The sequence below is a fragment of the Lissotriton helveticus genome, chromosome 10 (genome assembly GCF_964261635.1).
Source record: "Lissotriton helveticus chromosome 10, aLisHel1.1, whole genome shotgun sequence".
NCBI lineage: Eukaryota > Metazoa > Chordata > Amphibia > Caudata > Salamandridae > Lissotriton > Lissotriton helveticus.
The window spans coordinates 486,606,426-486,678,514 of NC_136071.1; positions in this window are offsets into that span (position 1 = coordinate 486,606,426).

Below are 72,089 nucleotides of genomic sequence, written 5' to 3' on the forward strand. Positions count from 1 at the left end.
GAGTGGACTGCTCAACGGTGCGTGAGACTTATGTCCTCGTTTAAGGGGGTGCAGCCGAATTGCGGACAAGCTTGTCGTAAAGACAATAAAGTTCGGTGGGGTGAAACTTACTTCGGTGAAAAATCATCTGGCGTGCAGCATACGGGTGTCGGCTACAGCAGCTCCGCGGAGTTAATGCTGAGTTTGAGCAGAAGGGTGATGGTGAGAGTGAAAAAAGGACTACTACGGGCAGGGTGGAGGTTGGAAAGTGACGGGATGCGTGCGGCCATCTTGGAAGGGAGTGGGGGTGAGGACTAACAGTTAGAATCACAGTTAAAGGTAAACAATCAGCAGGACATGGATACAATGTAACAGTAAACGTCCGTTATAGGTAACAGCTCAGTTCGGTACGGTCATTAAGACCGAACGGTTTCTGGGACTGGAGTCTGTACATCCATGATGTTTCACGTTGCAAAAGAGTCTTGTTGTTGTCTCTCCCTTCAGTTTTTGGGACCAGTTCAAGGACCAAGTATTTGAGCTGAGCCACGTTGTGGTTTGCCCCGTTGAAGTGGGTGGCTACGTTAGATTTAGGATTTCTGGTGCGAATATTCGACTTATGTTCATTAAGTTGAGTCTTGATTTTCCGGCTGGTCTTGCCCACATAGATTTTGCCACACGGGCATTTCAAGAGATAAATCAGGTTGGAGGAATCACAGGTAGCGTCCACATTTAATCTCATGTTGAAGCCTCGCATTGGATGGTTAAGGTTATTACCTCTAATGATATTATTGCAATTGTTGCAATGATGACAAGGACGTGTGCCAGTGTGTTGGATCGATGCAGCGGTGGTAGTGGTTTTGGATAGAATTTCCTTGAGGTTCATCGGTCGTGTATATGCAAAGATGGGCGGATCCTTGAAGAGGTTGTTGAAATCTGGTTCTAATGATAGAATACGCCAATGTTTCAATATGATGTTCTTATAACAGTTGCTCGAGGTAGAGTACCTGGAAACAAGGACCATTCTTTGATCGTCAGTTTTAGGAGTGCTTCGTAGAGCTTCTGCTCTGGAGATGGCAGAAGTCCGGTTGACAGCCTCCATCAGGATTTCATCGGGGTATCCTCTACTCCGAAATCTTGCTATCATGGATTCAATTTGGGTCGCCCTTGTTTCAGAATCAGAAACGATGCGTGTTATTCTTAACATCTGGCTGTAAGACAGGTGTCTTTTTAGTGAGTTCTGATGGAAGCTGCTGAAGAGCAGAGAGTTATTACGATCAGTAGGCTTGCGGAATAAGTCAGTCTCAATGCCCCGAGGGGTTAGTTTAATGAGGACATCCAGAAAAGTTATTTCCTGGTGGCTGATGTTCCAAGTGAACTCAATTCGGTCATCTTTCGTGTTGAGGTCTGTAAGGGCCAGTTCTAGATTCTCTTTCGAGTCTTTCCAAATGAAAAACAAGTCATCGATGTAGCGTACATAGAGCTTTAAGTTGTCCGTCCAGTTTGCATCCTTGTAAATGTGGTTAAGCTCAAAATTACCCATGTACAAATTCGCGTATGTAGGAGCCGCGCAATTGCCCATGGCCATTCCGGACATTTGAAGGTACCATTTTTCTTCATGTTTGAAGTAACTGTGATATAAAGTGTATATCATCAGTTCCAAGATGAAAGGTTTCAAAGAATCGTTCATGTCAGATAAAAGTAAGGCATGTTCCACGGCATTAATTCCTCCTTCATGGGGGATGGAGGTGTATAAGCTTTTCACGTCTGCTGTGCATAAGTATACTTTTTCATTTTCAGAGATTTGTACGGTGGAAAGCTTATTCAAAAATTCCGTAGTGTCTTTAATGTAGCTTTGCAGATTTAAGACCATGGGTTGCAAGTAGCGGTCTATCAATTTCCCTGTAGGTTCGTGAATTGAGCCTCTGGTGGAGACAATGGGGCGGAACGGGGGATCCATCAAATTCTTATGTATTTTAGGCAACATGGTAATGGATGGGCTTCTCGGATGTTCCACGTTGAGGTATCTTTTCGTTCTGTCGTCGATGATGCCATCGGCTGCAGCTTTATCAATGATTTGAGATAATTCCATTTTATACTCATTGGTGGGATTGCCATCCAAGGGTAATTATACATCGTGGTCCATCACATGTTCGCGAGCTCTCTGATCGTAAAGTTGTGTGTTGAGAATTACAAGAACGCCACCCTTATCGGCTTTCACGCATTCCACAACCTCAACGTGGAACATCCGAGAAGCCCATCCATTACCATGTTGCCTAAAATACATAAGAATTTGATGGATCCCCGGTTCCGCCCCATTGTCTCCACCAGAGGTTCAATTCACGAACCTACAGGGAAATTGATAGACCGCTACCTGCAACCCATGGTCTTAAATCTGCAAAGCTACATTAAAGACACTACGGAATTTTTGAATAAGCTTTCCACCGTACAAATCTCTGAAAATGAAAAAGTATACTTATGCACAGCAGACGTGAAAAGCTTATACACCTCCATCCCCCATGAAGGAGGAATTAATGCCGTGGAACAAGCCTTACTTTTATCTGACATGAACGATTCTTTGAAACCTTTCATCTTGGAACTGATGATATACACTTTATATCACAGTTACTTCAAACATGAAGAAAAATGGTACCTTCAAATGTCCGGAATGGCCATGGGCAATTGCGCGGCTCCTACATACGCGAATTTGTACATGGGTAATTTTGAGCTTAACCACATTTACAAGGATGCAAACTGGACGGACAACTTAAAGCTCTATGTACGCTACATCGATGACTTGTTTTTCATTTGGAAAGACTCGAAAGAGAATCTAGAACTGGCCCTTACAGACCTCAACACGAAAGATGACCGAATTGAGTTCACTTGGAACATCAGCCACCAGGAAATAACTTTTCTGGATGTCCTCATTAAACTAACCCCTCGGGGCATTGAGACTGACTTATTCCGCAAGCCTACTGATCGTAATAACTCTCTGCTCTTCAGCAGCTTCCATCAGAACTCACTAAAAAGACACCTGCCTTACAGCCAGATGTTAAGAATAACACGCATCGTTTCTGATTCTGAAACAAGGGCGACCCAAATTGAATCCATGATAGCAAGATTTCGGAGTAGAGGATACCCCGATGAAATCCTGATGGAGGCTGTCAACCGGACTTCTGCCATCTCCAGAGCAGAAGCTCTACGAAGCACTCCTAAAACTGACGATCAAAGAATGGTCCTTGTTTCCAGGTACTCTACCTCGAGCAAATGTTATAAGAACATCATATTGAAACATTGGCGTATTCTATCATTAGAACCAGATTTCAACAACCTCTTCAAGGATCCGCCCATCTTTGCATATACACGACCGATGAACCTCAAGGAAATTCTATCCAAAACCACTACCACCGCTGCATCGATCCAACACACTGGCACACGTCCTTGTCATCATTGCAACAATTGCAATAATATCATTAGAGGTAATAACCTTAACCATCCCATGCGAGGCTTCAACATGAGATTAAATGTGGACGCTACCTGTGACTCCTCCAACCTGATTTATCTCTTGAAATGCCCGTGTGGCAAAATCTATGTGGGCAAGACCAGCCTGAAAATCAAGACTCGACTTAATGAACATAAGTCGAATATTCGCACCAGAAATCCTAAATCTAACGTAGCCACCCACTTCAACGAGGCAAACCACAACGTGGCTCAGCTCAAATACTTGGTCCTTGAACTGGTCCCAAAAACTGAAGGGAGGGCCAACAACAAGACTCTTTTGCAACGTGAAACATCATGGATGTACAGACTCCAGTCCCAGAAACCGTTCGGTCTTAATGACCGTACCGAACTGAGCTGTTACCTATAACGGACGTTTACTGTTACATTGTATCCATGTCCTGCTGATTGTTTACCTTTAACTGTGATTCTAACTGTTAGTCCTCACCCCCACTCCCTTCCAAGATGGCCGCACGCATCCCGTCACTTTCCAACCTCCACCCTGCCCGTAGTAGTCCTTCTTTCACTCTCACCATCACCCTTCTGCTCAAACTCCGCATTAACTCCGCGGAGCTGCTGTAGCCGACACCCGTATGCTGCACGCCAGATGATTTTTCACCGAAGTAAGTTTCACCCCACCGAACTTTATTGTCTTTACGACAAGCTTGTCCGCAATTCGCCTGCACCCCCTTAAACGAGGACATAAGTCTCACGCACCGTTGAGCAGTCCACTCCCCTGTTTAAAACCCACTGCTCTACCATTTTTTCACCCTAATTGTTAGCTCTCTTTTTCCCGCACACCCATCCTACCCTCCTGCACACCATTGATTATTTAGACACCGGGATCCTTCCCCCTTCCACATTCGACCGCACCAGGGTTGCATGAGGTTGATCCACCCACACGTTTTTGTAACACTCTACACTCTGTTGTTTAGGACCTCCATTGATTTAGAATTCGCTTATTCTTTTGTTGCAGCGCTCCTTGAAAAAGGACTTCCTGTCCGAAATGCATTGGAGCCCATCTAGCGTTGTGATGCCGCAAAAAAAACTATCGTTTTGATGATTCATATGATGAAAATATGATAACTCATCCTAAAGGAAAATAATTGAATACATTTTGGAACCTTGCACTTCGTTCTTATTTGGAATTCTTCGCACCATTCCTGGTGCACTGAACCAGACAAGTGTGCCCACCACAGGGATGTGCCTACATTCCAGTAGCACACTCAACTTCGTTACATCTTGCACACACACACATATGCCCTAAGGGCATGTATGTGTGTAAAATTGAAAAATGCATGTTAGAGCATTTTTCAAAGTTTTTGTAAATTACCATCAAGAACAAATTGATTGTAATTTGCCACTCCTATTAGCGAAATCGCTATTTTTTTTACTTTAATGCATTGCATTTAAGGCATCTCAATTTGTGATTCCACAAATGCAATCGCAATTTAAGTAATCGCAATTTAGAGATTACTTAAATTGCGATTTTTGCATTTGGGATGATGCATCCCAAATGCATAAATACCAGTCGCAAAGGGGCAGATTCTGAGAATCTGCCCGTTTGTGACCGGTTTTTCTTTTGATGAATGTGCCTGTTAGGACCTTGCTACGTGGCCGGTAATCCACCTGTATTTCTACATATGTAAGTGAGATACTGAGACTCTCAGGAGAAATGAATTATAGGGGTAATCGGTAATTCCAGCACTGATGCCCCATGAATTCTTGTTTTTGCCCCACAGTTCTGAGCGAATGAACTTTATCCTCTCACTCACTTCAGGGCAATTTTTGTTTCTTTAGCATTCAGCACTCAGGAGTGTAGGTGTTTTCTTGATCTCCCCACCACTTGCTCGTCTGCTACCCAGCGCACCCTCTATTTACTCAGTTTCTCCAAGCCTCGTTGCTCCCTATCTCGCTCCCCGGGTGTCAATTGTTTGTTTTCTCTTTGAATTTATTTATGCTTTTTATTGCAAGAGCCTAGCAGTTGCAAAGGGCTACCAACCAAATTTCAATTTACCATTTTAAACTGGTCACGGTGGGCGTGTGCGGAGGACAGCCCTCGGCCGTCCGAACCCTGCCCACTCATTATTTCCCCAACAACACAGCGGAATTTGTGCCGCGGTCAAGGGGTTAATGTTCAACATTCTACCCTCAGTGGGTAAGATGTTCTAATAGCATTAAAGCCCTTCTGCCTCTGGCTATACTAGTTGTCAAAGGCCTTAATCTTCATTCTAGGTCCTCACAATTGAGTTCAGGGCTTTTAACAACCGACATAGCCCTCAGGAGCAGGTTATAATGATATTAGTAAACTTCAATCCACTTCTTCTGCATTTTATTACTATAAGATTGCCTGGATCTGCTAGTTCTTTAACCCCTTGCATGCTCGTGACGGAACCATTCCGTCATGAGTCACGGTGGGGCTGTGCTGGTGACGGAATAGTTCCGTCAAGGCCCGGCTGCCGCGCCTGCGCTGCAGTGATTTCCGCCTGCGCGGGGCGTTCTATTGTGCGGGCGGGGCTGTGACGGAACCATTCCGTCACAAGCACAGCGTCATACACCATGCTAGAACAATACCTGCCAACTTACAAAATAATACCACGGTGTGAGGAGGGGCGTGACCATGGAGGTTGGAGGGCCTCGTACCTAGAGCTACCTAGAAGGCACCCTTCACTCACCAAGCCCCCCATCCCCGTCGCCTCTCCCCGAAAAATAAAAACAAAGGGTCATTGAGGCTGTCACCGCTTAAAGGACATCGGCTGCATACAGCCTCCAATCAGCTGAAAATCCACTATTTACAGTGGGTTTCAGCTCATTTTTCCTCCCACTGTGTGATTTCGGTTCCCCATAGGGTGACCGTGTGCAGCAAGCAGAAATCGTGTGACACAAGGTGGCACCCTGTTGCAGAGCTTAATTTGCAAAATATGAAGTCCTGGTGCTCAAATTTTTGTCGGAGGCCACACCCATTTCTGCCTTGGACCCACCCATTTCCTCCACTGGCTCCACCCAACTGCTCTATTGGCCCCACCTACATCCTCAACTGGCACTGCTGAAAGTCAGTTGTAATACCCGATCTGATTTTCAGCAAGGGACCCTTCCTCCAAGTAAGGTTTTGATAGGGGGTTCCCCTGCTCTGTGAACATTTTGGGAAAGATTAAATCAAAAGTGCATTTAAGGTACAATTTTGGAATAAATTAGCTAAAACGATTAATGCATTGAAAAGAGATATGTGAAATATGCCAGTGCTCTATGTGCCGATTTGGGGAATGGGCAATACTGGGGTATGCCATTTTTAACAGAGTCTTATTGTGTGTCATGAGTTCAAACATGCAACTTTTACATATATGTGACAAAATAAATCAAAATGTTCTGAAACTTCTCTAAACAGAAAAATTGAATAAAATCATGCAATACACTTCAATGAGCCACTTTGTCACTTCCATTTGCCAAACGGGGTTTGGTTCATAAATAGAGTATTCAGTTAAAGTGATTAATTTTAGAGAAACCATTAAAAAAAGTTGATTACCAATTGGACGTGTTACTATAACTTACTCCCCTGGAGCAATATATGTGCATTTATTAGAAGTTCAGAATAGTAAAAACATATGGACCTTAACTGTCATTTCCAATTATAGTTCTGTATCACAGACAAAACAGAGATTACAAAAGAGGCATATGTTCAAAATATTACTTTTTAATTAAAGATCTATATCTTAACATAAAGCACGGAATAATGGCATCTCCTAAAAATGTCCTAGAAGAATCTAGACCAAGAGAAGAGTTAGGGGCTGGGCAGTTTGAATTTGACCATATCTCAAGTCATGCCCAATAGTGCAAAATGAACACAATGCCATACAAAATTTAACTGGGAGCAGGTAGGGAGACAGAAACACCAAGCGTAGACCATGTCAGCAGAAAGCATCACTGCCCCAAAGCCTGCAAACAACTGGACACCAGCTCCACAAAAAATAGAGCAAATGGCCTACTAGGGAACCTGGGGCCCCAGGCGTGGGAGAGTCCATCACACAACACAGCGGATGCCTTCAGAATGTGAGGAACGCAGTTCAAAAATGGGCCCCTGAAAACTGAGGTTCCATTCCTGGGTTCCCAGGTTGATACTCTCATGTCCTCTAGCCCAGAGTCCTGACGCAGGTCAGAACTGGAATCGGAGTCCAAGGCCAGAACCCCAACCTCAGGAAAAAAGCAGATCGCAGTAGGAGTCTGTGCTGCCGCCAGCTGGAAGGACATACAGCCCACAACGGAGGTCGGACACGGGCTCCCTGAAAACACAAAACTTGGGAGGGAATCTGGTGGCACGCCAAGCAAATCACACGCAACCCACACCAAGCATGCAGAAGCCATGACATATGCACAAAACCCCAAGTCTAACACGTTAACACGACGTTGCCCAGCCAGCAAAGGAAGGACAAGATGTGCCAGGCCTCATAGATTTGTAGCCAGGGTGAGCTTCACCACAGAAAACTCCCTGAAGGAGGACCAGAGATCAAAGGGCAACACAGCGAAGTGCTACTTGCAACCCCACATCCAGACCCAGAGGACAGAAGAAGAGCAGACTGGAACACAAAACCAGTCAACATGAATACCAAAGGTGAAAAAAGCAGAAAGACCAAGGTAAAAACCACATCAGCATGCACAGCCCAAGTGAGGGTAAGTTATCACAGCTGGAACATCAAATAGCGCCTAGCCTGAAGTAATGCCAGGCTGCCACGGGGGCCAGAGCATTACCCACAGTGCTCTGCTTTACGCCAGTGGCATGATTGCTTGGGCATCTGACTTGGTTCAGGAGGTGACCGTCACCACGTGCAAGAAAAAGCAGCTCTGTTTTTTTTATAACTAACTGTGGTCGGTTACTGCTGGTGGCACTGCCTTTATTAAGAGGCCTGCTGCGCTGCTGCTTCAAAGTGTCTCCCTCCACCTCGACTTCATGATAACTGGTCTGGTGCTATTCTTCCACTGCAGTGTATGTCTGTGTGGGTGTGGTCCACCGTCTGTGGAAGGAAACAGTTACGCATGGCACAGGCTGCCCGCCGTAGCCCTCCACTCCCATAGAACCAAATGCAGCCCAATCAGTGGCCCGGCTCACCTGCAACACTGAAACTGAAAGCAATTTGATTTGCATGATCGCACAATGGATATGGATTCATCATAGGGCTCGCTGTGCTCTCTCAGCAGCACTGCACAGCAACACTCTTCTTCACCGAAGCAGTCTGGAGACTGTAACAGAGTGTGAAGTAAACAACACTGCAGTAAGGCAATTTTATTTGATTTACTTTGACACATGACATGCAGACTGCAGTGAAGTTGATGTAAGTTGGCAGTGGGAGTGTAGACCTGGCCCTGATAAAAATGTTCATCAGAGGTGGGACTGTCTCCAGTCCCCGGAAAATAACAATGTGCAAATAGTAGGGGTTCGAGTCTTAGGCTGTACTTTTTTGGGTTAACATGTGTTTATTCATTTAGAAAAAATTGTAATGTCTTTCTTAGGAGAAGTAAAAGATAAATTAAGGTCGGACATGTTTAGACAATGTAAAATGTATCCACAGGGACAAACAGCATGGTAATCTTGTTGCTTTCTTATAACTTACAGTGACCCCCGAAGAAGGGCTGGATGCCCGAAATGCATTGGGTTATGTGACAATAAACATTGCCTGAAATGAATTCACGTTTTTCGTCATATTCTTGGTCAAAGTCGGAGTGACACCATGAGAATAGTAGAAACTTGGAAATTAACGTGTACACGAAGTGCGTTTTCTCGTCAGTGGGAAAATCGGAATACTGATGACAATTGTTTTGGATTACTAGGGATAAATGTGGAATAAGTTAAAAATGTTCGTAAATAGGTACAGCCCAAAGTGGCGTTTTGCTGTGCTTTTCCGGGGACTGGAGACAGTCCCACCTCTGATGAAGTTAGTACCTTTGTGCTTAGGGCAAAGCACTACGGAAAATGCACGCACCTAAGGATTAAAATGGTTTAAAAAGTACAACTTAAAAACTTTGCAAGAAGAGGTGTGCGTCCTACCTTCATGAACAAGCATCATAACTATAGCCCAAAATTAGGACTGCACCCATAAGGAAACGATTATAATGTTCTGTGATTACACGAGATCACGCACCAAGACCATCATCGTGGTTCATGGGGACGGCAGCAGGAGCACTGGATTTAAACATTGGACTGTTTGAGAGAGTATAAGTAATATGATTTCAACAAGCATTGTCGGATCTATGTAAAACTTCTGTGATTATAGATGCCTTTTCAGTCAAGGTTAACTGCACATGGAACGAGGGAAAGGTGGGAAATGTAGTTTTTTGTAAGCACAGATCTCAGGAATAATTATTTCACCAGGTGAGAGGGGGTGGGAACCTTCATCTAATTTGGACCAATCAGAGCGCAAAGCATGTTCTTTAAAAAGAGGGAAAACGAGTGAAATGGTAACTCCTTTTTTTCAGCAGTGAGGCAATGTAGCTGTTAATGTTGGAACATCAGGTACGTGTAAACTAGGAGAACAGTTTATTTATGAATGCAATGGACATGGGACTTTTTTAATGACTCTTAGAAAATGTCACCTAGGTTAAATACCGTTAGTTTTAAATGTGACAAAGATAAGATTTACTGTTTGTTTTCTGTTAGATTATTGGCTATATGTTCATGGTATATAACACAGAGTTCATACTGTTCATAAAACATGATTTCACGTACTTTGTCAGAGTATTGCAAAAAGTTGAAACTGAGTTTGAAAAGTAGGGCGGATGTCTTTAGGGCAAGGGGTGGCTTAGCGCGCTACTGCAGCATATAACAATGTGCAAATAGTAGGGGTTCGAGTCTGAGGCTGTACTTTTTTGGGTTAACATGTGTTTATTCATTTAGAAAAAATTGTAATGTCTTTCTTAGGAGAAGTAAAAGATAAATTAAGGTCGGACATGTTTAGACAATGTAAAATGTATCCACAGGGACAAACAGCATGGTAATCTTGTTGCTTTCTTATAACTTACAGTGACCCCCGAAGAAGGGCTGGATGCCCGAAATGCATTGGGTTATGTGACAATAAACATTGCCTGAAATGAATTCACGTTTTTCGTCATATTCTTGGTCAAAGTCGGAGTGACACCATGAGAATAGTAGAAACTTGGAAATTAACGTGTACACGAAGTGCGTTTTCTCGTCAGTGTAAAAATCGGAATACTGATGACAATTGTTTTGGATTACTAGGGATAAATGTGGAATAAGTTAAAAATGTTCGTAAATAGGTACAGCCCAAAGTGGCGTTTTGCTGTGCTTTTCCGGGGACTGGAGACAGTCCCACCTCTGATGAAGTTAGTACCTTTGTGCTTAGGGCAAAGCACTACGGAAAATGCACGCACCTAAGGATTAAAATGGTTTAAAAAGTACAACTTAAAAACTTTGCAAGAAGAGGTGTGCGTCCTACCTTCATGAACAAGCCTGATAAAAATGTGCCAGTGCTAAGCACCGGAAACCACCCACACAAGTTAAGCACTGCCCTGTGGGTTGGCAGGTTTGTGGATTAAAAATTGCAAACTGGTTCTGGTACGTCAGACGCATACATCGCTATGCATGTGTATGCACCAGCCATCATCTTCGAAGGCCTTTTTTTGTAGAAAAGCAATTGCAAGACAGCCAGCCATTCATGCCATGCGAGTGCATGTGTCATGAAGCATGTATTTGGACACAGTGTGATGCTCTTTTGGTCATTTTGTTTTCCACCATAGGGGTCACGTCCATTATGGGGGCACGGTAGGACGTATCAAACTACTATCAAATAGAAATTACCTGGCCACCCATTCCATATCCTGCTTATTTATTCCGCAGATTAAAAATTCAATACATTTAGTCATTGTATCTTACTTTAGCAATAGTACGCGTTTCCAATCCCCCTCTACATTAGGGAATTATCATCAGTGCTGGACCACGGTGTAATCTGTGTATTTAAAGAAACAAATGGGGAAGGGTAAGAAACCAACACCATAGATTAAAACTCTAATACAACCCTTTTTCCTCTACATGTAGTCAATTTTTGGGAAACAATAAGGTACCTTAATTGGAATTGGGATTGGAAACGCGTCAGCTTTTCCATATTTGTCTACGAGGGATTCACATTGATTGGGACTCTAGTGAGGGTTTAACAACACAAAATATACCCCGAGAGAGAACCGGAAAAAGAATTATTTCCCCGCAGCAAGTCTGCCATCGCACTCTGGAAAACATAAAAGTGAAAATAGTCTTAGCGCAGGCAAGCAGTTTACAGTATTGACTGGTGTAGTGATAAGAATCACAAAAGAGTTGATGCAGTGATATGATTTTAATGTTTTTTTGCTATTTGTTCATGTACATATGTTTTGTTATGAGATCAGAAAATTATGCAGTGAAGAATGAAATGTGTAACCCTTTAATGCACCAAGTATGAATAATTGATGTTTAAAGGTGATTTGAATCAGGTACAATTGGTAAAGTAAGATACAATGACTAACTGTATTGTATGTTAAATCTGCTGAATAAGTAAGCAGGATATTGCATCGGTGGCCAGGTAGTTTCTATTTGATAGCCTTTTGGTCATTTTGGCATGTTAATGCTGAAAGAAAAAAGAGTAGGTAAAGCCAATAGCTCACCATTTTAGAGTTTAGATTGCTTGGCATTGCCAATGCTTCTTCAAGATGACCAGTAACAAAACAATGTATCCTAGTTCTAGAACAAGTTGCTTATGTAGCAAGATTTGAGAAGCATGTTTTAGGGCGAGTGTTTGGTGATAATTAGTCTGCATTTTAGATACCCAGAGCTAGATGGTTCAGCAATGTTGTTTAACTGGCTTTTTGAAACAGAATTTGACCTCAAAACTCAGCCTGTGATTGACATTCTTGATATAGCTGATTATTTGTTTCTCTTATCAAATAAGCTGTAGAATGTAAAGGGGATACGTGCTTTATTAGTGAGTGGGGAGGAACAGGAAGGCCCACAGCCCACCTTCACCATCCCAAATCTGCCCCTACCAAGTCTGAAAAGAACCATAACTTCAGCTATATCTTCAGCTATATTTCTCAATTAAATATTGAGGAAAATCCTTTGAAAACCGGGAATTTTGGGGAATTTTACAACTTTACCAGAATACATTTTGAAGACAAAGGAGAGGGATCTATCCCATCTTAGTGATTTTTCCGAAGGAAGCATCACGGAATAGAACAAAGGAGTGAAAGCTTAGAGTGACAGGTTCAGTTTCAAAAAGAGAGATATTGTCCAATGTAAGGAAGTACATTCAATCAATGAAAATCTTTATTCGAATGTAAATACAATCATAAAACAGCATTTACAAATACATCAATATATTGTTTTAAAAAAATGTAAGAAGAAATAAGAACAACAGCATAAAAATACAGACAACAATTCAAGCACTAAAACACAGCAAAGTTACAACAGCAGGCAAGAAGCTAGAAACCACAGCAAGGACGTGCACATTGGGCAATATCTGCAGATACATAATAGACATGCAGGCTTGGGGAAGCGCCATCGTTTTCAAAAATGGAAGAAGAAAACGCCTCCTGGGAACACTAAAATATTTATACAGCAATACAAAGTGTAGGGTATCATGTGGAGACACATTGTCACAGCGAAAATGACCTAAAGTGCCTGACTGGACTAGAAGATAATGTAACAGATTGAACCTAAATCAGGCAACCACAAATCTATCCTTTTCATTAGCAAACAGGGAGAGGTATGGTTCCATGACGTGTACAGATTTTAATAGTAGATGATCCTGGACCATAGGTTTCCCAAGTTCTAACTGGTCACGATTCAAAGAGGCACATTCATAGAACAGAACAGCCCCAAACATCAATATTGTCCCAAAGTAAATCAGGGGAATACCATCCGGGCCAGGAGCTTTAATACAGGATAGGGCAGAATACCCAGGCCAACTTCCTCATGAGTAAAAACCACATTAGCGCTCCCCAGTGTAAAGCATGTCTGACCCACCCCGCCATCCGGAAGGCCTACATTATAAATGCACTCAAAGTGTTCTCCCCACTGCTCCTCCGAAAAATGAAGTGAAACATGGCTTGTTAATCACCAGCCAGAACAGAGTGCTATCTTTCAATTCACAAGCCTGAGCTAAGTCTTCCCATGCAGATATATTTAATGTATCTTTACAATTCCTGAGAGCCATCTTGTAATCTTTCCAGAATTTATCAACAAGCACCTTGTCTCTAGAGGACTGCTTAAGAGCGGATTTCAGGAGGCGAAGACATTTAGAACAAGCTTAGTTGAACCCTCTAGAATGATCAGACTTAGACTTAATCGCTGGAACCATTAGCAAGGTCGATACCTTCAGTGCGATCCCTGCAAATGCCCATCCGGGACACCCATATCCAAGAAAATAAGAATCTCCTATCAACACTTAGTAAAAAGTGACAAGTTAAAATCCTTAGGATCCACAAGTGACCATCTCAAGTGTCTGCCATGGTCAGAAATGGTAGGTCCACCCTGTATCACTATCACTGGTTTAATCCCATCACCAACTCCCACAATGCACAGTGACAGGGATTTATGATCAGTGAAAGGGCTATGAATTATATTAAAACCTGAAATAAACAGAAACAAAGGCACCAAAACAAAAATAAAATCTATCACTGACGCACAGCCCCTCCCTTTTAAGACTTGGGGTAAGATGAGGATTAATCGAGTTTCCCATCTTTACTAAAGCAAAAACCAAATTATAGATGTGAAGAAAAGTATTAAGGGGCAGATTTACAAGCCCCTTGCGCCTCCTTGCGCAGCCATTGCGTCACTTTTTTTGACGCAATGGCGGCACAAACAATGCGGCCAATTTACGACGTGATGCATCTAGGGAGATGCGTCACGTTGTAAAGCCCTGCCTCACATTATACCTGCACCAGGGATAATGTATGCAGACTAGGTGTTCCCACACAAAAAGCCATGTAGAACTGATGCAGTGAAATTTACAACATTTCACTGCTTCACTTTACGCCTTCACTGCGTCAAAGTCCCTACGCCTTCACAGACCATTCGTAAGGAATGACTCAGGGCTTTTTGTATGGGACTCACCTATCTGTTGTAGCACATTGCTGTAGTTGCGTCACTTTCTTGAGCAACTCCAGCGATGCGTCACTTTTGTGTCAACAGATGCGTCAGTATTTCTGACTCATCTGATAATCCTTGCGCCATGGAGCACTGTATTTTAAATACAGCGCATCCATAGTGGCGCAAGGACATGTGGCACTGGCACAAGGAAACTGACGCATCTATGCAGATGCGTCAGTTCCATGTAAATCTGATCCTAAGTGTGCTGTCTTCAAGTGTATGTGTCAAGTGAAGTACCTTCTCAATCAAACATCTCGGGCTCACTTCACCAGGATCTAGAGGGGTAACACACAGATGACAGTTGAAGTCACTTGCTAGCAAAACCTTGCCCTGGCCCATGCCCCACCCCTCCTTGCTAAGCATAAGCTGCAAAAATTAGATATCCCACAAGACGCTGATTTTGCGTTGTAATAATTGATCAGGTCAATTGGTGAAGAATCCGGAACATGCAGTTTAAGGACCTGAAACAGGTGTGAGTCCCACTTTAGGTCTTTAATATAGCCACAAAGCTTCAATGCCACAAAAATAACCAAGCCAACCATTGCCCTCCCAGATGTAGGTGGCACTGCTGGAACTAAATAACTTTTATAACCTTCGAGGAAGAAACAATTACATACCTCCCCAGTTTCCTGTTGACAATTCACCTGATATGTCTTGACAAACTGCACCCAGTTGCTATAATTGAACCTTGCGGTCAAACCTGCAATGTTCCAGGACTGCACCCCAACTCACCAGCATTCCAAGATTAGATAGGCTGATCAGGGTCCACAGGTGCAACCAATGCCTGGGGTTTCTCCACTATAGGGAGTCAGTCACAGGAATCAAGATGACTCAAGGACACAAATCTATTTCTCAAAGGAAAAGAGAACGGGACTGCTGAATGAGTGCAGTATAGAATAACCAGGGTGCACTAAACCACCTTTTATTGTAATCCATTGGGTATTACATAGAATAATCCAGGTTATAAAAATACCCTCGAGGGAGCACCCTGCTATCCGTTGGTTTCAATATCTTATTGAAACTAACTGTAGATAAAATATACGCTGCAATATGGGGATTGTTGAAACTAACCACTAACCGCTATCTAATCCCCTGCCCATCTCTTGATAGCTTTTCCTCTCCAACCCACCCTCCTGACCATAATGATAAAGTCATACATTTCCATGCCTGAATTAGCATGAGCTATTAACCAATGTACAATCTTATTTGTAAGGCTATTGGGGGAGGGGGGACATTCCCTAGCACTACCACATATGGGGTTGATAATGGGGTAAATTAATTACTACCCCAGATCAGGTAGCAGAGGGTTGAGCGCCTTCAGGGGAACATGGGCCTGTAAAAGAAGTGTACATGTGACACAGATGACACTAACCTGGGTAATTGCAACGGTAATGCCACAGCCTGCTCCTGGTCACTTGAGGGCATTGAGGTCTTACAGCATCATTAGATGCAGAGCCATCTCCAACCAGATGTCTCTGATCCTTATACAAGGCATCTAAGGCTTTTAACTGAATCCCCAGCTGCGCAATACTGACTTCAATTAATTCCAATCTTGAGGGGATAGAATCTAACTGCAGGATCTCTGTGCGACTGATGACCCCAGGCTCAACCTCCAATTGGGGGCACCTAAAAGGCTCTGTCTGAACCCCAACAGAAACTAAAAGAACTTTTGATTGGGGGGCAACACTCCACTTTCTGTGCTTCACTTTGGGCTAATGATAAGACTAGCAACAGTATGAGGCCCCTTGGCGCCACCCTCACTAAAAACACCTCCTGATATTATGCAAGGATCTTTTTGAGGCACTTCCTCACCAAGCACCGGTATTTGTGCAACCAACAAGGTGCATGGATCTGGAAGTGTAATTAAGGTCTCCACATGGCTACATGTGGCAAGGGAAATCAAATGAAAATCCTGCTCTGTCATAGACAATCTTTTGATACCATATTCACAGCCTGAGAAAGAAACTCCTCAATAAACGCTTTCTGAGGTGCACACAAGGGAGGCAAAAGCAGAAACACCCACCTATCTCTTCCCCATCTCCAAACAATTTGATGTAATTTAAAACTTTAAAATAAGGTTGTAAAGACGAGGAAATCAGATTGTAGGTAAACTTCAAGATTAAATTGTATGAGGCACAGCACAAAGTCACCATGCAAGGCAACAGCAATAACTGACAAAGTCAGACTCTGGAACCTGGAACTAAAGATGTGCAGCGAGGAGCAAGGCTTCAAGTTCCAAGCACGGGGAGAAGAGGCACAAGGGAAGGGAAAGATATAAAAGAGAATGCAACACATCTCACCCCTAAAAAAAACATGAAAAGAACAAAATAAAAAGAACTAAATTAAGAGATTTATCTGGCAGGTAAGATTCTGGGACGGACATTTCCCTTGACTCTGGATCCTACATATTGATTGGGATGAGAAGCGTCATCATTGGAATTAGGGGAGTCATGTGAAACCTCATCACCTTCCGCAGCAAGTCCAAATCCTAACGACTTGCATTTAGCAACCCTCCTTACATTCCATACCCTACCATCTTGAGTAATGACACTGTTCTTGCAAACATTTACGATCTTAATAGGATGACTAAACTTGGAAACATCTTTCACCAAAAGCCAGGTGTTTGTATTCTAACCCAGTCACCTACAGCAAAGTCAGGCCCTTTAACATTAATTTTGGAGTCAAACAAGATTTCCATCTTGACTTGCTTATCTTCCACATGCTTAGCAACAAGATTTACATCAGCACTGCCCTCAACCATATTAGCTCTTTTGATCCACCATGGACAAATTACTGACACAGGTGCTGAGGTACTGGGTTTTTAAGAACCGGCACAGAACCGGTAACCCAACGGTGTCAGGGAATACACACCCAGAGACCTCGGGTTCTTCCTGATCCAGACCACAGAAACTCAGAGTCTTCTAGGTGAAGTCAAAGATTAGTTTATTGGCTGCAACCAAGGTAACAAGTGTCCTAGAAGTACAACATATGGAAGTATATTCTCAGGAGACTGCTCGCTTTTACAAAGTCAGGCTTCTCTTCTTATACACAATTTTAGGCTTCAGGCAAAACATTCTTGGTTGTAAAGTAAATCGTTAACATATTTCTAATACAAAGAAAAAGCAGAGTCATGATGACATGTCCATATTTCACTTCGTGCTGCCTACAACAAATCATTTGGCAAGGCCCAACATTTCATCAGATATCACTGGACCCCTAATAAAAACGGGCACCTCCCCACCATAAAGTAAGTGAAGCAAAAGAGTGGAGATAGATGTGAGCGAGATATGGCAGGTGTGCGCGCTGAAATGGTTTTATGGTTTGTTGAGCCTAGATGCTATCTTGCTCGGCCACTGGGAGGGGAACTGACTTAACGAGTTTGGCCTGGGGCAATGGTTCCAACTTGTATAGGTCATGGAAAAGTCGATTAAGGAGAATGTGTCCTTGTGGAATCGAATTCAGCTGGATTAAGGCCTATGTAAAGGGCAACACATAAATGGAAGCCAAGGGTTTAGAACGCAAATGACGATTTCGGGGTGAAATCGTCACTCGAATGTGCTGAAAATATATGTACATGATGTACTCGTCATTCTCGGTCTTTTGATACCAAATTCATCATGTTTCGACAAAGTTTTAGTTCTCGAGGCCAGAACGATTACACGGACCCAGATTTCCAGAACCACAATCCCTCCTTTTGCCCTTACATAGGTAATTAATCTATCCTCATGTTAGTCTGAGTCCAGGTCTATATTCCTGAAGTCATTGAGATGTTGCTGTAACATCATTCTAGTACTTAGTTCATCTTTTGACACAGGCTTCCTTACACATGATGTAACACAGAGGCCACATATGATATATATATATATATATATATATATATATATATCACCCAAAACTGACCCTGAACCCTAAAAATACCCCTTTACCCAAAAACCCAAAACTGACCCTGAACCCTAAAAATACCCCTTTACCCAAAAACTGAAAACTGACCCTGAACCCTAAAAATACCCCTTTACCCAAAACTGAAAACTGACCCTGAACCCTAAAAATACCCCTTTACCCAAAAACCCAAAACTGACCCTGAACCCTAAAAATACCCCATTACCCAAAAACACAAAACTGACCCTGAACCCTAAAAATATCCCTTTACCCAAAAACCTAAAACTGACCCTGAACCCTAAAAATACCCCTTTACCCAAAAACCCAAAACTGACCCTAAACCCTAAAAATACCCCTTTAAAAAAAACCTAACATATAAAATTTTAAATATAATTATATACTTACCAATACTTACGTTGTAATGGTATGCGTTGTAAAAGTACCTGCGTTGTAAAAACATGCGTTGTAAATAAATGCGTTGTAATGGTATTTGCGTTGTAAAAGTTCCGTTGTAATGGTAGTGCGTTGTAAAAAATGCGTTGTAATGTGTGTTTACCTGCAGGAGCACACTGTATGCACAGACAGAACAGGAAAAGAATGGCTAAGACCATCCCAATGACCATTAGAATTTTCCATCCCCAGGCAGATATCAGTTCCCAGAACCATCCCATTAACGACCAATCTGCTTTATCCACATGAATAGATTCGGAGATCTTATGTAGTTTGGAGATGGCCCTGTACACTGTTGGAGCATTATCTGGGATGAAAATGCAACAACTAGACTGGATCAATTTGCATACTCCACCTCGGTCTGCAAGTATAACATCCAAAGCGACCCGGTTCTGAAGGGTCATAAGTCGATCCGACTGGAGCTCAGCAGTCAAGTTACTAAGGGCACCAGCAGTTTCAGTCACGGTGGACTCAACTACCCTTGTTAATTGCCTTATGTTTCTGCTGTTAGCCATGGATCCCCAGAACGGCAGAAAACCCTTTGCAAAGTCCCCAAATTCTTGACCTGCAGTGTCTTCTTTACTCAAGACACCTCTAACTACCCTTGTCCGGTGGTAATCAGCCGCTGCTGTGTAGGTGGGAGGTAACAGGAATGAAACAAAACATGAGCCCGAGAAGTCAGGGGGCAACCATGTATAGGCTCTATCATGGCAGATGAAATAAGTTCCCTTAGCGGCTAAAAACGCAGGGGAAGTCTGAGATCCAAAAACATACATTTCTGTACAGATACTCTTCCCTAGCTGAGCTCTGGGATTCTTGCCAACACCTTGCAGACACAGGTGACCCTGATGGGGTACAATCCAGATAGGGGACGATCTTTTGGCTTGCTGTTTCTCACTTAAAGTAGTGCCATATCCGGTCAAGTTCCAACCTACATATGCAAGTATCTCATCATCCGGAGTATCTTCATAAGAAGTTACTTCCTTGATCATGTCAACTATACCTTTGACTAGGGTGCTAGTCTTGAGGTTGTCTTTTACAGAACGTAGGGGTTGGACTTCTCGTGCATATATGAACATTGTCCTATATGCCCATACTGAACCATTGTGACTAAATGGCAGGACCAAATAGGGGATACCTTTATCCGTTGTGTGAGGCATGAGACCGCACACCCAACAGTTAGTTGTGTTCATTACAAGTTGGTGTTGGTGTAATAACTGAACAAAGGAGTTATTAACGAACTCTAATCTCCTATTTGATTCGTGGTCAGGCAGAGGGTGGAAAGAATGAGAGGAAACAGTAGGAGGAGGTATGGGTGATGCAGTGGGCGCAAATGTTACATGGAAAGAGAATAAAACATAACTTATCAAAAAGATCATTACGCTGGATAGCATAAGAATACACAATATTATAAAACTTTTCCTTGTCATCGTGTTACACAGTCTCTGCTTAAAGTTCATTGGTTTGGCAGGTCTCTCCACATCAGGAAACTCCATCCTCTCCAAAGTGCTGCCCGCGGTGGGAGGTTGCCTCTGCTAAAGGATGCTTCCGTCAGTCTAGGGCAACTCCCTTGGACTAACCAGAACTACCGACCTAATGTCGTCAGCTGCACCCAAAAGACTTTAATCAACCGCGGCCCTAGCAGCGGAACCCGGATGGCGGTTCGAAAAACAAAAATAAGCAAGTTTCCTAAATGGGAGAGCTGTACTTTCAAAAAGAGTACTTGGGAGGAAAAAGATATATTTATTTGTCCATAGTTCTTGGTCTCAAATCATAAAAAGGAATCACTTTTATTAGTTCGTTTTTCTCGGTCTCAGATTGTAGCGTCTTTTCCTGGTACTGTCTGGTCCTGAAACAGGAGTTCAGGCTCCAAAAAGTTCAATCGTTCTGATGGTGGCACAGTCTCTTGAAAAATGTTCTCGCTTTCACATTCAGGGTTAGTTTCTTTTACACGGTCATCGCTGAAAGGTATGACACGTGGCACAGTTGTAAGCTCTGAGTCAGTGACACCCTTCTGGACCCACTGGTCATGTGGCGGAGGTGAAGGGATTCTTTTGCAGTGGACCCCGTGGATCCAGTTGGCCTTCCCCTCCACTCGAACGGCTGACCTTGTGGAAAGAAGGACGAGATGTGGCCCGGTCCACCTGGGCTGGTCGTTCTTTGTTCTCTGGAAGTTTTTCACGAGGATCCAGGAGCCAGGGACAATGGAATGGCCTGGAGTCTCAGAGACCGGAGGCAGGGTGTTGTGGACCTGTTGATGCAAAACACGCAATTTAGCCGTCAATTCATACAGGTAATCAAGCAAAATAGGGTGTTCTAGCTCGCTGAACTTCGTGGGCCTAGGCACTCCCCATATGTTGTCTGGCCGGCCAAAGACAATTTCATAAGGGCTGAGTTTCACTCGCGAATGCACAGTCATTCTGGTGGATAGGAGTGCTAAGGGTAGAGCGTCAGGCCATTTAAGACCTGTGCTCGCTTGGATTTTGGCCAATTTAAGTTTTAAAGTGCCATTGTAACATTCTACTACTCCAGCTGATTGGGGGTGATTTGCAGCGTGGAACTTCTGCCTAATGCCTAGCCCTTCACACACTCTTTTCATCACACGACCCACAAATTCACTTCCGTTGTCAGACCAGACCATTCTAGGCATTCCAAACCTGGGGAAGTACTCTTTCACAAGGGCTTTTGCTGTGGACAAGGCAGTATTGTCTTTTAGGGGATAGGCTTCTACCCATCTTGAGAAAGCACAAACAACAACAAGCACGTATTTTAAGTTGTTGCACCTCTCCATGTGTATGAAATCTAGCTGCAAAACCTCGAACGGATACGTAGGAGGTGCAAAATGACCAGCTGGAGTTGGGGTTCCCCTACCAGGATTGTGCTTCAGACATACCATGCAATTCTTGACAACATTCTCTGCACACTTGGGAATCCCTGAATTCTTCCATACTGGGGCCAACAACTCGCAAATCCCTTTCACGCTGATATGAGCCATTCCATGAGCCATTGTAACTACTGCAAGCACATATGCATCGGGTAACAACCATCTCTGATGCTCTGCCAATTCAATCCAACAACCATTTGCATCCATTCTACCTGTACTCTCTCTCCACGTGCTCAACTCTTTCTCTGTGGCCTCAGCTTGGATGGACTTCACACTCTCTATCGTGTCCTCACATATTCCAACCTCCCCAGTCCATCTTTCAGGGCCTGCAACATACTTTCGGCTCATCACATTCTTTGCTGTCTCTTTCGCGATTTCATCAGCAAATGCATTCCCACGACCAACTTCATCCGTCACCTTCTTGTGAGCACTACATTTCACAATCGCCATTTGCAGAGGCAAGGTCAGTGATTCAAGAAGCTCATTCACCAACTGACCATGCTGAATCTTAGCTCCATGCAAAGTCAGGAACCCACGTTCTCTCCACAATCGTCCAAAACTGTGAGCCACTCCAAATGCATACTGACTATCAGTGTAGACAGTCACTCTCATTCCTTTAGACAATACACATGCTCTCGTGAGTGCAACTAATTCTGCAGCTTGAGCTGAACCATGTGGTACTCGTGCAGTTTCAACGACTGTGTGCAAAGTTGTGACAGCATATGCTGCAGTCACGTTACCATTTGGGAGCTTAAAGCATGAACCATCCACCCATAATGTACCATCACATTCAGCAAGAGGAGTGTCAAATAAATCCACTCTCCCTTTTGTCTCTTCCTCTGTTGTGAGGAAACAATCGTGCTGTTCTAAAGCATCTGATTCCTCTGCAATTGGTAACAACGTGGCTAGATTTAAGGTACTGCACCTTTTTATGTGCACACGGCTCGCTAGCAGCGTCAATTCGTAACTGGACAGTCGAGCACTAGTTAAGTGCTGTGTCTTGGTCCTATTTAACAATGTGTCTACTGCGTGCGGGACCATCACGATTAGTGTATTATTCATTACTAGACCAGCAGACTGTCGAATAGAAACAGCTGCTGCTGCTGTGGCCCTTAAACAACTTGGCAATGCTTTAGCTACCAGATCCAAAGTTGACGAAAAATAGGCGCATGGCCGCTGTCTACCTCTAAATAACTGAGTCAACACAGACAATGCACAGCCCTCCTTCTCGTGGACATACAATGTGAAAGGCTTACTGTAGTTGGGGGTACCTAACACAGGAGCCGAACATAATGCTGTGCGTAATTCGAGAAAACTTTTCTGACACTCTTCAGACCAAGGAATGGGATTGGGTGTATTTTTACACGTTAATGCCACCAAGGGTTTGGCCAATAACGAAAAATTTGGAATCCACTGTCTACAGTACGATGTAATGCCCAAGAAAGCACGCACTTCTCTCTGTGTTCTTGGCACACTCAATTTCGCTATTGCCTGAATTCTTTCTGGGGTCAGTTTCCTTCCCTCCTTCGATAAGAGGTGACCTAAGTAGGTCACTTCTTGTCGGCAATATTGAAGCTTGGAAAGTGACACCTTGTGATGCAGATCACACAGATGACGCAATAATGTCAACGTGGCCTTTTTACAAATTTTCTCAGTGTCTGCAGCAATGAGCAAATCGTCCACATACTGTACAAGAGTGGCACCTTTAGGTAAAACAATCGTGTCAAGCTGTGTTTTCAGAGCTTGACTGTATATTGATGGGCTTTCACAGTAGCCTTGAGGAGCGCGTTTAAAGCGGAAGCTGCGACCTCCTAAACTGAAGGAAAAAATATCCCTGCTCTCCTCAGCAATTGGGATGCTGAAGAAAGCATTCTTTAGGTCAATCACCGAAAACCATGAAGCAGAAGCTGGAATCATAGTCAATAATGTGGTAATGTCGGGGACAACTGGGAATTGTGGCACAACTATCTTATTCACTTCTCGAAGATCAATCACGAATCTGTACACAGGTGGCTGAGAAGGGTCAGTTCGTTTTAAAACAGGCAGAACAGGACTATTGCAAACGTTGCCTCGCGTTTCTTCAATCACATCCTTTTCAATCAATTCGTAAACAATCGCTAGCAAAGCTTTTTCACCCTCATTGGATATTTTGTATTGGGGAATTCGTGGCATTTTGACGTTGGCTTTCAATGATACAACATATGGTGGAATTTCTAAAAGACCTACATCATTAGGACCAGTGGCCCAAAGAATATCCGGGAGAAATGACAATTCTGCTGGAAGTGCATCTCTCGACAAATACATGGGAGAAACTACTTTCTTACCTAAAGTAAGTTGTACTCCTGAAGGAGAACAGTACAAAGTCGCATACAATCTTTTTAACATATCCAATCCTAGCAAATTTTCACCACAACCTGTTGTCAGAATGAGGGGTGCTTCGAATTCGCAGGGACCAATAGAAAGAGACAAAGGGTCAGAAATCGGATTTCTAACTGGGGCGCCAGAAAAACCTACAGAAACATTCGTTTCGCCAGACAAAGGTGCGCCAGGGAGTTTGGAGTGCATAATCGAACTCTTTGTAGCACCAGTATCCAACAGAAAAGGCTCTGACACACCTGATGTAATCACCTCAACGTAAGGTCCATTCTGATCTACTGGAACTGAAACAACTCCCTCTCTTTGCCTATGGCTGTCCTAGCAATCATTATTCTCCAAATACTCATCTTCGGTATAGTAATCATCAACGTAGTATTGAGCTGTCCTGTCAGATACGTTATTTTGCTGATCAAACCTGTTCATAGAGTTTTGTGGCGGAAGGGGACGTGTGTTCTGAGGGGCGTTTCCACGCCCTCTACCTCTAGGTGCTTGCTGACTGCCACGACCCTTCACACCAGAAACTCCATTTGCACGTTGTAATAGAATAGGACAATTATACTTGTAAATGACCCTCTTGTTTGCAATATAAACACTGGTTGGGGCCTACAGGTACACGGGGCTGAGTATACTCGACTCTTTGCGAGTTCCTCTGATACTGTTGAGGCTGCTGAAAGGTATTTTGGTAGTGATTCTGCCCATTATTATTTTGATTACCACCACCACTTGGCGGATAGGCTTCCTGTAGCAGAACCTTCGATTTCAGTTCTCTAGTTTTCTTTTCTACTCTATCTTTCTCATCTTTGTCTCTATTCTCGTAATATTGTGCAGTGGCCAATATCTGGGCTGAAGATGAGAATGCCCAAGAACTTTCTGAATCTTTTAATTTTTTACACAATTCTGGAAGCAGATTGTGCACGAATTTATCGACAAACAATCTCTGACCACCTTCTGTGGTCATATCTTGACCGCTGTGGTCAACGAATGTTTCTTCAAATTGGTGAAGAAGTCTGAGACTGTTTCCTCTTTCTTCTGCTTGCATGCAGACAACTTATCCCAATTTACGCGTATTGCAGGCATTATCGTTTTCATGTAATCTACTATTTTACCAGGGAGTTCTGCTATCAAAGGCTCAGGCTTGGCACCACCAACTTGTCGGGCATCTGCAGCAGTAATATTAGCCCATGTGTCACCTAATTCCTGGTCATGATCTATATGACCAATTTTACCCCATAAAGGCTGTGGAACAACATTTCCAAATAACATATCGATGTCGGCTAAATTCATTATACATGACCCAGCAGTTTGCAACAACTCTTTATAGTACCCTTCAGGATTTTTACGCGGATCTGGTAATGTTTGTTTGAGTGCTAAAACTTCAGCTCGCTTCCATGGGACATGTACCCATACACGCTGAAAGTGTGGCAGAATAGGTGGGACAGCAGTCGTGTCACCCTCTCTCCATTGTGGGGGAACTTCTCTCATAGGGTATTGTCGCGCCTTTTTCCTACTGTATGTATTATGCTCAGATTGTGACTCAGAACTGCTCCCCTTACTCCGATATGATAACAACATTTCAACTGCTTTCTCCACATCTGGACCTACAATCATACCCTCTCCGAACTTAAACCGTACACGACACATCTCTTGTGGGATGCATTCCTGATCATTGTCTTCTAAATCCTCGCAAAGGAAAACACACATCTGTTCGAAAACATATCTCTGTGTCGCTGCTTCCCATTGATGGAAGACTTCCATGACAGACTGTACATCATATTTTACAGTGTCCATGACCCATTTCCGTGCTAAACTATTCAGTGAATCTCTCTCTTGATAATCAGGCAGTCTACTTCGCAACTGTCTTCTTCCCATGTTAGGGGTCGTAGTAGGCGACCTGAAAAGAGGTAAAAGAAGGTTAGTAACAGTGCTGGCCATTTTCTGCCGAATGAAAGGTGAAACTGAAGGAAGAACGGATGGAAAAACGGGGTGAGATAAGGCTGGGGCAGAGATAGCAGAAGAGGTATCAGGGGAAATAGAGGGGGCACTAGGCAAAATCGTAGAGGGAGCATTAGGCGACGTGAAAAATACAGTAGGCAAAATCGTAGAAAACACAGGTGAAACAGAAGTGGTCGGTGGGCCTGGAGGAGGCTGCACCAAAGAAGTAGGAGCCAGCTGAAGAACAGCTGGCGGGTGCTGTGGAGGAGCAGGAGGCGTAGTTTGCGCAACTAAAGGTTGCGGGGGTGCTGTGGCATTCTGCGCATAGGGGGTGGTGAATTTAGTAAATGCGACATTAATGGGTCTTTTTCATGCTCTTTTGCTGCCTCTTGCTGAAGAGACGGCAAAACTGGATAACACTTATCTATTGCCATTTTACGTTGCCTGTGCAACTGCTCATTCATCTGCTCTTCTTCATTATCTTTAAACTGCACAGCAGCTTGCATTACTGAAAGTCCCCATTCTCTCTTATTTTTCTTAGCTAATTTAATTTCTTTTTGTTTGGCTTCTTTACGCCATAAGCGGAAAGAGTCAAACATCGCCGGCCGGGCTTTCTTTTTAAAGAGTTTAACTTCGAGGTTGTCTAAGATTTCAGAATCAAAGCTACCATATTGGGGCCATTTTAGAACACCATCTTTCCTGGTGTATTTAATCCATACTTCGTTATAGGTGATGGGGCCTACCCCATGTTTCACATATAGTTCGTAAGTCGGAGTTCCAACTGGAGGAACCGGACATGAGTCCTCCAATCGGGAGTCCCTATTATTACCACCAAGACAAAACAAATTTCCAAGTCTAAGACTAGGCATCTTCGCTCTCTAGTCTAGTTCCAAACTTCAAAGGATTATCGATTACGATATTTCTTGTGAATACACGAGTCCTTCGGTTTTGGTGCTTGCAAGTACCAACACAAAATTTTGTATCCCAAAGATACCAAAACTAAGACCAACTAAGGACTGGGAGACACTCCACTTATACTTAACTGAAATATCGATGACTTCACCAGAAGACTCGTCTTAGTGTTTCGCTCTACCAAACTTCAAGGGTCCAAATCAGGGCGATAGCCAGGGCAGCAGTCCTTGTAGCCATCGGGAAGCGGGGAACCTCGCAGCAAAGACCTTCGGACCACGTCGACATGCAGGGGTCGATGAGGTGGTTGGCCGTCCTCCGGAATTTTCACACGAAGCTCCTCACGATCTTCAGGCTGACTGGTACCACTGGAATCGCCCCACGTTGGGCGCCGGCTGAGGTACTGGGTTTTTAAGAACCGGCACAGAACCGGTAACCCAGCGGTGTCAGGGAATACACACCCAGAGACCTCGGGTTCTTCCTGATCCAGACCACAGAAACTCAGAGTCTTCTAGGTGAAGTCAAAGATTAGTTTATTGGATGCAACCAAGGTAACAAGTGTCCTAGAAGTACAACATATGGAAGTATATTCTCAAGAGACTGCTCGCTTTTACAAAGTCAGGCTTCTCTTCTTATACACAATTTTAGGCTTCAGGCAAAACATTCTTGGTTGTAAAGTAAATCGTTAACATATTTCTAATACAAAGAAAAAGCAGAGTCATGATGACATGTCCATATTTCACTTCGTGCTGCCTACAACAAATCATTTGGCAAGGCCCAACATTTCATCAGATATCACTGGACCCCTAATAAAAACTGGCACCTCCCCACCATAAAGTAAGTGAAGCAAAAGAGTGGAGATAGATGTGAGCGAGATATGGCAGGTGTGCGCGCTGAAATGGTTTTATGGTTTGTCGAGCCTAGATGCTATCTTGCTCGGCCACTGGGAGGGGAACTGACTTAACGAGTTTGGCCTGGGGCAATGGTTCCAACTTGTATAGGTCATGGAAAAGTCGATTAAGGAGAATGTGTCCTTGTGCAATCGAATTCAGCTGGATTAAGGCCTATGTAAAGGGAAACACATAAATGGAAGCCAAGGGTTTAGAACGCAAATGACGATTTCGGGGTGAAATCGTCACTCGAATGTGCTGAAAATATATGTACATGATGTACTCGTCATTCTCGGTCTTTTTATACCAAATTCGTCATGTTTCGACGAATTTTTAGTTCTCGAGTCGAGAACGATTACACGGACCCAGATTTCCAGAACCACAGTTCTCTGCCCTTCAAAAGCCTGAAAAGAATCACTCCAGTCACAGAGTGGGGGGTGAAGCAGTACATCCATAACCTCTTTCTCACCACATCCTTCCAAGGTTCATTGTGCATGCCAGCTGATTGAATGCCCTCCTTAAAAACCCAGTTAAACCATTCCACTTGGCTATTCTCCCTCGATTTATACAAAGATGTGGTTACATGCTTGATGTTACACATAAGAAGGTAACTTTCCATCGCCTGTGACACTAGTTGCACCCCATTGGCCATCACAAGAACCTCAGGGGACCCCTTACATGTAAAAACTTCCTTGAAAAAAGTAATGATGACCTGGGTGGAGGCACTAGCCACAAACATAACCTCTGGGCACTTAGAGTGGTAGTCCACCATGACAAGAGCAAAACGGGCATTTGCAAGTAAGTGTTCAAAAGGACCTGAAATATCAAAGGCCACCATTTGCCAGTGGTCTGCTTAATTCAGACACTCTGTTCATCACCACCCCCTTTTCTGAATCATTTTGTCCACCATAAGCGTGGAAGGGTATACTCAGATGTGAGTCCCTTGCTCATTGCACCATCAGGATTCAAGCAAGCCGGGCCGAAGACGGCTGAAATGCCAGAAACCGGTCCCCGGAAGCTTGTTTCCTTCCCAGTGTAAGAATTGGCTTTTGTAGTCTGGTCTGCCCTGTTCCCATGATGCACTGGGCCAGGGACAGACTAATTTGCATACAGCCAGGTTCTGAACCTGGGATGGTGCAATGAGCTAAAAAACGGTGTTGGATCTAGCCCTGATCTCTTGACTGGGTGAGAGTACTCTGCTTAATTCAGAGACTCTGTCCATCACCACCCCATGTTGTAAATAATTTTGTCCACCCTAAGCGTGGAAGGGTATACTCAGATGTGAGTCCCTTGCTCATTGCACCATCAGGATTCAAGCAAGCCGGGCCGAAGACGGCTGAAATGCCAGAAACCGGTCCCCGGAAGCTTGTTTCCTTCCCAGTGTAAGAATTGGCTTTTGTAGTCTGGTCTGCCCTGTTCCCATGATGCACTGGGCCAGGGACAGGCTAATTTGCATACAGCCAGGTTCTGAAACTGGGATGGTGCAATGAGCTAAAAAACGGTGTTGGATCTAGCCCTGATCTCTTGACTGGGTGAGAGTACTCTGCTTAATTCAGAGACTCTGTCCATCACCACCCCTTGTTGTAAATAACCTTTTGCCAAGGGCACACAGGCCAGAAAGCAGGTTGAAGAGGGGCAGAGGAGACTTGGAGCATCTTGTCACTATTGATGCATTCGGGACACACTCTGACAGCTCAATCGACCATTTTGTAAAGCCCAGCCCACCAAAAATTGGCCCGTATGAGCCGTTTCATTGAGGACATACCCAAATGTCCTTGGTGGGCCTGTAACAAAATCTTGTTCTGCATGGAAGCAGGAGGGATGACCTTTCCCCCCTTGAAAAGCACACCATCCACCTCTTCAAACTTACCCTAGACATGACATAAAGGGGCAACTTCAGCAGTGGCGGACCTTTCTTTGGGCCAGCCATTCTTTAAATGTTCAAAGACTTGCTGACACACAACATCATTATTCATCTCTGTTGTTCACTCAGTCTCAGACAAACACAAAAACTCATTAGAGACAAAACCCCTGATTGCGGCAAGCACATTCACTTCTTGTTCGTCACAGGAAGTACACTCATCGGAACAAGGCAATCAGTCAGCAGTGACAGTGCTCCTGCCAGGAACATAAACTACCTCAAAATCGTATTCCTGTAATCTAGATGAAAGGCGGCCAAAACGAGCAGTAGAGTTCCACCCTCCCCCTGGAGATAAAATGCCAATGAGGAGCTTATGATCAGTCCTAAGGGTAAATCTGTTTCCCCACACATAGTTACGAAAATGTTCAATAGCCCAGATGCATGCCAATAACTCTCTCTCGATCACAGCATATCTTCTCACAGTAACAGAAAGGGTCCTTGAAGCAAAAGTTTCACACCATTCCTCCTTTCCCAAGAACTGGCTAAGTACTCCCCCAGATCAGAAAGGGTGGCGTCCACAGTGATAATGCATTTCTTATTGAGGCAGAAAGACTTAAGGGTGGGAGCATTTACAATATCATTTTTGATTTGTTTGAAGGCTGTTTCTTGTCCTTCAGACCAGTAAAACTCAGCGGACTTTCTGGACAACTCCCTCAGAGGCTCCATTTTGGTGGTAAAGTTCCGTATGAATTTACTATAATATTCACACAGGCCTGCAAAAGAGAGATGTTTCTCTTTATTGTCAGGAGCAGAAGCATTAATAATTGCATCCACCAAAGACTTTTTGGGAACCACACCGTCACCTGAGAGTGTATGACCAAGATATTCTACCGACCTGCAGAAAAATTTACATTTGCCAGCCTTAAGCGTCAAACCAGACTTTCCTAACCTCTGGCAAACCGCCATAACCTGATGGGATTAGTCCTCCTCATTCTTAGAAAAAATAAGGATATCGTCCAGAAAGCATTTTACAAAATAGCTGACATCCTTAATAATGTGGTACATGGCTAGGACAAAAGGCATCCTTTAGAATTGAAAAAGACTGTTGGGTGTGATAAAAGCAGTAAAAATGTTTGGAATCTCCAGTGAGTTCAATTTGGTGGTAAGCTGACCGAAGGTCAAAAGTGGAAAAAAATACATGCACCATCCAACATGCATACCATCGTTACTATTAGGAAGGGGATGGCAATCAATGACCAAATTGGCATTTAATGCCCTCATATCAACACACAGCTTAATACTTTTGTCAGTTTCTCGGGCTAAAACAATGGGGGAAACCCACTCGACTATTCAATTTCTTCAATAATACCATCCTCAACCATGTTATCTAACATTTTCTTCAACTCAGCCCTAATGCTGATGGGAACCCCTCTTAATTTTTGTTTAACAGGAATAGCTCCTTCTCTAACTTTGATTCTTTGACAGAAACCAATAAGTTTGCCAAGTTTTTCAGAAAATACCTCTGGGAACTCTTTCGTTAAATCAGTATTGGTAGAAAATTGTTCAGAGAACACATCAAGGACTCTTTAGAGGAGATAGTATTGGTAGAAGTAAATGCAATTACAGAAACCGTTTATTTGTTCCTGGGGTTCAAAACAATACCTAGCTCAGCCTGGTCATTCCACCCTAAAACATTAACACCTTTGAAAGCTACATACAACTTGATTGTGGCAGAATTTCCTTTGAATTCAAGAAACACTTCCTTGAAACCCATAAAGTCAATATTGGAGCCATCAAAATTCTGTGCCACAATATCAGGTTTGTGTAAAGAATCTAAACAAACTAATTCTCCCAAGGATTCAGAGCAGTAATCTTTTGTGATTATAGTCCTCGGCGATCCAGAGTCTGCCATTGGCTCCAATTCTTTTCTAAGAATGGACACTTTAGATTCAGGGGAACAAATCTTATCTAATTGGACGATATCAAAAGAATCTTGGATAGAAACAACAATACCAGACTCTAAATCACTCTGGGGATGATCACAAGACTGGAGATCACAAGATACACAAGAGACTTTTCCTTTGGAGAAATTTGAAGAAGAAGACATGGGCTTCTTTGAGTCAGGAGCATCTTTTAAGGTATTCTTACACATTTTGGAAGAATGTCCCAAACGTCCACATTTACCACATTCTTTACCAATAGCAGGACAATGTGCAAAAGAAGCTACATGGTCAGGATTCCCACACCTGTAACAGTAAAACTGTATGGAAGCAGAAATATTTTTGTAGTTTGAGCAATTTGTTTTTAGAACGAGGGTTCATAGTGCTAACTTCACTGGAAGTGGAAGACTTAGTCTCCTTGTTGAGTGATTTCATACACTTCTCAGAATGTTCTAAGGATTTAGCTGTGCTCATGGTAGCTTCTAAATTAGGATTTCCCATTATCCACAACTGTTCTTGCACTTTTTTACTTTTAACATGTACAATGATCTGGTCCCTGATCATTCCATCAGTTATCAACCCAAAATTACAATGTAAGGACAAAGCATGGAGGGCTGCGAGGAAATCATCAAAACTCTCTCCCCCTCCTCTTGGGCTGTAGTGTAGAACTTAAATCTATTAAGATCAACACTTGTTGTAGGTCTAAATTGAATTTCTATGTGCAAGATGGCTTCATCATAGACATTGTGATGGCCTCCTGACCTGAAGGGAGGGAGAGTTCTATAGACTACCTGTCCCTCTGAACCCAAGCAATGGAGGAAGATGTTCTTTTTCCTTTCAGCCGATATGCATTCTCCATCAATGGCCTTAAAGTAGGTGATGGATTCCTCTTTCCATCTTGTCCATGGTATAGGTGATTCTCCCTTGGTTTGTAAGAATTTTGAGGGTGGATCGAACTGCATAGTAATACAGTGGTAACACACTGACAATAATGGACTGTAAAAATGCTGAGAAAATAACAGCAAATACACACAATAATGATATTCAAACAGCTGTGAAATTGCTGTGAAAATAACTACGAATACACAGGAAGTATATAGAGAAGATATATATATAGTACTCAATAAACGAAGAATAAGATGTTGCAGTTACAGTGAACAGGCTGTAAAACAGATGAGTAAGTACAAGTGTGCCTGTCACTGCTGTGAAGTATTCAAATAATAAATAGGTGTGAAAGGTGTGCCTGTCACCACAAATCAACAGGCTGTGGAAAATAAAGTAAAAAAAACAAGGTGTGCCGGTCACTGAAAGGAACAGGCTTCCCTATCTGTATGAGCAATGAAGGAGTGCTCGTCACCGTGTGGAGGTTGTAGGAAACATAGAAGGAACAGACTTCCCTACCTGTATGAGCAATGAAGGTGTGCTCGTCACCATGTGGAGGTTGTAGGAAACATAACTCTTTCGAATCCACTACCATCACGCCAGACAAGGAACAGCAAGCAGGCGGTGGCGGCGGCGACGGCAACGGCATCGACAGTGGTGGCCCCTCCCGTGGTCCCAGCTGTAGTGGCCGTTACTGGTATTATCTCCCCAGCAGTAACAACAACGCCCATCACGGCAGTGGTTTCTCTTCCATCGACCATGCAAGTGCTTACTGGGGGCGCTTCAGCTGAGAACATTGAGGGTCCCGCTGCGCCGGGGGAGAAGAAAACCTCGACTACAACTGCTAAACAGGTACTGAGGCCACCCACTTTTTCAGCTGGGTCACAGATTAAGGGCTTCACCCCCAAAATAGATAAAACCGGGCTAAAACTGTCAGGCAAAGCAGGGGAGGCGGCAGGAGTGACCGGTGTACAACATCAGCAAAAAGTATGCTCAATCCCCTCAAATCCCTGCGCAACACAACAGGGGGGGGAGTCAGCAACGACCACAAGCTACCAAGCCGCCGACCATAACGCTAAATCTGATACTGGTGTAGAAAAAATTTCCACTGATCCCTCAAGAGTACAGCTTATTTCGTTGGAGGTTAACAATGGCGATTGTAATGAGGAAACTGCACAATAACTGGTAAAGGGAAGCAATCCCTCCTTAATTATAGCCCATCAACCATATCAGGATCCTCCTAACGCCACAAAGTCAGCCTCTTGCGACTCTATACTGAACAACCCAGAGGGGATACCAGAAGCTCTGCTGGAGGACAACGAGTGTGAGATACCAAACCAAGCAGAAGCCCATATAATGACCTCAAAGGGCATCGAGCTAGACTCTTACGAGGACTATGAGGCGGAAACAGAGAACGAGGATGATATCTCTGCCAATCAATCAATGGGTGGGAACACCTTTAAGATAAAAACTAAGGGCAAACAAAAGGCAAAGAAAAGTAACAAGACTGGTGCTATCTCTAAACGGCTAAAGCAAAGGGGAAGCAATAACTCAGCCCTAAGGAAGAATATCCCAGAGAAAAGTCCGCTCCGAAAATGGATTGAAGCAAAAGGTCTGGTCAAAACTATGACGCTAAGGCTATCAGGAACAAGTCCCACAGACTCCACACCAATAACGATCTCCCCCGATAAAAGTATTTTGTCAGATCCGGGGTATACACCCCTGATGGATCGGACAGAGAGGGCTTTATCGCAAGAGCAGGTCAACGGGCCTCCTGACAACCCGGAGCTAGCGTTAACTCCTGAAGATAGTGCTAGCCATTCACCCACTCAACTATCTGCCCATGGAATGGCTAGTCTCCCTTCTTCAACGGAGCTACCCTCAGGTTCGGCCAGAGTCTCTCCTATGGCGGATTCAGGAAGGGAGGGAGCTACTACCTCCTCTCTGGATGAAATACTCATGATTCTGAGTAAGCAACTGAGCAATCAACGGGCGGAAGCACAGGAGCACTACCTTCAACTCAGGGAGGACAATAACAAGATGCAATCCTCGTTACTGGACCTCACAGCTAAAATCGGGGGGGTATCACATGAAACTACAGAACTTCAGCAACGAATGGTACAGGTGGAGGAGTCAAATACCAAAACGATAGGAACAGTGGAAAAGCACGACGATCAGGTGAAGGCACTACAGCTAAAAGTCGAGGACTTAGAGAACAGGCAAAGGCGGTCTAACCTAAGACTTTTTGGTATTCCGGAGAGATCAGAAGGGTCAGACCCCAGAGCGTACATCGTAGGGGTGCTCCAGAAGGCCTTCCCAGACCTGGCAGACTGGGACTGGGACTCGCAAATCCAGCGGGCTCACTGTCTGCCTCTATTTCAGAGGAATAGAGAGAACCAGTTCCCACGTCCCTTTCTAATTTATTTCGGCAACTTTCTTCTACGCCAAGCGGTCTGGCAGAGAGCCCGCCCCAACTCTCCAATAGCCATAGGAGAGTTTTCATTCTTTGCTCGATCTGATCTCAGCAGGGATACAATGGATAGGAGGTGGCAGCTCCGTAAACTGATGGACCCTATTAAGGCCCTCGGAGGGCAGGTGTTCCTCCAAGAACCTGCTCGTCTTAAGGTTATGAGAAACGGGCGGACTCATTTCTTTAACGACCCTAAGGAAGCAGAGACCTATCTAATTAACATTAGCTCTAGTCAGAGTCAGAGCCAGAGCCAGACCTAAAAAAATAATCAGTATTAGTAATTAGCAACTAGTAATCAGTATTAGCACTAAAGGTGACAATTAAGCTACTTAAAGGGAGGTGGGGATCACAAAGCACACAAAGAAAGGGGAGCTAAAGGCGGATTAAAAAAGGGGGATGAAATAAGAGAAAGGAATAGTAAGAATTATATATCTTTAAAACTCTTTTTCTTTTCTTATGGTCTTTTTATGCACAACGACGCATGCTGGGATAAAAGGGGAGGGGGGCAGGAGTCTCTCAGGGTGTTCTACCACACGAGCTGCCTCACCAACGGCAGCTACCACTGGAGGGTGGTTCCTCTCCGGCTGGGGTGAGAACCAGGGGGCTGGGTGGGGGGTGGGACCCCATCTTCGCAGATAGGGGGCTAAGGGAGGTATGGGGGGGGGGGGAAATTAACAAAAATTGTTTGCTGGTTGACAGGGGAAAACACTATAAAGAATTTTGATGAAGGCTGTAAATCATTGCTTATGGAATGGATTATTGATTGTTTTAGAAGCTCGACATTTCTAGACCTATTATGTGACTATGTGAAGGGGGCCTCAATATTCTCATTATTATTCTCATTAATATTTAAATGCATGTAATAAAATGCCTAGCTTGGAACGTAGCAGGCCTTAATAGCAAAAACAAAAGATCTCTGGTATCAGAAGAGTTAAAACTACATAATCCCCATTTCTGCTTACTGTCAGAAACACACATCATATGGAAAGACAGGAAACTATTAAGCCAAATGGGGTATGATACTTTGGTATGCTCTACTCTTGGGACCCCCATTAGAGGGGTTGCTATACTTAAAGATAAGCGATTTAGGGCCGAAGTCATACGAACCGCTCACGACAAAGACGGCAGATGGGCTATTGTGCAAATTAAATATTTAAACATTAAATATGTATTGTGCGTGGTCTACGGCTCAAACTCAGACGAACCAAGACATTTTGATCAACTAAATATGAAACTTTTGGACTGGGAGGGGGAAATCATTATAATGGGGGATTTTAATTGCATCATGGATTATAAAATCGACACAACTAAGCCACATGCTCACCATAGGATGCATAAGACTAGGATATCTATAATGGACTTATGCCAGACACATAACATTAAAGACGCTTGGAGATATCTGTATCCAAAAACACCAGGGTACACATACTACTCAGCACCCCATAAGATGTGCACTAGACTAGACATGGCCTTTGCTAGTGACAAACTACTGCAGGCTGGCTCCATGATTCTCTGCCCCCGAATAACATCTGACCATAATCCATTAATAATGATATTCGATACACTAAACATCAGGACACTTCCTCGACCATTCTCTTTTCCCAGACACTTAATCTCAGACCTAACCTTTGTGACACAGCTTAAAGCTCATCTTAGCGAATTTATAAATATTAATAAAAATTCAACAGGGCGCTGTATGGTATGGGACTTCCTGCAAGGCAAGCATAAGGGGCTTCACACAGGCTTATGTGTATAGGCAAAACGCAGAACAGAAGCAATATAAGATCACACTAATAGCAAATATAACTAAGCATGAAGAACTACTAGTTAAAGCTCTACAGCTCAACCTCCCAACAATTATAGAAATCAATCTAAAACTTAGTGCACTAAAAGCTGACATGAAAACTAATTTCATTCGGAAAAGTAGTGCAAGCATTCATAAATTTAAAATTGCGCAATACGAGGGGGGGACAAAATTGGCAAAATTCTAGCCTACAAAGTTGCAGAAGATAGAGCAGACACTTTAATTTCTAATATCCGAGGGCAAGGGAATATACTATACAATCAGCCACAAGACATACTGGACCAATTTGCTGAATATTATAGAAATCTATATACCTCAGAAAACCCTGTAGATCAAGACCTAGTCCGGGAATATGTTAATGATTATTTATTTAACACAGAGGTCTTATCAGGCTTGGGTTCACTGTCTAACGGAATCTCGCCGACTGAATTACATCAGGCCATTAATTCCCTACCTATCGGTAAAGCGGTAGGAGAGGACGCGATACCCTTGGAACTTTACAAAATCTGCAGATTAGAACTAGAACAGCTATTGTTGGAAGTTATGCATTCAATTGGACAAAACGGAGCGGCTCCCAAATCCTGGAACAGGACAAAAATAATTTTCTTTTTAAAAAAAGGTAAACCCAAGGAGGAGAGAGGGTCATATCGCCCCATTTCGCTGATAAATACTGATGCGAAAATATTTGCTAAAATTATGGAACTTAGACTAGCCCCATTCATGCCCAAAATAGTTAATTCGCAACAACACGGGTTCATTTCTGGGAGAGATACAACGACACATGTAAATATGGCTATTACAGCGTTCGATGTTGCGGAGATCGAGTCCACCCCACTCGGCATGATTTTATTAGATGCCGAAAAAGCATTTGACCGAGTGGGGTGGGACTATCTCTGGAGCGTGCTGTCTAAAATGGGTTTTCGAGGGAACTTTTTGAAGGGCATAAAAGCACTCTATGACAAACCTACTGCTTGCATCAGCTATGGAGGCCTGACTTCATTAGAATTTCCCATTCTGCGGGGGACTCGTCAAGGATGCCCCCTCTCACCCCTTCTATTTGCCCTCTCAATAGAGCCATTCCTGCTAGCCCTCCATACTCAGAACCTGATTGTGCCTTTTAGTTCCGGCTCACAGGAGCTAAAATTGACAGCCTATGCTGATGATATTGCCGTATACACCACCGATATTGCTAAAGCACTGAAAGGAATATCTATAGAGGCTGGGAAATTTGGGAAGGTGTCAGGTTATAAACTTAACCAACAGAAGACACAAATTATAGCTAATTATTCCCCCACCGTGGCTATCCCCGAGATCTGTAAAGAGGCAACCTATTTAGGGGTTAAAATAACGGCTAGACTACAAGACATCAATAATATAAACTATAACGATTTGATTAATAAAACTACTCTTTTACTTAAAAAATGGAATAAATTACCCATGAATCTGATTAGCAGAATTAATCTTATCAAGATGAAAGTTTTACCAAAGTTTGTTTACCTATTTCGATCTATTCCGTTTGCACTAAATAATAAATTCTTTCAGCATCTAGACGGACTTTTGAGCAGCTTTATATGGAGCTATAAAAAGGCCAGAAGATCACTAAAAATGTTAAAAAATATTACAAATAAAGGAGGGCTGAACTTCCCAGACTTTAAACTGTACTTTTGGTCCGCGTTTTTTACACGTTTACGCTCCCTATTGCATGGAGACAGATCTCTTTTTTTCCACTTCTTTATGTTGAAACAAGACTCACAATTCTTTTTACTCAGAGTTAATGACCCGAACTACTACAAGAGGGTTAGATTCAAGACCGCTAGAGACATTGGTAAGATCTGGCTTAGTGTATTAAAGTTTTGTAAAACAACCTTTTTTCACCCGAAATTACCGCTATGGGGCAACCCAGGTCTCCCGGCTATTTTCACGGATACTATAACTTATAACTGGGCTTCTCTTGGGATTAAGACACTTGCAGATCTGTACGGCTTACAGGGGTTTCTAGATTTTAATACGCTCAAACAGCTATATGAAATACCAGAAGCCACAAGATATAAGCATCTGCAACTGCACGACTATTTGATTAATAAGAAAAAGATTCAAAACATCACGGAATGTGACATATGGTCGTGTCTCTACTCGAAAAAAAACAAATCAGCGATTAGTGAAGCCTATAAAACACTCAGCACGTTTAAGACGAATGATAGCGATAAATTGGCCATGAAATGGAGCACACAACTAAATCTAAATATCACCGCTAATCAGATTGAGCACTCCCTGGCTAACATAAATAGTCTTGTACGTTCATCCAGCCTTCGGCTACAACAATTCAGAACGACCTGCATGCTCTATTACACACCCGAAAGAATTTCTAGATGGTCTACCAATGCCCTATTTAGTAATCGCACTAAATGCCCTAAATGCTCAACTGATGCAGCCAATCTAGAGCATATGTTGTATTCCTGCCCGAAACTTAAGACCTTTTGGGCGGATATTTAATATGTTCTTAGATTAAAAAACATCTCGCTCTCCACAATCACGCCTGCCTCGGTCTTATTAGATCTTAATCTTTCCTTACCACCACAATCAGCCCTAACCACTATACTTATCTCCTGTGCTAAACTAACCTTGGCAAGGGCCTGGATAGATCCGGAACCGCCAACGGTTTGGAAGTGGTGGACACTAGTTATAGACATATATGCCATGGAATTAGCCCTAGCAAATCTTAGGGGAACACGCTCACTATTAAAATTTAATAGAAACTGGGGTACCTTCTCTGAGTAAAAGCTCACTCAAATGATGCATAACTGTTAAATTTCTTTTTTTTTTTTTTTTTTTCTTTACTGTAAAGAAGAATCTGTTCGTAGATTGTTTTTGTAACAGGAACTCTTTCTACTGTCTCCATATATCAAATTATCTGGTCTGTAAACAAATATACTTTAAATGTTTCTTTTTTCCTGTATAGCCATATAGTCATGAAACCTTCTATGTATTTTCTCTCTATTTTACTTTTTCTGTCAGCCGGCTAACAATAAAAAATTAAAAAAAAAAAAAAAGGAAACATAACTCTTTTTTTTTTCATTTTAAGAAATTTTTATTTTGTTTTAAGAACATACAAGATAATTATAACAAGTCATATATATCAGTCAAATAAAGTAATAAAGATGATATAGAATGACTATGAATATTAAATCAATTAGGAATGAGAGGGGGGAGGGGAGAAAGGAAGTTAGAAAAGAAAGCTAGAAAAGAAAGATAGAAGTAGGAAGAGAGGAGAAGGGAAAGGGAGAAAGAAAGAGAGGAAAAGAAGAGGGTACAAATTAGACGGAGGAAAGAGAAGATAAATAGTTAGATAGGGGAAGCCAGAGAAGATCAGATTTAATTTTCAAGGGTACAGAAGAAGAAGAGGAGGCAATGGCAATTCGATGTTCATCACATATGAAATTCCACCAAGTGTAAACAGACAGTTTGGAGTTATCTTTCCAACAAGACAGAATAACTTTGAGAGCAAGAGCAATAAACAAGTCAAGTAATTTTGCACTTGATGGAACAATATCAAGGTCATCGGAGTCAGAACCTAAAAATACAGTAGCAAACGATATTGGAACAGAAAAATGAAACATGCGCATGCAAATATTCCAAACAGATTTCCAAAAATGTAAAACTGAGGGGCAATCAAACAATTGATGTTTGAGTGTACCAGCTTGCAAAGCACAGGACCAGCAAAGATCACTGGAGGATGGAGAAAACTTAGCAATACTCACAGGAGTAATAACAACTCTATGGTAGATAAAAAGTAACGATTGTGTAATACGAGCAGCAACTGAAATCTTAAACAATTTACTCCATAAACGGTCCCATACATCAACAGATAGAGAAATAGATAAGTCAATTTCCCAAGCACTTTCAGTAATAGATTTAGGTCTAACCTGAGCATTTGACAATAATAATTTATAAACTATGGCAGCTTTAGGTTGTTGCAGTGAAAACAAGGGATATAAAGGGGAGGAAGGAGATAAAGAAGGGAGAGTATCAAATGCAGGAAGGGTTAACAAGTGAGATGATAAAGCAGTAGTAATGATATTGTATTCTTTGATATAAGCGGCAGGAAGGTTAAACAAAACTTGCATTTCAGAAAAAGGAATAATGGAGTTATTAGAGAAAAATTGGTGAACAAATACAACATTCTTTTCTTTCCAGTGCTTGTAGTAGAAAGATTTGCCCTGGTACTTAAGATGTTTATTATACCATACGCTAGATAACAAAAAACTTTGGAGAGAGGACAAATCTTTGGCAAATGTATTATGTAATATTAATTGGGAGTATTTTAATACAGGGTGTTTAGTCAGAAAGGAACAATTTGACATAAAAACTGTGTGTTGAAAAGGAAAATCCTTCAGTAACGAGCTCTCAAATGTAATCCATTTAGGGACAGGGGTATCAGAAAAATCAAAAGCTAAGGAAAAGGATTGTTTAATAAGGAAAGCAGTGTGGTAAATTTTAAAATCCGGGAATCGAACCCCACCTTCATTCTTAGGGCGTATCAATTTGTGTAGTGCTATGCGGGGGTGCTTATTGTTCCATAAAAACTTTGAACAAATGGAATTCAACCTAATAAAATATGAGTTCGGAATTTTCATGGGGAGCATGGAGACAGTGTAGAGTACATGAGGCGTGATCATCATTTTGATGGTGTCTAATCTACCCCACCAAGATAAAAATAATGGGGACCAAGTCTGAAGAAGAGAGTCAATTTTCTTAGTAAGAGAGGCAAATGTGAGTTTAAGGGTATCGACAAGCGATGGGGAAAACCATATACCTAGATATTTGAGTTTTGAAGGACACCAAGCGAAATCAGTTGATGCAAACATGTATTGGAAACATGAGGAGTTTAAGGGTAAGACCTCTGTTTTGGATAAATGAAGCTTATATCCTGAAACAGCGGAGTATAAACTAACTTCATTCAAAAACGGTTGGAGAGAGGATTCTGGATTAGCCATATAGACCAAGATGTCATCCGCATAGGCAGAGATCTTCATCTCAATGGCTGAGGATTTAAAAGCAGCTATTAGAGGATTGGAACGAATTCTTTCCAAGAAGGGCTCAAGACAAAGAATAAAAAGTAAAGGGGATAGAGGACAACCTTGTCTTGTTCCCCTGGATAAGGGAAAGAATTTGGAAAATTGATTATTGACAAAAATACTAGCCCGGGGAGCTGAATAAAGAAGTTTAACCAGGGAAATAAAAGAGGGGCCAAACCCAAACCATTTTAAGGAACGGAACATGAATTGCCAATTAATACGATCAAAGGCTTTCTCCGCATCCAATGACAAAGCTGCAAGGGGGGAACCATAATGTTTGCCATGAGAAATAACATTCGCAAACATGCAAGCATTATCCGCAGCAAGCCTACCCTTTACAAATCCTACCTGGTCAGTTTTAATCAATAGGGGGATGATGGATTCTAGTCGGGAAGCAAGGATTTTGGCAAAAATCTTACAATCATAGTTTATCAGGGAAATGGGACTGAAATTCTTACAAATGGAGTGGTCCTTGTCAGGTTTGGGAATTATAATGATGAGGGCATCTAAAAATGAACCTGAGGCCTTCGCATTTGCTATGAAAGATTGAAAGAGTTGGAGGAGATGGGGTACAAAAATGGAATGAAAGGCGGAATAAAATTCAATAGGTAATCCATCAGGACCAGGAGCCTTGGATTTTTTCAGGGAGTTGATAGCTTTAAGGATCTCCTGAGAGGAGATGTCTACCTCCAGTTGAGCAAGTGGGACAAGTGGTTTTTCCCCTGCTATTGAAAAAAAAGGTGGTGTCGCCATTTTATTTCATAAAGGTTTAAATGTCCAAATTCTCTCCTCACAGTCAGATGATGAAGGTAGATAGGTTATGGCTAAAGTTGTTATCCAAAACAAAAATATGGTTTTATTGAATGTATATGGCCCGGTTCGCCCTGATCCCCAATTTTGGAACTCTATTAAAATTCTCCTTTCATCCATAGATTGCCCTAATATTGTCATAGCTGGTGATTTTAACCAATGGTTGGACCCCTTTTCTGACAGACTCTCTACGAGCAAATTTCATCCTGATAAGACACATAAATGTTTCCAATCGGCTATGTCTTCCAGACCTCTATTTGATGCCTGGAAAACTTGTAATCCTGATTCCCTTGAATATACCTTTTATTCTAATGTCCATCATACCAGATCTAGGATTGACTATGTTCTTGTCAGTAAATCTCTTCTCCCTACAGTCCAGAAGTCTGACATTGGATCTATTTTTATCTCAGATCATGCTCCCGTTTATGCCACTCTTGATCTTGCCCTCACCTCCTCTACCTTTAGCCGCTGGAAATACAATACTTTCCTTTTGTCTGATGCTGTTTTTGTTGAAGAAGTTAAAAAGTTTATAGCTGGGTTTTTTACTTTTAATGTCCCGACTGATACTTCTACATCTAACAACTGGGATGCTTTTAAAGCGGCCCTACGAGCCTTCACAATTTCTTATGTTTCTAAGAAAAAGAAAACCAATAGACTTAAATACGCTGCTCAACTTACCAAAATCAAAAACTTAGAACACTCCTATTTTTCCTCTAAAGACCCTAATGCCCTTCTTAATTTGATTAAAGCTAAATCCGAATTGAATAAAATTGCAACTGTCGAGGCCTGCAATACCCTGTTGAAAATTAAATCTAAATTTCATGGGTGTCAGAACAAGGCTGGTAAAATGTTAGCGAATTATCTTAAAATCAAGTCTGAACGCAAATCTGTTGGTCCCATCCTTAATGAGTCATCTAACAAACTTGTCTTGTCTGATAAAGACATTGCAGATGTTTTCCACAATTATTACCAATCCCTGTACACAGATGACACTCCCCCTACTGAACATGATTTATCCTCTTTTTTTGGTAACCTCCCTCCTCCTCCTTCACTCCCTGAGGAAACATAACTCTTAAACAAAAGAATCAGAGGAGCGATTATAGAAGGCTATGTACCTTAGGGGAAGGTATTTAAAGATCCGTGTAACGAACCACATTCAGATGTAGTTGCTTCAAATAGCTTTCATGTAGGGAATCGCACTCAGAAGTTCCCGCTGCAAAATGGCCATCAGCCTAACAACGCACAGCTTGGCCAAGGAGAGAAACAGAAGGTAGGGTCACGTACAGTTGATGAGACGTCAACAAGCTACTCAGGCAACAGTGAGAGGAGGAGCTGCCTATGTCACAATATGCATCCAGGCAACGGTAGTCAAGGAAAGATACCGAAGAATGAAGATGGCCGTTGGTGACTAGAAATTTGCCAAAATGAAGGAAAAGGCATAAAAAGGACAACAAAGGAGCAAAAAACGTGCAGTTTCCAGGGAAGAGCATGGATGATACAGCAATGGGGAGGCTCTGGATGACAGAAACAGCTGTATTAGCAGTATGGGTTCGGAAGACGTCGCAGCACTTGTGCCTCCAGTAAGATTTTAGCCAGCGATGTCTTCATAGGATCGTCGCCACTTGTAAAGACGAGGAAATCAGACGGTAGGTAAACTTCAAGAATTATTTGTAGGAGGCACAGCACAAAGTCACCATGCAAGGCAACAGCAATAACTGACAAAGTCAGACTCTGGGAACCTGGAACTAAAGATGTGCAGCGCAGGCACTCGGTTAAAAGTTCCAAGCATGGGGAGAAGAGGCACATGTGAAGAGAAAGATATAAAAGAAAATGCAACACAGGTCCTGCTAGCACCCTTTAAAATATTACAAAGCAGCTGTCCCTGCAATAAAAAAGATATCATATATGGCCAACAGTTTAGTGATAGGTGTCCAATAAGTCACTTGAGACCCTTAGTTGCCAGACACCCCTCGTCTTCTGGCCAAGGCACACAGCCAAACACAGGGAAGGTACAGCAGGAAAACTCACAAGTCTCTGAGTCTCAGGAAGAACTAACCCAGCCAATTAGATTAATCTCACAAGCGCTGCAAACACCATAGCAGCATAAATGGGCATCCACGTACCTGGTAGAATACACCAAATCACATTGAGCAGATATCTCCCACACTATCAAGCTCCTGAGACAAGGGGGTAGCCCTCTTCCTGGCAATGACAGGTGCAGGACGGACATGCCCTTGTCCTGCAGTGCGGGGTAAAAGCAATCTCTTTATAGAGCATCACCAGCAGCACCTTCCTTGCAGGCAGCCCCTCCTCCTTTAGCAGATGATGGTTTATGAGACTACGAGTCCCTGCAGAGGTCCCTGTGCAAATCACCAAAGAAGCATAAAATATTATTTGGTATGGGCAGTCGCCCTTCTAAAGGAATAACATTGTTTTTTTGTCAGGGTGAGTCTTATAGTTACTAATTTAAGCTGAGCTCAACCCCCTGTAGCTGTGACAAACAGCCGACAGGATTGACTTAGGGCAATGGAAAAATTATTTATGCAGCACCAAAACAGTAATAAAGTCAAAATACCAAACAATAAAAAAAATACCAAACCAAATTAGAAAAGTAGAGTACATATTAATAAGATAAATGACACCAAAACAACAAAAATCCAGTAAAGGATCCGGAGATATGAATTTTTAAAGTAAAATAGTGACGAAAAGCAGTAAGCACTGGTGATAGTCTACGGAAGCGGAAGAAATGGAGCAAGACGTAATTTAAGGCGGACCGCGATGGAGCACGGATACGATCTGAAAATCTGGTTCATCCAGGTCAAAGATTTTACCTTCTTACTTATCCTTTTCTATGATGCACAAAATCCCCCAGCGACAATCCTGAAGTTGTTCTGATGAAGTTTTATTGAAATCAGACACCTTTGCTTTAGGATCCCCCTGGCTGCTACGAAGATCTTGGAAGTCAAAACATTTTCAAAGTCTCTACTTTTCAGGGTTTCTGGAGAAGTTCCTCAGGGACACTTCTAAGGCTTCCAGAACCTCAGGGACAGGTGTTGGGTGCCAGGCCTCACTTTAACAGTGGCCACAAGTGAGGTTCAGTTCAAGTCAGGTTGGTACTTGTCAACTGGTGAATTTAGGAAAAAGGCATCTTGCAGCTTGTTTTGTCTCTGTAGTCGCATGCAAGGTCAGCAAATCCACCCATTGTCTTGGTACAAGAGGGCACAAGTCCAGTCCTTCAAGGCTCCTGTCAGGTCACAAACAGCAGGCTCAGTCCTCTTCTGATTTTCAGCACGTGCAGAAAGTTTTCTGAGAAGAGTTCAAGGAAATGCCACATTTATGGTTCGCGCTAGCTAGTAAATGGAGACTACTCCTGGCTCCTCCCTAACCATTGGGACAAAAGATCCAGTGCAATACTACTCACTTTTTCACCAGTTCCTGTTTGCCTTACTTCAACAAATCCCACAGTTCCCATCACTCCTACAATCCAACATGGGGGGAACCCAGCCTCCCTTGTACAGAGCTCTTGTGCCACCCAGAGGTGTGGCGAGGGAAATGAGCAGTCCTCTCCCCTGTTTCCACTCCAGATCAGTCTGGGTGTAGCTTCCCTCTCACTGATCTTGGAGTCAGCCGGGCTAGTGTGGGCCTGGGGTACTTAGTATTTCCCTTCTTCTGGTCTCTCCTAGCTGTGGGCGATGAATCCCGCTCCACAGGAAGAAGTTCGTGGAGTTTTGCCCAATGTAGAGTTCCGCAAAACTCCACAAAACTGCAGGGAGTTCTGTAAAACTCTGTGAAGCTGCGCAGTGCAGAGTTGTTCTTCTTGCGTGGCTCACCAACGTTAAGTTTAAAAACACAAGCAAGAAAAATCATACGCTAGCACGACCTCCCGGTGAGATTTCTTAATGCAGGCGGTCGCGGCAGGCCATTACTGCTTGAGCTGAGGAAGCTGCCACCTATGTTCAGAAAGCTGCCGCTCAAGTAGAACATCTACTCGAGCTGCAGAAAGAAGCAGCACCCTGCTGCGCTGCTAATGGTGTCATTTGCGCTGGTTTTACTGCGCTGGACAAACCCAGGTGCTAAAAATCAGTGCAAGCAGGGCGACTTACCGCAGTCTGCTGCTCACAGAACTCGCGCAGCACAGCAGAGTTTTTTCAGAACTTCACGGAGTTCCGCATAGCAGACCCCTGCGAATAATACCCAGGCCTAGTCTCTTCTTATACTAAACTATGAATTGGGAGGCTTTACCTCTGTCCCCTTTCCTAGGTAGACCCAAACTTCCCTTCCTGGTCTTATAAGGATCAAATGTCCCACCGTCAGTCCATTCTGTCACAAGGCCTAAGCCATTGTTCTGCTCTAAGAGCCAGTTTTTACACCTTATTAAGGTCAAGCACTTGCTAGACGGCTGCTGGTAGGCACATGTAAAATAGCACCAGGACCTTCAGGCAGGCTAAAAGTAACTTTATAAACATTAATCACTCTAAATATGTATTTAAAATCTAGCTCCACCAACAATCTGGACTTTTAAAAAATATACAAAATAGAATTTTTTTGTTTTTTATTTAAACCTTTTATTTAATTATTTTCATCATGTGTAACAAACATTACATCTTCTGATAACCATAAATTTGACATGTGTTTAGCTGACATAGGGTTCTCTCTATTCTCTTTGCAATATCAAAACATCAGGTGGGCAAATCTTGGGTAGTGTACAATTACAGACAGGCTACATGGTTCGAAAATAATGGAATAGAAGTACATTTTAGAACATATGGGGTACATTTCAGCAGGCATGCAGCACCCTCTTATGTGCAGCTCACCTAAATCTCGCGCCATGAAGCCTCCAGCAGTAGTGGCGGGGCAGAAGACCCCAGAGCATATAACAATAATACTGGAAGGTATGTCATAGATCTGTAACATGAAGGAAGGAAGCATGGGAGATAAGGAGAAGTATGATTCATACAACAGTCAAGCATCATTTCCCAGAGGGGGTGTACCGGACCCATCCGAGTCTCGCATGAGGAGATAGCTTTGGAGATGACCCCATATATCCCTGGGCCTAGATGCACGTGGAAACGTTTTAGCATAAACAGTCAGTTGTTCCTGACAAGAGAGCAGATCTCCCAGCCAGTCCTTGAACTTCGGAGCTCTCCCCCTACCCCACCTGCAGGCCACCCTGCGCTTGGCCAGTAGGAACGACACGGCTAGGAACTTGTGAATTGACTTGGGTATCTGTGCAGTATAGCCTAAGAGCGCCATCAGGGGATCTCTCTCTAGCGTGCTATTAGTCATTTTCTCAAGTGCCACAAAGACTTGCTCCCAGAACTCCTGCACCCTCTGGCATTTCCATGCTAAATGTAAAAATCCAGCTCCCAGCCTTCTACATCTCTCACATCGATCATTATGAGACAATTTAAATCTAAACTTTTTGGCAGGGGTATAGTACAGGCGGTGCAAGAATTTATAGTGTATTACCTGCAGTCTACAACTAGCAGAGATTAGTGAAGTTTGGAGACCACAGTATATCCGTTGTTCATCAGTCACCTCCTTCTACAATTCCACAGTCCAGTGTGTGCGGGCTGAACCAGTGGCATCCGTTTGTTGTGTGCGTATGCTGTTATAGAGTCCAGTTACTAGATGTTTGCCATCTGTGGACCCCAACATTTAGTGTAATGGGCCATGGTTCGTGGGCTCCCATGGGAAATCTGGGACAACCGAACGTATTCCCTATCTGAGTCGAACATGTAGGAAAACGTCTAGAGTGTTATAAAAGGAGAGGGGCCCCTTCAGAACCCAGTGGGACTGGGGCACTGTCACAGTGTAAAGTAGCAAGATCCCAATGGGTAGATCATTTAAAAAGAATTGTCACACACTTGATGAGACTCAAGATATCATTCACTCCTTTCACTCACCCACAACATACTATAGTCCCTAAATCTATATATGCCTCAAAGACCAATGAATTCCTTACAATGCAATTTATTTGGTTGCAAATTCATTAAAACATTTCATTAAACACTTTTTTGACCATACAATTGTATATGCCTTCTCACAATTAAAAACAATATGAAAAAACAATATTCACAGATAAATGTAAACATACGAGAGAATTTATAAAAAGGTAATGTACCAGACCTATTCACTTCGTTTTTATGGTATACACACACCCTATGTTGCTAAACAATACAAACAATACTTGATGACGTTTCCATATAGTTTAGCCATTCAAGTAGTGCGATGCTGAGGGGTTGTGTACTACTTAGTGTGCGTCGACGCGTTTCGATGGTTTCACATTTTATTCCATCTTTTTCAAGACCAACAATTATTTCACTCTCGTTTAAGCAGGAAACTGTCGTAGATGGCAAAAGCCGATAAAAACATAAATTAAGTTCAGCAACCAACATTCACAATATGAACATGCTGAGTTTCAACAAGTTATTAAGGGAGAAGTTTATACTGTCAATACTGTATCCCATAAAGGTGTCATAGATAATTTTACGAATGCACATGATGGAATTCAACTGGTCTTTACTAGTGAAGTTTATCCTATCACCACTACTACCCATGTGCTTGTACCTGCTAAGTCCTGGATATACCCAAAATATTGTTTCCTCACTGTTGAAACAAAAGGTGTGAGCCTTTTTAAAAGCAAACCCTGGTTCATATCCGCCTACTCTTCTAAACAAGTGCTAACTATTTGTGTATATCCTTTTCTTTAATACATCCTAACTCGCATGTCCTACCACACTTATGCTCACCCATACCGTGCAAGATGCCTTTCGTCTCCAATCAAACCATTCACAGGTGCTAGGGGCATGATGCACCTTGTTTAAATTCATCATATTTTAATGTCTCTGCTCACCTTCTATTTGTGTGATAGCTTGTTTTGTAGACAACCCGGCTACAGTCGCCCCAAATGGGTCTGGTTCTGTGCCTGGGAATATATTCGGAAATCTTACTTCTTGGTGGATGCTAAGAAAGTAATATGAGAGCATAATAAGCATCAAGCTCCCCTGTTTGCAATGCCATTACATTTTACTGCTTTATAAAAATCTCACCTTTTTGAAATAGTCGTGGGTTTTATCTCCACTTTTTTCTATTTCCTACTAGTCGTGTTATTGCAAGGTTGCCTGTAATGGAATATAATATATTTTTTTTAACTATTATTGTGTCCCCGTGAAACTACATATTTAGAAAAAGGCGTAATATCTGTGCCTATAGCGTAACAGGTATAGGGGGACTGACACATACCTCAGGATCAGAGGGCAATGGGCGTCCTTCAATAAAAATGCTGTTTTAGTTCCTCATGGTGTATTACCGGGAATGGTCCGAGATTGGTAGACGCTAGAGTAAATTTCAGTGTACTTCGTATCTGTAAGAAGATAAACGGCCGCAAAGTATTGTATTAATTTGTCTTGCCTAGGCTACTTTTAATTAGACCTCCTTTCTTCTACATTTAAAATTACGGTTGAATTCCTAGTTTAATGGGTTACCCCTCAACTAAAACAGCATTTTCATTGAAGGATGCGCATTGCCCTCTGAGCCTGGGTATGTGTCAGTCCCCCTATACCTGTTACGCTATAGGCACAGATATTACGCCTTTTTCTAAATATGTAGTTTCACAGGGACACAATAATAGATAAAAAAATATATATTATATTCCATTACAGGCAACCTTGCAATCACACGACTAGTAGGAAATAGAAAAAAGTGGAGATAAAGCCCACGACTATTTCAAAAAGGGTGAGATCTTTATGAAGCAGTAAAATGTAATGGCATTGCAAACAGGGGAGCTTGATGCTTATTATGCTCTCATATTACTTTCTTAGCATCCACCAAGAAGTAAGATTTCCGAATATATTCCCAGGCACAGAACCAGACCCATTTGGGCGACCGTAGCCGGGTTGTCTACAAAACAAGCTATCACACAAATAGAAGGTGAGCAGAGACATTGAAATATGATGAATTTAAACAAGGTGCATCATGCCCCTAGCACCTGTGAATGGTTTGATTGGAGACAAAAGCCATCTTGCACGGTATGAATGAGCATAAGTGTGGTAAGACATGCGAGTTAGGATGTATTAAAGAAAAGGATATACACAAATAGTTAGCACTTGTTTAGAAGAGTAGGCGGATATGAACCAGGGTTTGCTTTTAAAAAGGCTCACACCTTTTGTTTCAACAGTGAGGAAACAATATTTTGGGTATATCCAGGACTTAGCAGGTACAAGCACATGGGTAGTAGTGGTGATAGGATAAACTTCACTAGTAAAGACCAGTTGAATTCCATCATGTGCATTCGTAAAATTATCTATGACACCTTTATGGGATACAGTATTGACAGTATAAACTTCTCCCTTAATAACTTGTTGAAACTCAGCATGTTCATATTGTGAAGGTTGGTTGCTGAACTTAATTTATGTTTTTATCGGCTTTTGCCATCTACGACAGTTTCCTGCTTAAACGAGAGTGAAATAATTGTTGGTCTTGAAAAAGATGGAATAAAATGTGAAACCATCGAAACGCGTCGACGCACACTAAGTAGTACACAACCCCTCAGCATCGCACTACTTGAACGGCTAAACTATATGGAAACGTCATCAAGTATTGTTTGTATTGTTTAGCAACATAGGGTGTGTGTATACCATTAAGACCAAGTGAATAGGTCTGGTACATTACCTTTTTATAAATTCTCTCGTATGTTTACATTTATCTATGAATATTGTTTTTTCATATTGTTTTTAATTGTGAGAAGGCATATACAATTGTATGGTCAAAAAAGTTTTTAATGAAATGTTTTAATGAATTTGCAACCAAATAAATTGCATTGTAAGGAATTCATTGGTCTTTGAGGCATATATAGATATAGGGACTATAGTATGTTGTGGGTGAGTGAAAGGAGTGAATGATATCTTGAGTCTCATCAAGTGTGTGACAATTCTTTTTCAATGATCTACCCATTGGGATCTTGCTACTTTACACGGAAAACGTCTAGAGGCCAGGGTTGAATCCTTTAGAAGTACTGGTCTGAAGAATGGAATATGCCATTGTGGAAAAGGCCGCCCCATTTAGTAACATTAATCCTTTTGCATAATTTGTGAAAGCCTTTTTCCTGCAACAATGGCACACGGGGATGATAGGACAGTGGAAGCCGCGATGAGTATAGAAAGGGGAAATCGAGAAGGTCTGTAAAACGGTTCCATGCGTCCACCATACCCATGACCGTGGTGGGTGGTGTTGCACGAGTCCAAATAGGGGCATGTATGAGACTATCTAAAGCAATGGGGTCAGCGAGCCATTGCTCTGTGGCCACCTGCGGCATGTATCTGTGGGGGCTGATCCAATAATAAGCATAATGCGCTAGCACGCTTAGAAAATAAACCTCAAATTCTGGAATATCAAAGCCGCCTTGAGCATAGGGTCTAGTGAGTATGGACCATTTGAGCCTCGGCTGCTTACCTCCCCAAAGCAATCTAAGTAGATTTTTTAGATTAGATTATTTTATTTATATTGCACAGTTACTTAAAACCATTTGCAATACATCTTGCATGCCACTTAAAAGCTGAACAACAATCCTAAAAAAAAGACATTTGTATTCAAGACTTTCAAAAACAATGTGTAAAAGACAATAGATGTATAAATATTTATGTCTATACATTCGTAAATAAAAACAACAAAGTATACCAGTGTGTCCTCGTTAGTAAGTTTCTTGTGTGATATAAAAATGTTTTAGCTATTAAAATGATATCTTCTCCATCTGGTTAATGGGTCGAGTTGGCTTATTAGACTGAAGTGACTTTCATCATTCCCGACCCCTCGTCTTCCATAAACCTATTTCGAAGCGTGGCCATGTATTTCCCAAACCTGGCCAGGTCCGATGGAAGAGTACAGGAGAAAAGTACCGAAACGGCTTCTTTTACTGTTCGAGCCCCGTGTCGTAGCCAATTTTTTTTTAAAGGATCCGTCGGGGCAAGCGCATCGCAGGGCAGCAGCAAATCATGTGTAGCAGAGATTCGTGTTTGTAGTTGCAGAGTCTGCATTTTATTTTGTGTTCAAGGGACCTCCACCCAGGGTTTAGCTCTTTGATTTGAAGGGGCACTAGTCTGGCCCATATAATATTTTTGAGTGCTTTCCTTCCTAGGGCTTGGCTAAGATAGGGCTGTGTTTTGTGCCCGATGTATGATGTTGCCAGCCCGGGTGGCCCTCTTCCTGTTACAAATTCTGCTAGGTCAGTTGTGTATGACAAATGAAGACATTGTTTGTTTGTTGCATTTTTAATCGCCAGGTAGTTTATAGGTGCATCCTTCCAATTTTCAATTGCCAGCCCCAAGGTTTCCACTGCTTTTTCCTTGTAACTATGCCACGGGTTAGCGGTCTCTCTGTAAGTTGGCTTAAGCATACTTTTTAAACTTCCAGCTGGGGCTGTTATGACTAATCTAAGTAATTCAGTGTGGAGAGTTAAAAAACAATAGGGGTAAGGGTTGTAAGGTATATTCATGAAGAGATATAAGAACTGCAGGAGAACAACCCTTTTTATCAGGGAAGTGCAGCCTGCGAGCGAGAGAGGTAGAAAATCCAGCGAGTGACGTTCCTGGTAAGTTGTGTGATAGCCGTGCCATAATTGAGACGTTTGATGTTTTCTCTGTCTCTGGTCAGTTGTATACCCAGGAATTGAAGGTCAGTATCACACCATTCCAGCAGGAAGTCGAGCACAAATCTAGTAACCGCAGGTGTCAAAACAACAATCTGAGACTTCCCCCAGTGAATACTAACCCTGGATAACCTACCAAAAACAATGACTGCAATAGGGGGTTGATGTTTTGTTGGGGATCCCTAACATATAGAGTAATGTCATCTGCATAAAGGGATATCAAGATTTGGCTTAAGCAGCAACGGAACACCTTGTCCTGGTGGCGTTGACAAAGCCTGGATGCCAGTGGCTCAACCGCTATAGCGAATAGGAGTGGAGATAGCGGACATGCCTGCCGGGTGCCTCTCGTAATGGAAAAAGCATGAGAAAGATGACCATTGATCAACACTTTGACAGTAGGCTGTTGCTATAACAAACTGATCCAGGAGATGAAAAGAGGAGGAAAGCCCATGCGCTATAGTACCCCGAAAAGATAATCCTACTCCACGGAATCAAAAGCCTTAGTGGCATCCAAAAAAACTGCAGGTAGTGGGAATTCACGCACCACGTTCTGGAGCAAGGAGAACATGGTGCGAAGGTTATGGGTGGTGGTTCGTCCGGGGACAAACAACGACTGGTCGGGCATCAGGGGAACATCGCCACTTGGACTGGGGGCCAGACTAACCTGCCACGCTTGCTCCCACACCTTCGCTGGGGCCCTGACGCTGTGTGTTCTTCCCCGCCGCCGCTGCCAGGTACACCACATGGCCGCTGAGGGGGAAGACTACAGCTCCCAGCATGCTCAGAGGCCAGAACCGCCCACTTCCTGTCGGAGCGCGCCCGGAGGCGCTTAAACATCAGCTGCTCACTCTGTGTCGCGGACGAGCGCGGGCGGCGCCGGGCGGAGCCCGTGCAGAGGGCGGGCCGTCTGTGGCCGTCAGAGGGCCGGAGGAGGCCGGGCTGGGCCACATCCCTAACATCTTCTGCCAGACATGGGTAAGTGCAAGAAACCGTCGAACATGGAGGAGGGTGGGAAAAAAGCTAAGGTCCCAAGACACTCTAAATCCATCATGACCTATCTTTCCTCAGCAGTGGGGGCTCTGACGAAGGCGATTGCAAATGCTGAGTACGAACTGGGCCTGTCAATCCCCCCTCCGACAGTACTCCATCTACCCATACGGACTTGGGTGACATTGTACCCACGGATAATCCTCCGTTACCCCTGGACCCAGTGGTGACAATTGTTAATCCCCCACCCCTATGCCCCGCAGCTAAGGCATTCATCCCCAATTCGCCAGCTAGACACACAAAGCAGAGCCACCAGCCAACCGCCCAACCAGCAAGGCGAGTGATGGAGAATAATGTCAACACTGCGAGCACATCTAGCTTACCAATTGACCACATGGGAGACAAACTGGAGGCACTCTTTGTCGCAAGGATTGAACCCTTACTTGTTGGGATTGCGAAGGACATAGTGGACACACTAAATACCTGCCTAGAAGGTCTGCTAAAGAAATGCGCCCTACTTGGCAGACTCGTGAACACCCATTCCCCTTGCTTAGACACATGTGATAGAGGGTTGTGCCCCGAGGGAGAGGGGGGGCATGGAGGTGTCTGGTAAGGGGGTAAGGGTACAGGCACCCTGTGCGGCGTCGCAAATTGAGATCAGAGGGAACAGCGCAGGGGCTACTAAAACACCACTTCTAGTCAAGGAGGCAATTTCCTCAAATATGGAGGCTCAGCCACACCCGCAGTACCAGTTATGTACACCTGTCCTTAAGAAGGAAACCCCTAGTAAATATAAACTTAACCTACCACCTGAAGCAGCTCCATTAGTTGCTGTCTTCATAGGGGTACCCCCACTCAGGAAAGGTGAGGAGGAATCTACCTCGGATCTCATGGTTAAGGTTAATAGGTGGTGTTCGGATACAGGTTGCGGGGAGAACATCGCGGACAAGATCATCTATGCAAGGAGGGTGGGCTGGATTGGTAAACAGCAGAAAATTACCCAGGGGGACGGTGTGGTCATTAATTTTAGCGGGGCTAACCTGGCGGATAGACTCTTCTGGGATGGCTCCCCCATTTCATTAAGGTACCATTTGAGACCTGTCCCCTTGGGTTTCTTCTACCCACCCCCAGTCCGCACTATGCAAACTGTACGCCCCCTGTGGAGCAGGTTGGGTGGGAGGTTACCTCAGGCAGAGGGCAGCCCCCATGGACGCACATCCTTACAAATCCCAGGGCGACCAACTACCTTGTCAACTCGCCATTCCCGTGATCACCAGAGTGTCATTAAGGGTTGTGGGTTGGCCACGAATAACCGTTTCGACCCCCTGTCGGGTTTGGAGGAGATAGACTGACTAACAGTCAATCGACCTCTCCCGACAGAGGAGGGAGGCAACATAAATAAAGATGAGGTAGGGATGTGTAAATTGCTTAGCTGGAACGTGGCAGGAGTTAGTTCCAAAAGAAATGACAGGGAGTGGATCAGATTTGTCTCCGGACATAACGTCATCGCACTCCAAAAAACATGGGACACCACCTCTAAGTTCTGGCTGGACGGGTTCACTAGCTTTTTCGTGGCTGCCACCCCTAGTACTGCTGGTAGAGCTAGGGGAGGACTTTTAATTTTATTTTCTCTAGAAATTAAAGGGTCCCTTAGACAGATTAAAAGCGCTTCCCCTAACATCCTTATTGTTGAAAGGGAAATTAGCCCCACTAGGAGGACATTATATATTAACTTTTATAATTCCTGGAATAGGGACAGTGGAGACAATAATATCGCCAGCTTAGATTCTCTTTTAATTTCAGTCAGTCGTAACATACATATCAATTTTGAGTGCGTACTATTGGGCGATTTTAACATTCACCCCTGCAAGCTCATGTGTGGTTCAAGTCACAAAGAGGGGGAGAGGGACCTGAAGGACCCCACTTTGAGCATACTATACCAGGTGAGGAGCTGGAAGACCTCTTGGCTAATTTTAATCTTTTTGAACCACTGTCTACAGAGGGGGGGTCAAGAATAGCTACTTTTAAGGGGACTGACCCGGGAACAATCATCGACTACATATTTGTAACACCAGGTATTTTAAACAGGGTCAGCTCCTATCGCACAGTTCCCTCTCTCTACAGTGACCATAACCCTGTCATACTTGAGGTTGCCTGGGGAGATTTTATGGGGCCTATGCCGGGGCAAATAAAACCAGGACATATCTTACGTACAGCCGATCAGGGAAGAAGGCTTAAATGGGCGAAGGTGGCCCCGGAAAATTTCTATGCGGAAGTTTTCCCGAAAATAGAGGCCCATGTGGCGACATGCCAAAACCCAAATGCCTCAGACAGCGAAATCACAGGAGCCTTCCAAGCAATTTGTGGTCAGGTCTCGCGGGACTTATTGGTAAAAACTTGGAAGGGAGGTTGTAACAAGCAGCGCTGGTTTGACGCCACTAGTTCAAAAGCACATAAATCCTTAATGGCAGCCCTGAAGATCAAACCTAGGCCGAGGGCTGACATCGCCATATTGAGTTAGGAATACAAGCAAGCAGTCAAGACCAGACAGGATAATATCAAGCACAAAGCCTGGGAGAATCTTCTTTCCACGGCCGTCCTGCGGGACAGCAGGCAATTCTGGGACATAGTCAACCAGCCCTTCTTCTCTGATTCAGCCAATGTCGCCACGGATTGTGTTATCCCTGACGACAAATGGTTGGCTCATTTTAGAACAGTGTATGGAGACAACGAGATGGACTGCCAAGTATGTCCCCTCGCTGTCCCGGATGCACCCCCCATTTGTTCTAAGAGGGCAGAGGTCGAGAAAGCTATTCTGCCCACCACCAAGAACAAGGCACCTGGCCCTGACGGTGTGCCAGCCGATTTCTACATACACTCACCCAAGCTATGGGCGGGAGTTCTGGCCAATGTTTTCACCGCCGTTAATGGCAACCCTCTACCAACCACCTGGGCAACTTCTACCATCGTCCCCATTTTCAAGAAGTGCCAGCGTGACGACCCTGGGTGCTACAGGCCCATATCCCTCTTGGACTCTGCAGTTAAGATATTAGGCAGAGTCCTTCTGGTCAAGCTGAGGGATAGCGTTGAGAGCTGCGGGGGGCTGGCCGACATTCAATATGGGTTTAGGGAGAGGAGAGGAATGGTAGAGCAATGCTCCAACTTACATCTGTTGATCTCGAAATACACGGTGGTCAAGGAGGGGTCTTTATTCCTAGCGTTTATGGACCTCTCCTCGGCCTTCGACTTGGTGAACCAGTCTAAGTTGTGGACCACTCTCCTGGGGATGGGGATAGATGAGGCACTGGTTAGGTATATGGCGTCACTTCACCAAGAGCTATTTGCTTCAGTGCGGGTTACCAATGAGGGAAGGTGCACGCCCCGTTTTAATTCCATGCGCGGGGTCAGGCAGGGTTGTATATTGGCCCCGCTGCTCTTCACTATTTACATTAATGGTTTGGGTGCCTACCTGGAAGACGTGGAGGGAGACGTTCCGCATGCAGGAGCAGCTAAGATCTCTGCTCTCCTGTACGCAGACGACGCGGTGCTGATAGCTCGCACTGGTGTCTGCCTTCAACGTCTCCTGGATGCCTTCGGCACATTTATGGACCACCTAGATTTAAAAATTAATACTAATAAATCACACACAATGGTTGTTGGGCGCAAAAGAAATAAGGGGATATCTAAAACCTTTGAATGCAAAGGTGAGGTTGTCACCAGAGTCCTGACTTTTCCCTATCTGGGGGTCCTTTTTGTTCAAAGGGGCACTTGGGGACCCCAGGTTAGAGCTAAGAGGCTGGCGGTGACTAGATCATCAGCAGCCCTCATGGGATTTGCAAATAGGTTGGGTGCTAGGCCGATGGAAGCCCTTTTAAAAATGTATCATAGTAAATCTGTTGCACTGGCATTATATGGTTCACCCCTATGGGGTTATGTAAACCTTGAACCAATACAGAAGGCGGAAAACAGATTTTTACGCTCCCTTTTGTCTGTCCCACAGTCCACACCGACTTTTTCCATAAATATGGAGGAGGGCCTAGATTTCGTCACTGATAGACTGAACATGGCACCCTTGATCTTTTGGCTAAAGACGTGGCTCAATGAAGAACTGTCCTTTAATCATAAGATCATGACTGATGTCATGTCTTTGGACCATTCCAAAAGGGTGCCATAGTTGGCCTACCTGATAAAGTCTTTTTCAGACCTGGGACGCCCGGAACTCTTCACATCCCCTCTGGATATCAAGAAACAGGATGTAGATACAATCAAGAAGCAGTTCATGAGTAGGGCAAGAGTGGGGCGTGAGGAAAGGGAACTGCAGAAACTGGCAGTGAGGAAACACTATCTGCTTGTAAATTCCATTGCACTAGCACCTTACCTTGGTTTTGTTACGAAGCCATTTCATAGGTTTCTCCTGACTAAATTTAGGTTTAATTTGTTACATTTTTATTTGGGTAACTTCAAAACTTGGGAAAAACCAGAATTAGCCCCTCCCTGTTGTTGTGACAATTTTTCTGTTCAAGACACCATGCATTTCGTTATGTTTTGTGGTTTCTTTTTAGAGCCTAGGAAACAATATCTGTTGCCTGTTTTAAAGGAGGCTGGCTTCACGCAGGTGAGACCAGCTCTGCTCTATCTTCAATCACTGAACGACATCCGTATTACATTTTGCATGGCAAATTTCTTGGTGGCGGCAGTTAGAACTAAAAAAATGCAACTTAGTAATGGGCCCCCCTAAATGAGTTTTATTATTTTTAAACTTTGTATAAAATGAATTAATTCTCTCTTTTCATATATAGCCCGAAACTGTACCCTATTGTATGCACTGATTTGCATGATATTGTAAATAGTCTTTATTTGTATATTAATGTTTTTATCTCTTTGTATGATTTTTAACTAAATCGAATAAAGATTCTTGACTGACTGACTGATTCAGGATAAGCTTTCCATTAAAAGGGTTAACCGGTTAGCCGGGACCTTAGCTAGCATTTTCGTGTCACAATTTATAAGCAACAGCGGCCTATAGAAGTTGCAGGAATCAGGGGGCTTGTCAGGTTTCAGGAGGGATGTGATCAGCGCTTCCCTCATCGAGGGAGGAAGTACCCCTTTTTCTAAGGATTCTTCATATATTTCTTTAAGAACTGGAGCCATAATATCAATATAATGTTTATAAAATTTGGCGGGGATGCCGTCTAGGCCGGGCACCTTCCCGTTTTTCAGCGGTGTTATCGCCTCATTGATTTCGTTCAGCTCAAAAGGAATGCATAGGAATTCCCTCTGTGTATCGCTTAGCCACCCAAGTGCCACATCTCCCAGGAAGCTATCTAGGTCCACTGATACATTTTGCTGCATGGTATATAGTGTAGTATAATGTGAGGTAAATATTTCGAGCATGTCAATTGTGTCCCGCTGCACTATCTCCCCAAAGCGGTACAAAAGGGGGTGGTGATGGACGGAGCATCTGAACCAATCAAACACTCACACCCAGTCAAAAGATCTCGGCTTGATCCATCACCGTTCTTTAGCCCACTCTGCCACCCCAGTTCAGACATGGCTATATGCAAATCAGTCTGACCCTGTGCCTCATGGGAACAGTCCAGCCCGAACTGCCAAGCCATGCCTTCCCTGGACCGGAAACAAGCTTCCGAGGACCGGTTTCTGGCATTCCAGCCGTCTTCAGCCCGGCTTGCTTGAATCCAGTGGCAAAGTGAGCAAGGGACTAACGTCTGAGCATACCCTGCCACACTTGTGGCGGCCAAAGCGGTACAAAAGGGGGTGGTGATGGACGGAGCATCTGAACCAATCAAACACTCACACCCAGTCAAAAGATCTGGGTTTGATCCATCACCGTTCTTTAGCCCACTCTGCCACCCCAGTTCAGACATGGCTATATGCAAATCAGTCTGACCCTGTGCCTCATGGGAACAGTCCAGCCCGAACTGCCAAGCCATGCCTTCCCTGGACCGGAAACAAGCTTCCGAGGACCGGTTTCTGGCATTCCAGCCGTCTTCAGCCCGGCTTGCTTGAATCCAGTGGCAAAGTGAGCAAGGGACTCACGTCTGAGCATACCCTGCCACACTTGTGGCGGCCAAAGCGGTACAAAAGGGGGTGGTGATGGACGGAGCATCTGAACCAATCAAACACTCACACCCAGTCAAAAGATCTGGGTTTGATCCATCACCGTTCTTTAGCCCACTCTGCCACCCCAGTTCAGACATGGCTATATGCAAATCAGTCTGACCCTGTGCCTCATGGGAACAGTCCAGCCCGAACTGCCAAGTCATGCCTACCCTGGACCGGAAACAAGCTTCCGAGGACCGGTTTCTGGCATTCCAGCCGTCTTCAGCCCGGCTTGCTTGAATCCAGTGGCAAAGTGAGCAAGGGACTCACGTCTGAGCATATCCTGCCACACTTGTGGCGGCCAAAGCGGTACAAAAGGGGGTGGTGATGGACGCTCAGACGTGAGTCCCATGCTCTCCTCACCACTGGAGTCAAGCTATCCTGGCTGAAGACGGCTGATAGCCAGAAACCGGTCCTAGGATGCTTGATTCCGGTCCAGGAAAGACATGGCTTGGCAGTTCGGGCTGGACTGTTCCCATGAGGCACAGGGTCAAGGCTGATTTGCATATGGCCATGTCTGAGCTGGGGTGGTGTGGAGTGCAAAAAAACGATGGATTTAGGCCCAGATCTCTGTACTGGGGTGAATGTATGACATTGTTCTGCATTCTGTCCATCAACTGTTGTTTTTGCAATTGTCACCCCGAGTGGGATGGGTATGCTCAGACGTGAGTCCCATGCTCTCCTCACCACTGGAGTCAAGCTATCCTGGCTGAAGACGGCTGATAGCCAGAAACCGGTCCTAGGATGCTTGATTCCGGTCCAGGAAAGACATGGCTTGGCAGTTTGGGCTGGACTGTTCTCATGAGGCACAGGGTCAAGGCTGATTTGCATATGGCCATGTCTGAACTGGGGTGGTGTGGAGTGCAAAACAACTGATGGATTTAGGCCCAGATCTCTCTGTACTGGGGTGAATGTATGACATTGTTCTGTATTCTGTCCATCAACTGTTGTTTTTGCAATTGTCACCCCGAGTGGGATGGGTATGCTCAGACGTGAGTCCCATGCTCTCCTCACCACTGGAGTCAAGCTATCCTGGCTGAAGACGGCTGATAGCCAGAAACCGGTACTAGGATGCTTGATTCCGGTCCAGGAAAGACATGGCTTGGCAGTTCGGGCTGGGCAGTTCCCATGAGGCACAGGGTCAAGGCTGATTTGCATATGGCCATGTCTGAACTGGGGTGGTGTGTAGTGCAAAAAAACGATGGATTTAGGCCCAAATCTCTGTACTAGGGTGAATGTATGACATTGTTCTGCATTCTGTCCATCAACTGTTGCTTTTGCAATTGTCACCCCGAGTGGGATGGGTATGCTCAGACATGAGTCCCATGCTCTCCTCACCACTGGAGTCAAGCTATCCTGGCTGAAGACGGCTGATAGCCAGACACCGGTCCTAGGATGCTTGATTCCGGTCAAGGAAAGACATGGCTTGGCAGTTCGGGCTGGACTGTTCCCATGAGTCACAGGGTCAAGGCTGATTTGCATATGGCCATGTCTGAACTGGGGTGGTGTGGAGTGCAAAAAAACGATGGATTTAGGCCCAGATCTCTGTACTGGGGTGAATGTATGACATTGTTCTGCATTCTGTCCATCAACTGTTGTTTTTGCAATTGTCACCCCGAGTGGGATGGGTATGCTCAGACGTGAGTCCCATGCTCTCCTCACCACTGGAGTCAAGCTATCCTGGCTGAAGACGGCTGATAGCCAGAAACCGGTCCTAGGATGCTTGATTCCGGTCCAGGAAAGACATGGCTTGGCAGTTCGGGCTGGACTGTTCCCATGAGGCACAGGGTCAAGGCTGATTTGCATATGGCCATGTCTGAACTGGGGTGGTGTGGAGTGCAAAAAAACGATGGATTTAGGCCCAGATCTCTGTACTCGGGTGAATGTATGACATTGTTCTGCATTCTGTCCATCAACTGTTGTTTTTGCAATTGTCACCCCGAGTGGGATGGGTATGCTCAGACGTGAGTCCCATGCTCTCCTCACCACTGGAGTCAAGCTATCCTGGCTGAAGACGGCTGATAGCCAGAAACCGGTCCTAGGATGCTTGATTCCGGTCCAGGAAAGACATGGCTTGGCAGTTCGGGCTGGACTGTTCCCATGAGGCACAGGGTCAAGGCTGATTTGCATATGGCCATGTCTGAACTGGGGTGGTGTGGAGTGCAAAAAAACGATGGATTTAGGCCCAGATCTCTGTACTGGGGTGAATGTATGACATTGTTCTGCATTCTGTCCATCAACTGTTGGTTTTGCAATTGTCACCCCGAGTGGGATGGGTATGCTCAGACGTGAGTCCCATGCTCTCCTCACCACTGGAGTCAAGCTATCCTGGCTGAAGACGGCTGATAGCCAGAAACCGGTCCTAGGATGCTTGATTCCGGTCCAGGAAAGACATGGCTTGGCAGTTTGGGCTGGACTGTTCCCATGAGGCACAGGGTAAAGGCTGATTTGCATATGGCCATGTCTGAACTGGGGTGGTGTGGCAAGCAAAAAAACTGATGGATTGAGGCCCAGATCTCTGTACTGGGGTGAATGTATGACATTGTTCTGTATTCTGTCCATCAACTGTTGTTTTTGCAATTGTCACCCCGAGTGGGATGGGTATGCTCAGACGTGAGTCCCATGCTCTCCTCACCACTGGAGTCAAGCTATCCTGGCTGAAGACGGCTGATAGCCAGAAACCGGTACTAGGATGCTTGATTCCGGTCCAGGAAAGACATGGCTTGGCAGTTCGGTCTGGGCAGTTCCCATGAGGCACAGGGTCAAGGCTGATTTGCATATGGCCATGTCTGAACTGGGGTGGTGTGGAGTGCAAACAAAATGATGGATTTAGGCCCAGATCTCTGTACTGGGGTGAATGTATGACATTGTTCTGCATTCTGTCCATCAACTGTTGTTTTTGCAATTGTCACCCCGAGTGGGATGGGTATGCTCAGACGTGAGTCCCATGCTTTCCTCACCACTGGAGTCAAGCTATCCTGGCTGAAGACGGCTGATAGCCAGAAACCGGTCCTAGGATGCTTGATTCCGGTCCAGGAAAGACATGGCTTGGCAGTTCGGGCTGGACTGTTCCCATGAGGCACAGGGTCAAGGCTGATTTGCATATGGCCATGTCTGAACTGGGGTGGTGTGGAGTGCAAAAAAACGATGGATTTAGGCCCAGATCTCTGTACTGGGGTGAATGTATGACATTGTTCTGCATTCTGTCCATCAACTGTTGTTTTTGCACTATCTCCCCAGGCCCTTTAATTTCTAGAATGTGAGTTGAGAAACGAGGGCGCCTAATCACTTTAGCTAATGCTTTCCCTGGCCGTTCACCTCACCGTATCTGCGGGCCACCCAATATTGTCCCCTGAACTTCGCCTCTCGCATAGCAGCGTCCTCATATTCTGACAGTTTCTCCCGGAAATCATTCTGCACTTGTCCCGTTTCCCTCATCCCCATCCGCACCTCCAACATCTTCAGGTCTTTTTCCAATTTCCTGAGTGTGCCCTGTATATCCCTAAGCACCCCAAAACTTTTTGAGGTACAGAACCCTCTAATTGTGACCTTGAAGACCTCCCATATCGTCTCCACGCTGTCTACTGACCCCTTGTTTCTCAGGAAGAAATTCTGAATCTCCTCCCCTAGTTCACTATGAAAGACCGTATCCAGTAGGGCATTAGGTTGTAACCACCAGCTAGGTCTGGTTTTATCATATCCCGGAGGTATGAACGTAAGCTTCACGGGGCAGTGATCTGAAAAAGTTCTGGCAGGATGGACGACGTCTAGTGTAACCGGTCCCAGGCCCCTTGAAAGTAGGCAATAGTCTAAGCGAGCCCATGTCCCAGCATATGTTGTGAAATGGGTGCCTTCTTTGACCTGTGGGTGGGTGTAGCGCCAACTGTCTATCAGACCCCCCTCGTCTAGTATTCCCTGCAATATTGCCTGAGAGTTATTATAATGGTGCGTTGCGGTGTTGGACCTATCCAGAGCTGGATTAAGGGCTACATTAAAGTCCCCGCCCCAAATTATATGGGTGGACCCTACGTTTACAATTTTACCCCAGATGTTAGTAAAGAACTCAGGTTTGTCTACATTAGGGCCATAACAGTTTGCTATTGTGACCGAGTCCCTACCCAAGCGTCCCCATGCTATTACATATCTTCCCTGGGGATCCGTTATCGCACCTGCCAGTGCAAAGAGTGTCTGCTTTTTAATTAATATGGCTTTGCCGCGAGCGTAAGAGGAGTATGAGGAAAATAGCCTACTGTCCGCCCACTTGCTAGCAAACATGACTGGGGATTGTGAGTTAATGTGGGTCTCTTGAAGCAGAGCTATGCTTATCTGTTGATGGTCTAGATAGGCTAGGATCTGTCTGCGTTTTCTCGAGTCCCCTAAGCCCCTGACGTTCCAGGACATTATTTTCAATTGCAATTTATCTACCGGGTCCGCCCTAACCTCGTGTAATGCAGTGTCTGCTATATTGCAAAGCTGTAACCGGCAGTAATCGAACAATTAGAGAATTACGTTTTAAAATGAAGTGTACGCTCGTCAAAGCATTCATTAACCCATAACCCTACCTCCCCCTCCCACTGAAGCATCCGAATCATACCAGTTACATCCGACCATCCCACCTCCCTAGTACCCAGTAAACAAACCATTACTTGGCACTTCTATAGTCAGTGACCAGAGTGAACCTGAACAAGGGGATCTCCCTTAGGGGGAAGTTCTGCTGGGTGGCCCATGGGTACCGCTCACCGTTCTGGAGTGACTGTGCTGTCAAGCACGTCACTTAATGGGCTTTGAGGGTGTCTGACCTCCTCCAGACTGTGTGTCCCCTCAGAAGGTAAGTCTCGCCCTCACCGTCAGGCATCTCAAGGATGTGAAATCATGTTATGCAAGTGTTTGTCGCGCTGCAGCAATGTAGTGTCCATTCTCATTAGCGAGAAAACAACGAGTAGCCGTCTGTCATGGTATCCATCAGTCTATGGTCGGTGAGTGTGACCTTGGTGAATCTTCTGGTGTTGAGGATGTGGCCTTTTGTCTCTTGACCTGTTTTAGGAATTCTTCAACTTGTTGAGGCTTTGTGTAGAACATTTTTTTGCCTTGGTACGTGACCCGGCGGCGTGCGGGATAAAGAAGGGCATAATCAATTTGGGCTTGTCTTAACTTTTGTTTCACAGGGAGGAATTTACGTTGCTCCTTTTGGACGTGCGTAGTGAAATCAAGGTATATGGTGAAGGGCACCCCCTCGAAGTGCAGCTGTTTCTTCTCTCTCCCTATCTTTAGGGCCACATCTATATCCCTGTAATTCAGTATGCACAATGATAGGTCTGGGCATGCTTCCAGTGGGTGGTTTCAGCCCAAGAGATCGATTGGACCTTTCGACAATGGAATGAGAGGATAGAGACTCCACCAATACCACCGCCAGCAGCAACTTCTCGATGTATTCCTCCATTTTGCCCGTGTTGGTACTTTACGGTATTCCCAGTACGCGAATGTTGTTCCTTCTGCTTCTTGCTTCGATATCCTCATTTTTGGCAGCTATAATCTTTAGTAGCTCGTCCATCTGCGTCACTGTGCTTTGGATGCGGTTTGTAGTGTCCTCGGTCTCTGATATTCGTCGTTCAGTGTCTTTTATGCGCGTCTCATGACCGTCGATTTTGTGGAATATCGCGTCCATGCGCTTAGTCAGGGTATCCATTTTGTCAGCAATGTCAGCAATGCCTGGAGGATCGCTTTCATGTCTTCTCCCTGTGGGGGCTAGGAGTCTTGCAGCAGGTCTTTGGCGCCATTGTCCACCTCACTGTCTGTAGACGCGTATTTTTCTTTGCTTCAAAGTTGAGACGTGGTTGTGGCGCATCTGGTTTCCCCATTTTGGATCCCTTAGTTATGTAGAACCCGTGGCGAGTTCTGTGGGTATGGCGGTAGCAGAAGGGGGGCCTCCCTGGGACACAAAATGTTGCTCTTTTTTAACGACGCCTATGGGAGTAAAGCTCAGGCAGCCGGTGCTCCAGATTAGGCACGTCACTAAGCCTGTAGCAAGGACAGCGCGCCCTGTACCACCGTTTATGTGTGTAGGTCTCAGTGACGTGTGGTATTAGAGCTTCAAGCAGTGTGTCTTCCCTGGTCCGCCAGTTTGCCTCCAATTTTTTACCGGATATCTCTGCTCCCATCACACAGTCATTAAGCAGGGTATTACAACAGTAACAAGAGGCTGTATCACTTGTGCACCAATTTCTGCGTTGCCAAAGACGGATCCTTCCCTGAAATGCTGTATACCTCACACCATATTCAGGACAACCGCTCCTGCAGAGTGTTTGCGTGGCCCTGTCGCTGCTTATGGCCGATCCACCATCCGCGCCGTATTCAAAGCCTGTAGTTCACTGCCTACTTATATCTATAATCAGCTATGGTAGCGCAGTGAGTCAAAGTAGCGGCCTGATGCTTCAGCGAGTGCCTCAGCGAAAGTGTGTACGTGCGCTGACATGGAGGCACTCACCGCCCTTCAGCCGCCGCCATTTCAGGCCCTCGGCCTGCATGGCCTCATGGGAGTCAATGTGTTTGCGTGTGTGTCTTCACCCCGTGGCAGTTCCAGGCCGCTCAGGGATGCGCCGTGGTCTCCTCTGCTCTTGGCAACATCAGCTGCAGTCTGTGTCGGACCTCCCCAAAACTTGGAACGCTTATTCCCCAGACTTTAGGCTCTACCTGCCGCTATTTTGCTGGGAAAGCCACGTCGTCGGGACGGAATAATTTCAGGATGTCTGCGCCAGACTGCGGGAGCCTCACACAATGGTGGCCATTCTGCTCATACGTCACCTAGCACCCCCCTACAAAATCGAATTTAAGTGAATGAATATAGCTGTGTCCTAAAGTTTATAATCTATACTTTTTCTAAGATCAAGCTACAGCTCTGAAACAGAAAATAGCTTTTGGGGTCTAGTCACTGGAGGAACCTTCCAATTTTAATTTTGCACAGTTTCAATGTGTACATATCAGACACCCTACCTTATGGGTGGCAAAGTGTGTTTAGGTTGAACTATTAATAATTAAAAGCAGGGTTTCCCACCAGTCACAAAAGGTTATATTGACAGATTTGACAGCGTATAGATAGATAAATAGAAATATACATTTTATAGTTTCAAGTTCTTAAAAACCATATAGAAAACACAGTAAAATAGTAATAATACCGCATAAAAAGAAAAGAGAACAATGGTGGGAGGTCCTGTCATGTGGCTCTGACAAAGATCAGCTTCCCTAAAGTGGAAAGTGCAATAATTTGTTACCTGAAAAGAAGATTAAAACAGAATAAAACCAATCCTAAAAAGGGGTTGGGCCGACTCCCGTTTAAAAACATTAATACTCAGGAATTTGTTGGTATCAAAGACAATAGTTTTTGAATTTATTTTAGAAATATCACACTACGGGCTGTTAGTTGTGTGATCATACCTCTCAAGAATGCAAAAATAGCTATGTTACAGTCCCTTATGCTGAGATTATGAAACAGCGGTTTCAGCCAAAAGCATCTAAGAATTTATTTAATTGGGCAAACACATATTATGTGTGCTAAGCTTTCCTTTGGGAAAATACATTACCGACATTGCTGATCAAGAGACCCAGCTAGTCTTCCAAATTTATAGGTTTTAAAAGAGATTAGCCCTGTTAGACCTGGCTTTTTCAGCGGGTTTATCCCCAGACTTTTTGCTTTTAGGCCTCCTGTATTTGACCCTGTTTTTGTTGGGTTTTGGACTCTGGGCACTTTACCATTGCTACTCAGTGCTAAAGTGCATATGCTCTATGTGTAAATGGTTATTATGAATTGGTGTTTCCATGATTGGATTATTTTATTTACTAATAAGTCCCTAGTACATTGCACTGTGTGTGCCCACGGTGTGTAAATCAAATGGTGCTAGTGGGCCTACAGCACTGATTGTGCCACCACACAAGCAGCTTGCAAAAGTTTCTCAGACCTGCTACTGCAGTGTCTGCACTTAGTCTCTAGTGCCATGTTGTTCTGGCTAGTGCACCCACTTTCCAGGCCCTAAATTTCCCTTTTTCCCTTTTATTACATGTTAGTCACCCCTAAGGTAGGCCCAAGGTTCACCTGTGGGTAGGGTGAAGTGTATGTGAAAGGTAGGGCATGTCCTGATGTGTGTGGCATGCCCTGATAGTGAAACACAGTAAAGTGCGGTTTTCACTATTGAAAGGCTATCTGTCCCATAGGATAGAATAGGAGTTTATTTATAACATCTTATAAGTATAACTTTCCATTGAGACAAGATAGAAAGATGGACTTTAGTATTCCTGAACTCAGAATATAAAAATGCATCTTTTAGTAGAGATTTTTATGGTGTGTTTGAAAATTCCACTTTAGAAAGTGAGTATTTTCTTGCTCAGCCATCCTGTGTGCCTCTGTTGGTTTGTGGATTGACTGTCTGGCTTTGTAGTGACAGTGGCTAGGGATGTGCAGTCACTGTGGACAGCCACGGGGTGAGGTGTGTCCTACCTTTCCTGGATGAGTCGGGGCTGTGCTGAATAGACCTGGGTTGCATCTAGTGTGGGGGGAGGAGATTTCCTCACACAATACTGTCTCCACATCCTGCCAGGAAGCTGGACCCGAGAGGAAAGAACTGGTTTTGATTGAGAAAAGAGCCTCTCTGCCACAAGAGAACAAAGAGAAATTGAACATAAATACCGGGGCCCAGACCCCAGGACTTTAGAATACTTCTGAACTCAAGAGGAACCTCTGCCAAGAAAAAGAGCTATGACAACTGAAGGGAGAAGTATGGCTCCTTTGCTCTGTGCTGTCTGGGGTTGGCCTGCAGGGGCCGTTTCTGCCAAGGAGAGGAAAAGACTTTGCTGTGTATCGTGCTTGAAGAATATCTCCAAGGGCTTGAAGTAGAGCTTTCCTCCTGTTCTGAAGTCTCAGGGGCACAAAGACTTCCCCCACGAGATCCCTTGAAATTCCTCGCTGGGTGTTCTGAACTAACTGCCAAGAGGTGCCTGTTCCTGTATTGGTCCTCTGGAGGTTGTTCCTGTTGCTGGGAGGTGGACAAGTGATACAACTAAAGCAGCACGACGCATCCACACCCGTTTCTGATGCATCACTGCTGTGCCTCTGAAGAAACTGATGCCGCTCTTGCCCGTGGCTGGAGAAATTGCTCCACGTTGAATCCCGTGCACCGATCTCCGAAGTCCGAGATCACCGCACTGATTTCCAAACAGGCCCTGCTGTGCGACTGCAAGAACCAAAGCATTGTGGGTCCACAGCTGGAGAGACCAACATAGAGCTGTTGCCGCCTCTGCTGCATTGAGAACTGCTGCATCCCTGATCCCCACGCATTGCACTGGGGCGCTAAGCCTACAAGAACGCTGGGGCCGCAGTAAAAAAACTACACATCACCTCCCAGCAAAGTAGGAAACCGATGCATCCCCTCCTGTTCCGAAAGAAACCAACATATCACCTCCCCTGCTTGGCAGTAAGGAGCCAACGCAGCACCTCCCCTGGAGTAAGGAACCAAGGAATCACCTTCCCTGTGAGTGTTTTTGTTTATGATTTTGACACATCCAAGGTACTTTGTGTAGAGCGTGTTGCAGCTATAGTTTGCTATGGACAGAACTGTTTTTACCTTCTAAAAGTTATATTTTCATTACTGCATTATGGAGTTTTTGTTGTTTTGGTCTTGTTTGTTTTAGATCAAGATTACTTATTTTTCTAAACTGGTGTGGTGTTCATTTGTAATGTTTTCACTGTGTTGCTGTATGCATGCACAAATGCTTTACACACTGCCTCTGAGATGAGCCTGTTGTGCCAAGCTACCAAGGGGTGAGCAGAGGTTATTCTAGAAATGTATCCTCCTTAATCTGACTAGGAAGAAGGGTCCCAACTTGGACAAAGGTGCAAACCATTGCCAACTAGAGACCCACAATTCTAACAAGCCCGCATCTCATTCTCAATAGCTGTTTCTTCACAATTAGTTTCATATGGCAAGATAGATACGTGGCTCTCACTGGTTCTTGGTATAGTGAGTCACATAGGTTAGCATGAGCGTTCATGGACAGTTCTTGAATATCTGGGGCCCTTGATTGAATCCTTGCCCGCTTTTAGCAATAATTTTGCTGAGCGCTTCGGGGATAAATTAGGGCGTGGAATAATCGACATCTCCAGGGCTTCCATTGCATCCCTTAGGTAGAGTTCCCATGGTAGATTTTTATGTTGGATGCTTCGGAGAATAATTTCTTTAAGTCCACCCAGAAACCAGGCCTTTGGAATTACTGCTTGTTTAAAAAGCCAGAATTCCAGGCAAACCTGAGAGGAGGGAGCAGTATTAGGGAGATTACAAAGTCATCTATAAAACCTCAATTGGGCTTTCTCCAGCCAGCCTGCAATGTGATCGATAAAAATCAAGGTACCATATGTAAGAGTGGCCATGAATTTGACATTGATTACATTGCATATGCCTGTAAGATCCAGCCCATTCATTGTTGAAGTAAACTTTTTAAAGATCATTGTTATTGACAAAGCAGAAATTTTAAGGTGCTCTAAATGTGTTACAAGTGAGCCATGAGTATTAAAATAGATGCCCAGATATTTTAAGCTCGTCACTTGTTCCAGAACCACGTTGTTTATGCAGAAATTAAATTTGACCGTCCGTTTGTTTCTCAGTCCAAAGGCCATCATTTTCAATGTACTGTTGTTAATTTCATGTTTGTTCTCCGCACAGTAGCAGGCTAGGACAGCAAGAGATCGCTGCAATCCCACAGCCTTATGCTCAAAGGGGGCCGTGGCAGTAAAGGTAAACGGCATTCCAAGTCCATGCCCCTGCCTATTGTGTCTGGCAGGGGGGTAGGGGACCTTACATGCAAAGTAAAATTGTGGAGGTAATCACTTCTGACCTTCTCCTCGGCTAACCTCTCCCCCTCAAATTGAGCAGGTTCGTTTGACAGTTGAACTCCAACTAGCTGGTGAGCTGGGCAAACCTCCTTTTGCTCCCAGAGAGGATCTGTGGGTGCTCTTCGCCTTCCACTACGACTACTGGGTTGTCGTTAGACTTCAAAGTTGCAGGCTGGGAAAGTGGATTTCTGAGCTTGCTTGTGTCCTGTTTATTGGTTTATAATATTTATTTATGCCCCCAAAGGGTGGTGACCGGATGTCTTGAGACTATACAAATACATATCCCCTCTGTTTGTGAGAGTGGGGTTTGCTGGGTTTTCTTTTTTCAGGGATTGGTCTCTCCCCTGCTTGTCTCCCAGACATTGTAGAGCGTGATCTCAGGGGCAGTTAACTCCTTTTATGCATTTCACCCCTAGCCCTCCTTCTAGGATGTTGAGGTTAGGGGTTCAGGGTTTAAATGTTACTCAGTTAATCAGTTAATCACTCGCTGTTAGGCACCGCCGCTCCTTCCCCATGATAAGCACTGTCTGCTAAAAAGTGCAAAGTAACGCTGTGGTGTGGTGTTATATTGGCCTTTACTTCTGCCTCGAGTTGAAGAGAGTAGAATCTAGAATCATGAATGACATCAACTTGATTCCAGATTCCTACCATTCCGACGGGGCTGTTGCTGAGGCAGGAAGACTTGTACTTCTCTCTCCAACCA